The sequence below is a fragment of the Perna viridis genome, chromosome 4 (assembly GCF_037379345.1).
Source record: "Perna viridis isolate PV_CMFRI_1.1 ecotype Kerala chromosome 4, ASM3737934v1, whole genome shotgun sequence".
Lineage (NCBI taxonomy): Eukaryota > Metazoa > Mollusca > Bivalvia > Mytilida > Mytilidae > Perna > Perna viridis.
In genome coordinates, this window is record NC_142448.1 from 35,718,155 (window position 1) to 35,790,243 (window position 72,089).

At 32.9% G+C, this 72,089-nt stretch overlaps 2 protein-coding genes and 1 long non-coding RNA gene across 3 annotated transcripts in view; 2 read left to right on the top strand and 1 right to left on the bottom strand.

The window, feature by feature from the left end:
- Positions 1 to 3,966: 3,966 nt before the first annotated feature.
- Positions 3,967 to 13,157, bottom strand: LOC148619901 (uncharacterized). The gene is made up of 3 exons (XM_088580307.1): positions 12,397 to 13,157; positions 9,244 to 9,396; positions 3,967 to 5,128 (listed from the first exon to the last, which is right to left on the bottom strand). Exons 1-3 carry the CDS (start codon positions 13,082 to 13,084, stop codon positions 4,488 to 4,490), a joined length of 1,482 nt encoding a protein of 493 aa, XP_088436433.1. The 5' UTR covers positions 13,085 to 13,157; the 3' UTR covers positions 3,967 to 4,487.
- A 13,576-nt stretch (positions 13,158 to 26,733) lies between these two features.
- LOC148619902 (uncharacterized) lies at positions 26,734 to 30,474 on the top strand. Its single transcript, XR_015921668.1, has 3 exons — positions 26,734 to 26,908; positions 27,228 to 27,369; positions 29,762 to 30,474. It is a non-coding gene; the product is annotated as an uncharacterized LOC148619902 (long non-coding RNA).
- A 33,822-nt stretch (positions 30,475 to 64,296) lies between these two features.
- The window catches only part of LOC148619903 (uncharacterized), a 9,511-nt gene continuing 1,718 nt past the window's right edge, over positions 64,297 to 72,089 (top strand). Inside the window, exons 1-4 of the mRNA XM_088580308.1 lie at positions 64,297 to 64,377; positions 65,809 to 65,852; positions 70,105 to 70,170; positions 71,749 to 71,788. Coding sequence (XP_088436434.1) covers positions 64,306 to 64,377; positions 65,809 to 65,852; positions 70,105 to 70,170; positions 71,749 to 71,788 — 222 coding nt within the window. The 5' untranslated portion in view covers positions 64,297 to 64,305. The remainder of the gene's footprint in view (positions 64,378 to 65,808; positions 65,853 to 70,104; positions 70,171 to 71,748; positions 71,789 to 72,089) is intronic.

Genomic DNA, 72,089 nt, shown 5'->3' on the forward strand with positions numbered 1-72,089 from the left:
AAAGACCAAAGGACTAATTTAATTGCTTCATAGGTTCCCCTTGAAATAAAATCCTAAGGGTTCGCGTTGCATCTTTTTAAAGTAAAGTAATGAATCATATTTACAAAGAGGTTCAACACGTATCGAACCAGTACTTTTACGAAGTTCTAATAAAATATGATAGTATTCAATCATTCAGGTTTTTAGCTTCTCTTTTAATTGATAACTCAGGATATTTTTCTAACTACCTGCTTTCAGTCCGTATGTCAAACTTAAAACGCTTGGAGTATACATTGTCTTTGTTAATTGTACTGTCTTTGCTTAACCATTTTCGCTGCCATATATTGTAGTATAATTCATGTTTAGATCTGTTATTTGTGCTGGTAGCCATAGACAAGTTGTTGTTCAATAAACTTAGAATTTATTGGAATTGCTCTTTTGTTAATTACCATTTTTGAAGAATAGTGATCCTTTTCACAAAAAATCGTTAGTGTAAAATTAGTCGTAAGTTATGACGTAGTAGTAAATAAAAGTATTGTGACGTCATAATTTACGACTAATTTTACTCTTACGATTTTTTTGTGAAAAGGTCTACTGATGTTTGCTTGAAGAAAAGGAAGAATTTTTATCTCGCAGTGAGCTATGTCGTTGCTTTTCGTCCGTCGATATGTATCGTCGTCGTCTTAAACATTTCTAAAAAGAAAAAAAATCTCCCATGAACTGCCCAATGGATTGTATGTAACCGAATTTTATCAGGTGGCTTTAACTTATAAATTTTGTTGATCCGGTAACTTACTTTTTATAGAGGATAGTAGTAAAGCCACTTATCTCAAGGTTTATCTCAAAAGCTAGGAGAGATACAGAAAAGTAAATATGACCTTCCTTTTGCTTTGAAGTGCTCTACAAAAGTCTATTGGTTGGTCTTTTTAAGAGTAATTGCCCTTGCAATTTTGTCAGTTGTCTATCCCAACACGAAGTGGCGAGGTATTGTCAAGCTGCACCCTTCTAAGCATATTAATGAATGTTAGCAGATAGGGAAAAGGTTGCAGTTACTGGAACATTTTCTTTATTCCCGACATCAAATATTTACAGGGCTAAGGAATTATTTCCAAGTGAGAGATTCAGGCCCTTTAGGGTCAGAGTTGTACAAGTGATTCCCAATCATTCGTACGCTTAACTCTATTTTCAACGTCTTGATGACCATTCCATTAATTCTAGGCCAAGTTGACTTTCGTCCGTACTATAGGCTGATGATGGGGAAAAAGTTGTATCCCTCCGAGACTAGCAAGATAGTAAATAATGTTAAAAACCCTTTCTACAATTTGACAGCACAGAACACACTTTTGATGACCGTTCATGTGACTTATAAGACAAACTATCAGTGAGCCCTGTTAAAAACAAATCTACCTATATATCTCACGAACTACAGACAACTTAGCAAGACTAATGAACAATTGACTTTATTGTTAACCAACTTCGCCCCCGTTTTATTAGAAAGAAATTTTATGAGTATGGTCTAAAAATACAGGCACACATATTTGTCATTTTAAGAATAATACTTCAACTCAGCGGGTATGTAATACATTGGAATCACTTTAACGTTCGTTATATGGAATATTAGGCAATTGGTTTTGGAGTTTTTGATCCTTTAGGATCAAAATACTGTATGTCACCGTTTCATCACTGGAATATTTCTGAACACAACACAAAAATAGTCCAAATATAATTCCTTTTATATCATTCAATACATTTTTTATAACCAGTTAATATGTTTCTTGCAATTAATCAGCTCAATAATATTCTAGAATTGAGATCTGGTCTTCATATCAAATCAAGATTTGAGGGATTCTTTTTGGCCTTGAAAGACATTTAGTAATAAATTTGCATGTGGGGAATTTATTTCTTGCAGTAATGCATCTGGCAGCATAAAATATGTTAAGCATATTCATTTTAACACACTTATTAGTCAAATTCTCAATCCTATCATTAATATTTTACCATTTATAAACAACCAAGTAAAATCGGCGGGAAAATTCAAATTTATAAATGTGTCTACTTTTTGAACATCTAGTGTAAAGGAAATTATTTTCTTAAGCTGAAATTTGTTTTATTTAAGCATAATTATAATGTGGGATAAATACTCTGTCATTATACTTTTGAATGTAAATGCACATTAACTTTTGGATGGGTTTAAAATTGGGGAAAAGGTGAAATCATAGAGCTGTAATAAAAGGGATTTGCAACCTACCCCCGATTTTTACGAAAACTAATATAATTCAAGATTGAATTCATTATTTTCACATTAATCTATCACAACTTTTTTGTTTTCAAACTCAGAAAGATACTTTTTATAAAATCGTCTGAATATAGCTGAAATATTGCTGCTCGGACGTTAAACCCCAACAGACAGAGATACAAAATCTTCAGTTTCCCATTTTACGTCTTCTGGGCGTCTGCTACAATTTATTTCAGATCCTTTCATCAAAAGGGGAAAAAAGTTCAGTAAATGAATGGAAAGGTCAGGGAATCTCGTTCTCCGCCTCGTGATAGTTTTATCGATAAACTGTCCAATTAACAAGTTTCTTATCTCTTTAATTATAGGTCTGTGGTGAAATAGAACAAAATTTGTAAATGTGTGTGAACTTGGACTGACTTTCAGTTTATACATATCAGAAAAAAGACCGTTCTTAGTGATATTTAAAATGCGAATGTATGATCACTGTTTTATTTCACGTCATGTACTGTTTGAAATTTTGTTCATGCCACAATGTTCACAAGAATAAAAAAATTTCCGTGCTATCAGTACTTTGATTGATACTGGCTATATCGTGTATTTGAGGTCGAGCCCGTGAGGGCGACCTTGATATTCGCATGAAAATGCCATTATCAAAAAACCAATTGCATAATATTCTCTTTATTGTTAATTTATAAGTAACATTTTATTTTTATTTTTGTATGTTAAAAAATACAAAAATCAAAAATTTTGATCTTTAAAAAGAATATTTTCAAATGACCTATAAGTCAACGTCATACAATTCCACTGTAACGTTAGGATTTTTCACGCATGCCTGGTTTTAAACTGAGCTTATGGGATTCGGCGCTGGAGATATTTTTTTTGTGGTCAATACAAAAAATATCTCCAACGCCGAATCCCAAAAGGGATTATATCGATCTGTGTACATCAAAGTAAAATGTCACAAATAATCGATAAACCATCATACCGTCTGCCCGATTGTCTCGACGAACTGATTTCAAATGTGGCACGTGGCTTCATAGTAATGGACTTGAAAATTGGCTTCTGGTTCACTTTATTGAAGTGTATCAAATAAATTTTGATTGCTGACCGATATTAACTTCCTGGTTAGTGCAGCTTTGGATTGTCAATACATGTATATGATAGTGAAAAACCCTGATCTCTTTAATGTGTATTATTGTTTTGAAATTCGACATGCCGCGTCATTTAAGTGAGCTGTTAATTTTGAAAATGAGGATGCTTTAAAGAGAAAACGACTTCACAAAAGATTTCTAAATAGACAACATTTACAATGTAATAGCTGTTGTATTTTTTCAGTGGGGACCGTTATGTTATTTCAAGCAAATTCGTTGACACACAATCTATTTTAATTTAATGCCACACAGGATGGTGGTAGCCGCCGAAAATTGAAATTGTGGGAACTATGATAGAAATGTAAATACAAGATACAAGCTTAATTCAGGGGCGGATCCAGACTTTTTGAAAAGGAGAGGTGCCAGCCGGGTTTCCTCGAAAAAAGGTGGTGCCAGGTTATTATTTACCATTTTTTGACCAATTTTACAAATGAAAATGTCAAATTTCGTCCCAAAAAGGAGGTATGCTAACCCCCTACACCGTCTAGATCCTCCACTGTAATTAAGAAGTCTCAGTTAAGCCATTTTCTAATGTTCAAACCCATTTGAAACCTCAAGACGTAATCATTTGGAACTCATTTTACAAACAAATAACAAAAATTGTATTCTATACCCTTTTAATTACCTACAATAACTGTTTAAGTGATACTTGTGGCCTTAAATAAATCGATAAATAAATATAAAATATCATAGAACAACTTCCTATACAAGATTGTCTATTGACCCAAAATGATGTAAGCGAAGAATTCAATTCTGATATCATTATAAAGCACTAACTGACGTAAAGCAAGAAATTATAAAATCTAAAGAAAAGTAGTATGCTGAAGATATAAAGAGTAATATCATATATAAAGTCAAGTTTAAATATGAATTTTGAAGGAATACTTCGAGAATAAATACATGTTACTTGTTGTTTTTTTTTTATTATACATATCATGTTAACATCTCGTAGATTGTTCTTGTATAAGTAAAATACATCCTCGAATTGCATGAAAAATCAACAATGCACAAGTTCAGTTTGAAAGCTGCGGTTTCTTTTCCTCTCTCCTTGAAGCACTGATTTGGCGACATGAGAATGAATATGACATCGAAATGATCCAACGAAGCAAAATAACTTTATATCAAGTCCAAAAATATTGAAAAAGATTTGTCAGATTTTTTGCACTTTTTATCTGCAATACGACATCGGCATTCCCGTCACCGAATATGCCGAATACCGGACACAAAAGTTTGTCGGACCGGAAGTCTGTGAACTTGAAACGAACTCTGGTTCCATCAAGAAGTGATAGTTCATCTCTCTCCCGATCAATTAGAATTGCAAGTTCCCCTGAGGCCACGTTTCCAACTCCATAATGACCAACATCGTTTATAATTTTTTCAGTGGCACCACGTTGTGCTGCCAGATTTAATTTATATGAATTTTCATAGCGAAATACGTTAAAAGACCACCCCTTTGGGTTTTCTCCAACAAACGGGAAATCATCAACTTGGTCTCTTTCTGAAACGGCCACCTCCAAAACTACCGCTCCCGCATCTAAACTTTTTGTGATAGTAAAATTATAAGCCATAACAAAATAGATTTTGGAGTTACCTTTGATACAAGTGTCTGCAATTGCACCACTGTAGTTCGCAAAATGTCCTCCATTATCGGTGAAATGATTGTCTATGTAATAATTGCTAAGAATCTTCTTGTTGGTGGTCACAAACGTACCTGGGTGATTTGTTCTTGCATCAAATTTCAAGTCGAAGTTGAACCTTGGATCTAAAGCAGAAAACCAATAAGTGCAGTAAGTGGCAGTCAGAATATTATTACGTTGCATTTATAGCCGATCGAAGGAAGAAAAAAAAACTAACAAAAACAAACAAAAGAACAAACTTTGTTGATATCCTTTTCACGAAAACAGAAGACATTTCGGTGATTTCGTTTATTAATTACCTTTCATAAAAGTTATAGATAAAATAATTGCTAGAAAACTAAGATTATATTAGAACAAACATGTCAATATCCCTTGTTTGGTTTTTTAACACATCTTGGTGAGTTTTACGTTTGCTTCTCCACAGATTAGAGAGAAATGTTTTTTTTTCAGGCTTTTATTGATAGAAATGTAAGTTACAATGTATTGCCTTACAAAGTAAGACGATAGAAATATAATTTAATTTTAGAAGTAACATGCTTTCTGATTGGATAAAAAATTTGTCCATCTGCTTATAGACCAAATTTTGAATAAGACTGTGACGTCATCAACCTTTTACAAATATGATTCATGACGTACACTTTTTCAAGTTCAAACAGCTTCGGACGTTCAAATTCACTCTAAACGCTTCAGCCAGCCTTCTGAGAAAATGCAAGAATATTGCGGGAAAGTCGGGAAAAGTGAATGATTTTACGCGACGTTATTCGTTTGTCATCGATGTATTATTTGAATAACGCCCGCGAATTTCGAAAAGCTTGCCTGCAGCGGTTAGTAAGAGAGGAAATGAACGTCTGCCGCTGCATGGAACTTGGTACATATTTATGCTTGTGTTCAGACCCAGGTACATGTATCCTTTTTTTCGAACAATCTGAAATTGTGATAGAGACACATGTACACTTTATATCATTCATAAGATAGTTAAGTGACGCTAGTTTTACTACAAAAAGAGAAAAACTTATTTCCTAAATGGTCTTCAACGAACAATAAAAAAATTTTGGACACAGTAACATATACATTTAATTTTCATGATGTAGTCTATATTATAGAAATCTTTCAATATGGAGTCATGTTCATCTTAATTAAGTTTGATGTCAAATAAAATTGAGGACAAGCAAAAGAAGGCGATAAAATCTACATTCTCTGACAAATATACTGTATTTATGGTGAATATGTCTCTTTGACATATTCACTTTGTCCATTCTCGTTATATATGGCTGTGCCATTGACAGAACTTGAATAGAACCAACTCTACCTGCACATGGTTTTCCCAACCAAAGATTATCTATACATATTATTATACGGCAACATAGTCTAGGGTTTAAAGAGGTGTTTGGGCTCATTTATGTTGTAACATGCTGTGCAAAATAAGAGAGAAACTAAAAAAAAACTGAGCAACACTCACTGACTTAATATCCCCTAACTCTCATTTGATAACACGCACCTTTGATCTTCATATAGATTAGGTTTAAAATTTAAAACAGGAGGTTCACAATAGGAACATGTATTAAATATTCTGTAAAAGTTTCATTCAATTCCAGTCACTGTTGTAGGAGGAACGGATCAGCGATGTGTCCCCCCATGTCTCCATATTCATAAATAAAAAGCGTATGTTTTGCAATTTGAAACACCTAAACTGATTCAGATCAAATTTTAAAATACAAGGTGCACAATGGAAACATGTAATAAAGATTCTGTGAAAGTTTCATTCAATTCCATTCACTGGCTTAGAAGAAATAGCGGATAAGAGATGTGTCCAAAATATCCTCATTTTCATAAATGACAAAGACCATGTTTTGCTATGTGAAATTTCCAAATTGATTCGGATCAAAATCTAAAATACGGACTTATGTAAAAGTTTCATTCAATTACATTGTAGGTGGAGTAGCCGAAGGAAGTACGGACGGACGGACGGATACCCATATAACTATATAATAAACAAATTTTAGTCCCGTTTTCAAATATCTGGATAAGAGATGGGTCCCCTTGTGTAATGGAAGGAAGTACGGACGGACGGACACCCCCATCACCATATAATTAAAAAAATTAGTTCCATTTTCAAATATCTGGATCCGCCTTAAAGCATACCGATAGGAAATATTTTAATTTTGTTTTTTTTTTGTTTTTTTATGAAAAAATGCAAAATTTAATACCGGTCATTAACATGTTTCCATATAAGGGCCGGATCCAGACACTTTGAAAAGGAGGGGTCCCAGCTGAGGTTCCTCAGAGAAAAAGGGGGTGCTAGGACATTATATGCCATTTTTGTCAATTTTACATATGAAAATTACAAAATTGAAATAAAAAGGGGCGCCAAATCCCTGCACCCCGTCTGGATCCGCCACTGAATACGGAAGAATTTTTCCTGTTTACACATATTGGGTATATTTGTATTTAACATAAATGTTGTTTGGAAGTATTGAATCTCAAATTGGGTAGAGGTACATGTACATGTACATTGTTTTCCACGAACGATCTACAAGTTCATTCACATAAAGAAAAATAATAAAAAATGATATTTTTTTGTAAACTAAATAACCTACAATCTTCCAGAAAATTATATTATTTATAAAGTACCTATACAAGTTGTATCCAAGTTTGGGAAAGAAAAAAATGGCCTTTGTCAAAACAGTTGAGTTAATTTCTATTGATATATATTTTACTGTAGATTACTGTATACTTCAGTAATTTTTTCTCCACTTTCCATATTTATCCTACCAGTTCTATAATCCCTTATGTGACATACACTATCAAATACCAAAAACACCGAGGCTTCATTTCTTGCATAGGAGTAATCAAGGGAACCAAAGTTATAGCGGTAATCAAAAGAATGTATACCAGACATAGAAAAGAGACATACACAACAAAGAACATAAAGTAACTAAAATCATACATACAAAGTAACAAAAGCATATGAGCAACTCGGACTCCACTAAAAACTGGGAGTATGGACCTGGTGCAACGGAAGGGTAAGCGTCCTCTGCTTTTCTAGAAAATCCGCTGAGTTGCTCATAAAAATCCAAGTTCGGGGTGGACGAAAGAGGAAAGGAAAACTATGATATGTTGAACAAATCAGTTTTCATGGTGCAGATGGATACACCGTAGCGATCAACGAGTTCACGATGACGACCCTAAAACTTCTGTAGTGATGTCTTCAATCTTGTAGCAACATAACCCTGTTCCAGAAGCCTAATTGTAATAAGTTTAGCGCGATACAAAAAGTATGGGAAGTAACGGCAAGCTCTGGCGTATCGTATGAATTGTGATATGAACGTATAGCACATGGTCACCGTAGAACCTTTCGGTGATGGATTTGGCTTCCTGTTTCGTTATTTTTGTTTTTAAGAGCTTCTTGTAAACAATTATTTTTGGGATTTGATCTTCCTTTATATTCGATTCTGATGCTGCCTGTGAGAGGGTACTCACTGAAACATGTCTACAGCATATCGAAATTTGCAATATAAATGATTGGTATTTGACGTTAAAAATATATAGACTAATAACAATGTACATAATGCTTTGATGAGTCTGTAAAGGAGACGAAATGTTGATATCAGGCAACATTTTTCTAGTTCTATAACAAAAAGTTCTTCATATTCTTATACAACAGATTTAAATGGAGATATTGACATAATTAAGGATCGGTCACATATTTTAAAACTTTATAATTCGTGTGTAGATTTCCAGAAGTTTTTTATTCATTATTATACTGTGAAATTCGTCATTACTTTTGTTCAAATACACAGTTCCCTGAATAGAGACATGCAAATGATAATTATTCTGTGCTTATAAAAAGATATTGTGGGCACATTATTAATATATTCTGAGTGCACAAAATATTATTTGTTTTTTCTTTTAATGTCCCCATATGTCAGTGACAACAAACCCTGTCTGGATGGAAGTATATTTACACGTACTTAAACCTAAATAACTAGTAGTCTAAGCAAAACCAAAAAAATCTGTTCCTGGTTTAATATATATCAACCATGAAGGACCCAATAAAAACATACACTGCTCATAAATGTTCGACCTTTCAGTTGAATATTTGAACACAATATATATCGATCCTTTTTTTTTAACTATTTCATGCTCACACCGTATTTTCATGTAAATTCGATATCATGCATTTGTAACCGTCTGGATAAAAGTAGTTTAGGATTGGACGTTCCACTTCATTTAACCTTACCCTCACACTTCCTGCTTTGAATACTTTCATTATGTTTACACTCCTGTGCAGGTCCCCTATATACGCTTACTCTATACTGTGTCCCATAGATCGGCAATAGCGGACATTCAGTCCAGCTGCTCCATACCGACCAACTACACTGAGCTCCACCATCTACAAGTACATGTAATGCAATATTTATGCTATCTATTTTTATCATCTAGTTCTTTAGGCCCTCCGCAATTACTAATTCAGATTGCAAAATCCTCTCTATTTATTACATTGAACATATTATCAATTAATCTCTTTTTACACATGCAAAACTTTAAGATGCATACCATATTTAGAATTTGGTAGATTTTCGGGGTCAAAGAAAATACCGTAATAACAACAACATTAACGTATATCTAACACACCATATTATTTATTTTTTCATGGCTATTTTCATTTAAAAAAATACACAAAATGAAGTATAGCGTTCTGTTGCAAACATACATTGTCATATAAACATCAAAACTCGAAACTATTTTAAGCAGCCTGAAAGAATATAGCGCGTTGGTAATTGATCTGCATTAGTTAGAACTGGAATTATTCATGAGATGTGAAACTAGAAAAGTTTGCAATTGATTTTTGCATGTAACTTTATACCACCCTTTGTTACCAAGCCATCATATGTTACATTCACATGGTTTTGATGTCACTAAATGTATTTTATAAATTTTGCTGTGTAATTGTTCGCTTTGAAAAAATAGGAAACTTAAAAAAAGTCAAAACTAGAAGATGTGTATCTAAAGGACACCAATACCCCCGCTAGCCTAATCTATCGCTGTGTATAGGACACCAATACCACCGCTAGCTCATTCGATCGCTGTCTATAGGACATCAATACCACCGCTAGCCAAATAGATCGCTGGCTATAGGAAACCAATAACCCCGCTAGCCCAAATCGATCGCTATAAATGTGTGTTCGGCAGGAATGAATGTCGGACATAAAATATAACCAAGCGTGCTTAACGCCATATACTAAATTTAACAGCGACTATTTGATTAACACACATCTAAAAGTATGCTAAAATACAGATTTTCGACACATCTCATCCCAAACATCGAATCAAGCTTCTCTGCTCAAGCCGCATGCATTGTTCTTTATAGTGCTACCGCTGTGGAAGGCTTCACTGAAAAAGTCCCATTATTTTAGCATGAAGCCGACAAACAATTATGGGACAAATGAACAGACAGAAGTAAAAGTTATTATGATATTCAGGTCCGGTCTTCATAAACATTTCCTTAAATCCTTCCATAACTCAAATTTTGACCAATTGAGATCACTTCAAATTGAAGATTTGAGGAAAAACTTAAGAAATTCTCAACTTGAGATTATGAAACCAAAGCCAGGCAACCAAAGTGATCGAGGGAACATATATGTTTTTAGATAAAAACTCACAAATAATAACCAACACCACCTTTCTCAAAATAATAATAATAGAATAAAACGATTGAATATCTAAAAAAAAGCTAAAAGTTCAGTCATGAATATTCACGGTTCGTATTAAATTTACGTGCAATTCGTGGCTAATGAACAGTGTCACACACAATTCTACCATTTTCTAGAGTTTAGTAATACTAGATATGTAAAGTAGCTTTGAAACACACACATGACAAGAATACAAAACAAAGGTCAAGCCCTCTCAGTGATTTAATCTGGGTTTAACCACTTGATACGAAATATGCGACCATTATACTGAAGATAATAGTTGCGTGTATTTTCTACTTTCACAAACGATTTCTCCAAACCATAAGGTAAAACATACCAAACAACTAACTTACGAAACGACTTTGCGGGGAAAAGGAAAGTTAAACCCAGGCTCTATAAACTTGAAACTATTTCCGATTCACCCTTGGAACCGTAAGTGAAAATGCAGTGACAATGCAACTCACACTCACTATTGCTGTCGGTCTGTGATTTGCACTGACCAAGCGATATCGCTAATCCCAATATTGTCGTAATCAGAAGCACAGAAAGAACTGTTACGATTATTAATGACTTCCGGTCAAAACATCCGGAATTCCTGCCTTGCATAGACATGTCTGTGTTTTGAATATCAAAAGCTCTCACGATGGAATCGTTTGAGCGAATGCCATTGGAGCGTCTTGTTGGTAATGGTGGACCTTGCGGATGCCGCCTGCACGACTCTTCGTAAACCCCATTATTTTCTACCGATCCTGTAACATCAACACCCCTTTCTATCCCAGGAAAAGATAAGTAAACATGATCATCCAAATCCATTTCAAATCGGATCTTTTTATCCAACAGCCACCAGATCCAGATTTTTTCTCCAATTTTGTACCTCTTTGTCAAAATATATGAGTTATTCTATCATGACATTAATAAATCCACGAAAAAAATAGATCCTTGGACGCCATTAAATACATTGGAAGGTATAATATTTTAGGTTGGGTGTCTATTGTTTTCCAACAAAAGACCGTGTATTACGTAATTCGAAACACTAGTGTTTAAATATCAAAACGTCTTTATGAATTTACCAGATCTGGACTTTTTAAACTGAAATATTTATATGCTCATTGTTATACATTGAATACACTGATATAGAACTCCTTTAAATTATGGCAGTGTCATTTTAATTGAAGGGAAGTGTTCTTTAAAATAACATTTTAATATTTCAAGTTAAATATCAGCATACATTTTGATGAATGTTTCATTAAAACTTTAACTCAATTAGCAGTTTGACGAGTGTGTAAAATTCCCTTGATCAAGAGGAAAGGGAAATATATCAGTTTATATTAGGGTGGAGGGTCTGTTATGGAACGTAAAGCTTTGTCATTTCTTTTGATAAATACTACGATGTTGACCTGGATTGCTATGGTCATTGGAAGGATTTCAAAAGAATAAAACGCGTTACAGATGTTTTTGAACAATACACATACAAGTGATTTTATTTTGTCACGACGCCAAATAACGAGCTGAACAGACTTTTGAATATTCTGATTGGTTTCATTAAAACTGATTATATAGAAAACATTGTTTAAGTAAGTGATTCTTATGATCGAAGATGTACTCTGGGTTTTTGTTGGACTGGAGTGTAAATGAAGCAAAACAAAAATGTAATTATAGACAAAATCCATAATAACCAAATAATCCAATTAAATATTTACCACAATTTCTACTGGTTCCATCAGCATTCGTACCCTTGTTGCTGGCCAAGACGATAATTATTATGAGCAGAACCAAAATTATGACAGTCATGACAATTCCAACGATACTAATTATTTTGTTATTCTTGGCCCAATCCAGTAGGCACTTAAAGCCATTTGCTGAATGTTCTTGTTGGATTTTTTCTACTTTGCTTTGTTTTCTAAAGGGTATTTCTACGTACGTTGGATCGTCGTTTCCTACATTTTGTGCTTCTAACCCTCCAAACTTTTTATTGGGCTTTATGTTTTCTTCCTGATCCCGTGTATAGGTGTTTTTTGTTTTACAATCTCCAAACTGTCGGTATCCCACAGCTGCAGAATTTTCACCAGTGCATTTTAGTTTTTCCAAAACATAGTACTCATTAGAACATTGTTCACATTTTAATGCAATTTCTATAGTCGACGCTTTCAAATATCCGGCTTTATCTTCTTCCATACTCGGACAATCATTTTCCGAAGAATCATTTTCGTCGACCGATGTCTTACCTCCCATCACTTTATTCATGTCATTTTCGTCTTCAAATGTGTGGTTATTATTTTTTTGTAATACATCATAAGGCATCTTATTTCTTTTCGAAGTGTCCAACTTTGTGTAAGTTTCTGTGTTTTGAATAGAGAAAAACTCACATTCTTTACCAGTTTCATCCATGTCGAATTTATGCCAGTATTTAAACTACATATACGCTGCAGTTATCAAGCACACGAAATAGCTTTTAAATGTCTGTTACAAAACAAACACATTTTAAATGTCTACAAAATACAATGAATTTCAACAGCTTTTGCATATCAATAAGAAAATTGTTTTGCACATTGTATTTAGAAAAAAGGTGCCTTTGATATATACCTACATGTGAAAAAAACAAGGAGGGATGACTGTTTTTTTTTTATATCTTACAGGTATATCGTTGTAGTCTAAACACCGGGAAATTTTTTTATTAACTTCATGGCTGTCTGTCAAAATCATGAATAAGGGCCAGAATTATTGTCTTCTGTACGATTTTCGAATTCTTTTGTGAGGATGATATAATAAATTGAAATAATAAATTGAATTGTACAGTTTTAAAAATGTGCTAATACCATTTTTCAATTCAATTGAACGTTTTCATTTTCGTTTGTACGGATTTAATTTAAACATTCGTTTGTGTGTTTTTGTTTTCAAATATGTAATAAGATAATTACAGAAACCTAATTTCTGTTGGAAACTGAAAGTTTATTCCCCCAACAAAGTAAAGGGACAAATTTGTATGGCTTTATATGTGTATGGAATTCGGCTATCGGTCTCAGTATCGTATTAATTTTCCCATAGACTTCTATAGCGAAGTGCATATTTTTAGAATTTTTTTTTAAAAATATGTACATTGATTCAATAAAACTTTCACCATTAGAGACTATTAGAATGTAGTTGGTATTATAGTGAAACATTTCTACTTCTAATTTAATAATTTTAAGGGCAACCGATGTTAACTTTACGATTCGTTCTCTGATCATAATATATTTTTCCACGGTTGCATACATTCAGATTGATTTTACGGTTGAATTATTTGGTGAAGTATATTTCAACCATAAAGATGAACTTGCAATACTCATATTCTTCATAATGAAAACATCGTATTTAATGTTTTTTTTTAATTTCTCCCAAGCGTTGATAAATATTTCAAACTAGTTCATATAGGGATATCTTAACTTGTTGACACCACGACTATTCAAAATCAATTTAACCAAGTATGCAATCTAAAGTTATCACAATGGTACAATGCATTTCTTGATGCAGTGAACAATAAACAATTTTATGATGCATGTCATTATCATTAAATTACTGATATATTACATTCCAAACAAAATGTGCAACCACTTTGTAGACGTGAAAGAAACAGGACGCGATTCTTATTATTAATGTTTAGAATATTCAACCAATCAAAATGAAGGGTCAATTTGTTTCAAGCCGTTAATATTAACATATCAAACAACAGGTCAAATAGGGTATGGAAACTCTACCATCTTACTTGCTAGTGCATTATTATATAGATATAAAGCATGTACGGCTAGGATCAACATAAAATGTTACTGAAAGCAAGCTATACTTCATATAGCCTAATTGACGGAGTGATCTAGAGCGTTTGACTTAGTGCAGGTAGTGTGGCCATAGATGTCAGAACAGAAAAAGGGTTCGATCCCGCCGAGAGAACAACCAAATTTTGAAATTATAGGTAACAACATTTAACCAATGTCTATGTTTTTGTGTGTGTGTGGGTGTGTCGTTGTACATTTCCAAACCAATATTTTAATATTGATAAAGAGGCTAGATACCTCTAGGTGTTTTCCTGATTTTTTAAGGCCACTTACAAGCATTGTGTACTCTGACATTCTGCAACATGCACGCATTACCTACGAATGAAACAGCAATGCACAAACAGAATCTATGACCAAGCAATTTATACTAAACCTCCAATGACAATCATATAGCTGCTTGATAAAATTACAAGAGTTAACGTATGTTTCTAAAATTATACTTAAAACTCATTCATCCCCCCTACACACACATACACACACACACAAGTTCATTTTAGATACAAATTAGAATGTTACTTAGTCAATGTTACTCAAATGTATTTTTTTTCTAGAGATTTTGTAATACAAGATAAGGCATACCATTCAAAAGAGCAATTTAAAGAGTAACCAAGGGAACCAAGATCTTAGCGGGAATCAAAATGTAAACCAGACATGGAATACCGACACACACAGCAAAGAACATAAAATAGCCAAAATAATATATACAAAGTCATAAAATAAATGAGAAACTCGGACATCACTAAAAATTGGGTGCATGGACCAAGTCCACCGGTATGGTAAACGTCCTCTGCTTTTCTAGAAACATCCGCCGAGTTGCTCATAAAAAGTAAAAAAGACAGTAAATATACATGTATCAAGCCCAAATTTTACATTTGACCCTATAAACATTCATGAAATCTCTCATAATATACAGCGTTACTAGGTATCAACGAGAGCATAAAGTCTTTAAAAGCTCTGTATAATACCACAAAATTTAATACCATTTAGATGAAGAATCGCCCACTTCATGAGCTTCATAGTTTTATAAACATGTTTAAAATGTTATGTTTATGCTGCTGCGACACATTTCAACTGCTTCTTATTAGATAATCATGAGGGCAACCTTTGTACATTCTATGATTCGTTTTTATTTCATAATTTATTTTTCTCGGTTTAATAATTTGCTGGTATATTGAGAATGGTTAAATTCATGTAACGTCCTCCTTTACCTTAGTACTGAATATATCGTCTTTTTCAATTTCTTGCAAACCGTTTGTAAGTAGCGAATCCATTAATTTCAAAATCGTGCGTATCTTTACTTGTTGACACCACAACTATTTATAACTTATTCAAACTGCGCATATGTCATGTAATCACAAAAGGTACAAAGTATTTCTAAATGCCAAGATCTTTAAACAATTTTATGATACATATCATTCTTAATAAATTTCTGGTATTGCATTTCAAACAGGAAGTGCAACCAAATTGAATTAAAAAAAAACAGGAAGAGATATGTATCATTTATGTTTCAACCAATCAAAAAGAAGGTTCAATTTATTATAAGCTTTATATACCATAAACTATATATGTATGTATATTTAGTCAGTTTTAAAAGTTTCATTGCAAAAGCGATCATTGCTGAAATATAATATCCGATTTAAGAGACGTGCAGACGACCTTGATAGAAAAGGGCGAAGGATGTGAAGCAGAGAATTCCCTACCGTTTGAAAGACAGGCGTCTTAAAATTCGCTGTTTTAAAACAATTATTATCGTGAATAACATTTAAGTAATGTTGATGTTTATTTTACTTGTCTTCGCAAAAATCAACCATTTCACTAATAGTTCAGTCAAAACAACAAATGCAACAGAAACTATTATTATTCAGATCTTTTACATTATACTACATATACATGTACACACAGAAAAAAAGTCTACAAAATCTAACTGTCGGAACACTCAACATAAGCAATTTATAATTTCTATGGGAATCATATTAAACGGGGGGGATGACACTGTAAAAATAATTTATTGTAAGCTTTTCCCCATTTTTTTTGTGTCAACTGCATATCTTTTACGATACTTTTTTGCAGTAATTTGTTCCTAAAATACCTAAAAACACCGGGGCTTCATATATTGTTTTGCATATGGTATAAATTATTTGTGATGGATTTAACTTCCGTTTTTGATAGTTCTAGTTTTCAGTACTTCTTTTATACAATTTTTATTATATATATATATATATATATATATATATAGAGAGAGAGAGAGAGAGAGAGAGAGAGAGAGAGAGAGAGAGAGAGAGAGAGCCTAGCTAGCCGAGTGGTCTAGGACGCTGGACTTCGTGCAGGCGGTGTTGCCATAGATGTCACAGCGGTTCGAGTTCGAGTCCCGCGGAGGGAACGACCAAAAATTTGCATCACAAATTTGACAGTTCTAACATCGTTGGGAATTTTTCAGACCCTTATATATATATATATATATACACACACCATCCGTCCGTTCTCCATTGTCCCCATCAAACCCCCATCCCCATAAAAAAAAGTCCCCACCCTCTAGAATCCCCATTGCATATTTCATATCAAATATTTACATTGTTAAATTAGTTTTTGTTTAACATTTCAACTATTAATTTTAATATTTAATACATTTTTCAAATCAACTTATACTTTAAAAACTAGTTTCCCCATTCTCCACAATCAAAATCCCCTTCAATCCATACACCATCCCATTACCTAATTCCCCAGTCCCCACCCCCATATACCAATGAGTAATCAAGGGAACCAAGGTTATAGCGGTAATCAAAAGAATGTAATCCAGGGACAAAGACCAGACATGGAAAACAAACATACACAACAAAGAACATAAAGTAACTAAAATCATATATACAAAGTAACAAAAGTAAATGAGCAACTCGGACTCCACTAAAAACTGGGAGCATGGACCAGGTGCACCGGTAACGTAAGCGTCCTCTGCTTTTCTAGAAACACCCGCCGAGTTGCTCATAAAAAGTCAAGTCCGGGGTAGACAAACGAGGAAAGAAAAACTATGACCCGTTGAATAAATCAGTTTTCATGGTGCTGATGGATACACCATAACGATCCACGGGTTCATGATAACGGCCATAAAACTTCTGTAGTGATGACTTCAATCTTGTAGCAACATAACTCTGTTCCAGAAGCCTATTTGTTAGAGTTCTAGCGCGATACAAAAAAGTCTGCGCAGTTTCGGCAATCTCTGGCATAATGTATGAGTTGTGATATGAACACTCCATACGCAGGAGCCGAAAGGATGTTGCCACAGATGAAAAGAAAGTTGACAATTCTGAATGAAAAGTCATCACGTTTGTCGTAAAATTTGGTCAATAGTTTTCCTTTACCATCGATTTCTAAGTGTATTTCAAGATATGAGGCTGACTTCACAGTGTCTATAGTATCCTTTATCTCAAGTTCTTTTGGGTAGATGCGATGTATTAAATCCAAGAATGGGCAGTTTTCCCATACAAGTACTGTAAGGTATACCAGAGGTTTTAGAGAATATTGTAAATTCTTTAGACGCCACGGTTGCCTTACAGACGGACTTTTGTACCAGGGTTATAAGGAAATACGTTTCATACGCTGTCTAAAAGTTTTATTTCCGATATGCATGTCTTATATTATTTCCTGACAAACACATTATAGATGATGGATTTTCATAATGTCGTTAACTTTTCTGTAGGTTTTACTTGTATATTATTATTCCATCTTGAACTTCCCCACAAAATTCAAGACTTTTTCGCAGCATAGATTTACAATTTTTTTATTGTAATTAGTTCTTTTTATTTTCACTTATCTATTGTTCATATCTTCTGTATTGTTTTAACTGCTGATTTTAACTACTGGAAACCCTCAATTCAAGATTGTTATCAGAATACAATAAGATTAAAACCTATGATTTTTCATTCTTTATAATTCTATTACCAATACTCAGTTAAAATCCCACTTAAAAACTTTGTACATAATGTTACTCCACAAAACACGGTACAACTATATACAATATGAAGTTCTTGGTAGAGATTGCTAATACTTTAATCCTTTAATCTCAGTTCCCGATATATAGATGACGTATTGTCGTTAAACAATCCTAGTTTCGGGGATTTGATGCAGCGCATCTACAGCAAGGAACTTGAGATAATGGATAACAGAGACACTGGGAAGTCAGCCTCATTTCTTGACATACACTACCATATCGATGGTAAAGGAAAACTATTGACCAAATTTACGACAAATGCGGAGTTTTCATATCACAACTCGTACGTTATACCAGAGCTTTCTGCAGACTGTTTTGTATCACGCAAGACTTCTTACAATTAGACTTCTGGAACAGGGTTATGTTTCTACAAGATTGAAGTCATCACTAAAGAAGTTTTATGGTCATCATCATGAACTCGTGGATCATTACGGTGTATCCATCTGCACCATACAAACGATTTGTTAATGTATCGTACTTCCTTTCTTGGCAGGTGCTTTGAGAAAATTAGAGGACTCTAACCCTACCGGTGTACCTGGTCCAAGTTCTCAGTTTTTAGTGGAGTCCGAGTTCCTCATTTACTTTTGTTACTTTGTATGTATTTGTTTTTTGTTATTTTATGTTCTTTGTTGTGTCAGTCTGTTTTCCATGTCTGGTCTTTGTCCCTGAATTACATTCTTTTGATTTCCGCTAGAATCTTGGTTTCCATAATTACTGTTTACCGATTTTGATTGGTGGCAATTTTATCCTGCCCATTGGTGTTGAAATATACTGGAAATAATCAGTAATGAAAGCGGCAGATAAAGCGCAGTATAAAACCGGGTTAAACCCATCTCTTATTTTGATGTGCCTGTACCAATCAATTTATTATAAGCTATATATACTGTGCTTGCGGTGGTTTCCAACTGTCCGATTTGTACTCTGATATTGTTATTTATTACACGGATTTTTCTTTTGGTTACTCTTTTTGACTATTGACTAGATTCTTTATCAATTCGGTTTTGTTATTACCCTTCATTTGATTCTAACACGTGTACAACTTATCAAAATTTGCAATATATATGATTGTTTTATTTTGTATCCTGATTGACTATTTCACATGTTACTTTGCCCATGATATGTATAACACTGTGCAATGGGTATATTTTAATATTTTGGTTATTTTTAATTATTAAAATTGGTTATTTTCAGGTTCCGAGTTGTTCTGAGATCACTTTGATTTTTTAAAATTGGAATTGTTTGTATCGTTAAATTAACAAATTTACTAACATTTCTAACTTTGCGAAAAGAATTTTTTAACCACAAAGGTAGAATATTTACTTAATCATTTTTATCAAAATTGAAATTCTTAAACTTCGTTATCTCGAAAGATGGACAAATAGTTAACTATTAAGTTATTAAATGTAGGTGTTAAATAGCAGTCTTTATAAAATCAGACAATAGGTGATTCATGCATGTCATAACCCACCGAATTCACTTTTATTTCTTATTCAGAAACAGTTACTGACAACATAATCAGTCTTAGTTTTTCATTGTTGCGCTTTTGAAATTAAATTTAGTTTGGCCTAACCACCAAAACCATGAAAATTGGTACCTCAAGAACAAAGATACTTTCACAGTATTCAATGTTACACAACACAAATACAACTTTATTTCTAGATAGTTGTAGTACTAGATGAGGGTAACTTTAAAACACATAAATTACATGAGAACAAAACAGAGATCAAACTTTGAAGGTGATTCGATATGGTCTTAAGCAGTTGATACAACCCATATAATACTGAACATGACGCTTGTATTTTCTACATTCGAAATAATTTCCTCAAACCACATGATATTACTGGAAACATGCCATACGAATAACAGTCGGTTCGACATTATACTGTAATAACTAGGACATGAATTTATATTTTGATACGTGAGCTAGGAGTTCATACACCGTATGAGAGTGGTTTTGGTTTTGTGTGGTGCTTCACAAAGTTCACGCCCCTATTTAATTTACGTTTTCCCGAATGTTCTCATGATTATAGACATTGTTCATTCATATAGTAGAATTGACCTACACAGTTATTTATTGTGGTCATGCCGTCAGATATTTGAAATCTCAATATTATCAGCGGCCTGTTTTCATTGTTTTCGCTGCGGTGTTAGTGGTAAGTATAGCTTCTGGGATTTCGCTATTTATTGTATATATTGACAACCAACCAATTTATTTTTAAAGAGCGGCGACTACAAAGTGATTCTTATCATAATGTAAATAAAATCGTATGATTGTTATATTTTTAGGATTATTTTAAAGGAAAGTTAGTTTAGCGGGAGATTTAACTTCCTCCCACCATATATTCCAACATACCTATGACGCTCTAACTAGAGTTTTGACGTCATCTACGTTCTAACGTAATGGAGTTCTGCTTTATCATTTGATCGATACAGACGTATTTTACATTTATGGTAATTTTCGGCGAAACTTTGGATATTTTTCTAATTTATTTTTGGCTAAATTATTTATTTAAAGAAATTGAGACCAAAATGGTTAAGTTTTCATTATTGTTGAAGTGAATCTTATTTTTTGACTCGGGCTGGTATCTAAACTTTCAATCAAATATTGATGAAGCTGTTGATTTTGTTAAATATTTGAGAGAAAATTTAATTCTTAATAGGATGATTTTGCTGGAAAAAGTTTCAGTTATAGTAATAAAATGTTCTAGTAAATTTTGGACTGTTTTACATGAATAGGAAATAAGTAGGAACTTGGGAAGTTAAAGGAACTTTTCAGATTTGAAAATTTATTACACTTGCTCAAGTAAAGGGTCTTGAGTTATTGTAATTTAAAACAAATAAGGTTAAGGGAGTTCAGTTTTATTAGGGTTACATAACTGTTAGTGACTCTATTTTTTTTCTATAAATAAAACAGCGGTTAGGGAACTGATTTTAACCTCACACTTCCCGAAATTATTAATCAATACATAGAAATCAGCCTATATTTGTGTAATTGAATTTTGAAGTAAGCTGAACTGATAGTTTACTTTCATATACTATTTTTACTATTTGGGGTCTCTGAAATGACAGAGAACTCTAAATTTTGTGGTATTTATGTCACAATTTTTCATATAAAAGGATGATAACGTTGTAAGTGGACTGGCACACAATTGAACGATTTTGGTGTAAAATTTCATGTAGTTCTGTCAGAATGGATTATTAGAAATAATTAATTTTTACTCAGTCCGAATCAAGAAATAATAATAATAATAATAAAGTCTAGAGACGACAACAACAAAGTGACGAAAGAAATATTGGCATCCTCAAAAACAATTTAATCAAGTCAGATTTTTTCCTTACTTATCATTTTTGCCCCTGTGCGCTACAATATTTAAAACCAAAATGAAACTAATGTTTAATTATTTTTGCATGCAATATTTCAACAACAAATCTGATTTACTATAACATTGTATGATTAGGATCACTGGACCATCATCTAACCATAGGTGTCTCTGCAATGCAACATAAAGCCCAAATTCATTATATATCTGAAACAAAAATTGTCGGAAACATCAATGAAAAGGGACATAAACATTCTCATAATATACACCATTCCTAGGAAACAAACATTGCAGGAATTCTTTAAAAGCTGTATATGATACCACAAAATTTAATTGCCACCTTCATGAGCTAAATAGTTTTATAGACATGATCAAAATGAAGTGCATGTGCTGCAGCAACACATTTCTACTTCTTTTAATTAAATAATCATGAGGGCAACCATTGTACTTTTTATTATTCGATTTCGGTTCATAATTTATTCTCCTCGGTTGTATAATCGGATGATTATTGCCCAATGTTGAAGTCATGTACTTTTCTCCCGTAGTCATATTTACTTAGAATCTTGGTTACGTTAATTACACTTTCATACTGAAGATATCGCCTTTTTCATTTTCTCCCAAACCGTTGGTTAGTAGCTATTTTATTACTTTCAAACTCGTTCATAGCATATCTTTAAACAGATTTTAACATGTCATGTTCATTATATCGTATATTTTAACAACATTTCAAGTATAGTTTGTGAAAGGTTGATATATAAAGTATGCAATGTAGGTCTAAGGGTGTGATATAGGGTATGCGATATAGGTCTAAGGGTGTGATATAGGGTATGTGATATAGATCTAAGGGTGTGATATAGGGTATGCGATATAGGTCTAAGGGTGTGATATAGGGTATGCGATATAGGTCTAAGGGTGATATAGGGTATGTGATATAGGTCTAGGGTGTGATATAGGGTATGCGATATAGGTCTAGGGTGTGATATAGGGTATGCGATATAGGTCTAAGGGTGTGATATAGGGTATGTGATATAGGTCTAAGGGTGTGATATAGGGTATGCGATATAGGTCTAAGGGTGTGATATAGGGTATGCGATATAGGTCTAAGGGTGTGATTTAGGGTATGTGATATAGGTCTAGGGTGTGATATAGGGTATGTGATATAGGTCTAGGGGTGTGATATAGGGTATGCGATATAGGTCTAGGGTGTGATATAGGGTATGTGATATAGGGTATGCGATATAGGTCTAGGGTGTGATATTGGGTATGTGATATAGGTCTAGGGTGTAATATAGGGTAGATGATATTGGGTTTAAACAAACACTTATAATGCATATACAAAAAGTTATAATTTAATCTAAAGAATTAATGTGTGAATAAAGTCAGCCTCATAAGAGTAGAAACAAACTCACAAACTGTACATGTTTTCCTGAATTCTCAAGGTCACAAAAGAAGATTTGTGAGTCCTATTGCACAAACAGATTTCATGACCGCCAAATTGATTCTATATCTCCCATGCAATCAAATACTCGAGGAAAATAAAAAAAAAACCTATATATCCAGAATAATACTTTATATTCTTTGTATTACCCGTCAGTTCATTTCAAAGTACGTGCAATGAATTCTTAAAGTAAAACTTATTCAATATTATTCACAAAACAATTTTTTTTCTAGATACATGTAATACTAGATAATGGGACACCATCCAAAAGAGTAACTTTGTAACGCATAAATTACAGGACGACAAAACAAAGATCAATCTGTCATGGTGATTTGATATGGGCTTAAACACTTGATACGAATCATATCATACTGAATATGATACAAGAATTTTCTACTTTTTGTTGTTGTTTTTTTTTCCTTTTTTTTGTTTGTTTGTTTGTTTGTTTTTATTTTGCATTAAAAAACTGATTGAATCACAACACTAAATGTGTACAGTCAACAGGACAAAGTGGTCCACTAGCATTACAACTGGAAAATCAAATTCAACATTTTTTCACGTAGAATAATCCGTTCGAAACTGCTAAAATTTTCTAGCCCATGCAAATATAAACATTTTACATTCTAAACAGTCATGGATACGTAGAGGGATCCTTGAAATGGTCCATAAGTACTAAATGCCTCTTAACTATCAGAAAGGTGATGCATTACACACTACATGAGTATTAGACAGAACTGTACTTAAATCCTTACAGAATCGTTTTAATTGAAATAAATAAAGCAAAAACACACCCAAAACAAAAACAAAACAAAAACAAAACAAAAACAAAAACTAAATTTGAAAATAAGATTGGTTTTATTTTAAATCTTTTTGATCTTTTAAGAAAGTTTTGGATAAATGGGAATGATAATGTAATGGAAGTGGAGCGATTTTTATAGTAATCAATATGTCACAGACTCTTATTTAAAAACAAAAAATATCATATCCATCCCAAATTTATTCGGCTCCCTACGTACATAAAAGTATGTAAACAATATGTAAACCAGCACAATTTTTTCTTTATTTTAACCACCTGCTTTGCTTATGTTTGGCTAAAGTTCTACGGCATTGATTAATAGAATATAAAAAGTATCACAATAACAAATTGTCATTATTGTACCCCAAATCTTAATTGTTTTGTCTAATCCATTCACAAGCTACTTATGATCCTGGTAGCTCGGCCTTGTTTTTGTGCGGGAGTTCATATTGCTAGTGCATTATTTATTTATTTATTTTTTGTGTGACGTATTGTTTCGCTTGTTCAAGTTTTCATATGTCATCTTTTTATTCGGTTCGCTATATTGTGTATGTAGATTGTCTCCCTTTCATGTGTTTACGTTTAGGCCATGTGTTTGTTTTGACGTATTTGAATCATCCAACTGCTGATGTTAAATCCCTGTATTCGTTCTTTTAGGACCATCGTCTGCATCACGCCTAATTTTCTAATTGAATACATACTCTAATATCAGAACATTCGTTCCATTTTCTTGTAGAATATTTTAGTTTTAACTTTAGTTCAGACTTATGAATATGTTGAATTTTTCTTTCTACAGAGATGGGGTGTAGGGATGAATTTTATGCACATACTTTACATTTTTTTACTCAAACTTAGTACACGATATCCAGATGTATCTGCTATTTCTGCATTATTATTCTCTGAAATAAATTCCCCATCTTTATGGGCGTTTCTAGATAATCAAGGTAAAAATTAATATGATTTTCATTCTCTTGAAAGGCATCATATGATGGAGACATTTCTAGCTGTCCCATTCTAACCATTCCTTAATAATGTTTTTCTGTAGTCCAAGTGGAACGAACTGCATTATGAAAAGTATCCACGATTTGTTTCGCAATAATTTAGCACAGATCCTAGTATATAAGAAGCAAGCAAATTGAGCTTCATACATTTTTTTTTCGAATAAAAGACATTAAAAATGTCTATAATCAGTTGATAGGATTTCAATAGCATTTGCATATCATTACATAAATATACTTCTATGCTCATATTGTGTTTCAAACAAAAATTGCACTTAATTTTTGTACCTCAAAGAAACAGGAAGAAAAAGGTCTTTTTTTTAAATTAAAAGGATAAACCATACCATCAAGCAATTTTTCCAACCTCGCGCTGTTTATTCGGATCTATCTGTCGTTAACCATTCATTAATTGCTCAAATCCCCGAGGAAACACTCAAGGAGGTAGACCTAGGGTATGAGAAATAACTCTTGATACGATGATATGTTTGTATCGTATTCAATTTCACAAAAGCCTATTAATCTTTCATTTGAAACAGAATGAAATCAGTCCACGTTACTTTGATGCTTACATGAGATTGATGTAAAATGCTAAATACATATGTTCCAATGATTTTAGTTTGGTATATATCAACTGCATAAAATAATGATGAAAAGTTGCTGATCGGGTAGTTAAGCAGATATAGTAAAACCTGTCTAAACCAAACCCTCTTTGGAGTTTAGAACATGTTCGGCTAAGAAAGGAGTACGGTTTACAAAGGTTCAAAATACATTTAAGTACCATTCTTTATAACAATCAGACAGGAGGTGATTCATGTAAGTCAAAAAATAACCGAATTCAGTTTTATTTCTTGTTCAGAAACAGTTACTGATCACATAACAAGTCTTAGTTTTTCATTTGGTTTTTGCGTTTTTGAGGTAAAAATTGTATATATTGTACACGAAACTGACACTTTGCAAGAGGTATTGCTCCTGATTTGGTTTAATTTGGTTAATTTTAGTGGGAGATGAAAGTAGGTTTTTCTCCAAAGTGCAAATCTAAATAAGGAAATGATTATTGTAATGTAAAAATATAGCATATGTAGACTGAAAAACCATCGTTTGTTTGGTGTTTTTTTCTACACCACGAATCACTTTACCATTAGCACATTCTGAACTTTATATGGACTGGCACTTAAATTCATTTATGACACTTTTAAAAATTGTCTAAACTAGATAGCCTTAAATACACAAAATGGTCAGCTGTTATCGCCCCTAACAAAGAACAATAACAAAATTCATGCAAAACTTGACAAAATTGCATAAACAAGCAAATAATTTTAAGATATTTTTTCTACTTTCAAGTCAAATGATAGTCCAAACTTCCTCTGACCCTGCAATCCTCCTCTTTTTTATTTGGATATTGATATGTCGGGTTGGGGTCAGAACGATGTGCCATACAAAAAGTTGAAGATTCAGCGGTACCACGCGCTTCTAACGACTTTCAGGTTGAAATCGTGTAGATGATGCATACCTAGTTCGATTCGGGATTCATTTTTCTTCGGCTTTTTGTCATCAAATCAAATCAAAAAGAAGTTTGAAAGCCTTCACCCAGGGTCAGCAGCCATTTACTTTCGATTTCCAACTTTGCGTGACGCAAGCGAGATTTGGTCGTATGCAAATGAGATTCCTTCGTGCACAGATGGTCACATGAGATCAACAAATACCGCCTACTTTGTGTATCTAAACAAGAGTGTATACTGGAACAACATGGAGTAGATAATTCTGAATTGGGACATTGGATAGATTTGGAATCGAGATGGAAAACGAAAGAGGTCGTCGTAAATTTGATGAACGCATATTTCAATCTGACTTTTAACAGACGTTTTAGTAAGTTTCACTTAATTTTTCATTATTTATATATGAAATTTATGAAGTCATAACCCAAAATAAATGGGATGGTATATGTACATGTATTTGTTATTTAGTTAAAAAATAATCTTGATTTTTTTTCTTTAGTTTATCCATGAACAAATGAATTAGGAATGGGAAAATAAAGTGAGGATGTCTTGTCAAAAATGTAATATATCCATGCATTGGAAATGTTCTGTGAATTCAATGAATGATTCAAGTCCATAAACAGTTTTGTTTAATTGTGTACATGATCACTAGAAATGACAACTTTTCAATTAACTGATTTTTGCTTAAGGTATCAAAGAAGGTAATGCTACCGTTCTCCAAGCATCACCAGAATATGTGATTAAAAAGCACTAGAGTGACATCCTGTCAGAAACATATTCGGGAAAAAAATGTTTAGTTGCATATGATGAGGCACATTGCATATCAGAATGGTATGTTGTATATACTGCATAAAAATGTATGAAGTACAGTTAGAAATCAACATGAATGACGTGTAGATATACATAACATGGCAATTGCAACATGTAACATTACTAGCAAATTATTATATTTTTTAATCAAAGCAAACCCACAGTGTACTGGTAGCTGCTTCCCAATATGTATTAACGTATGTTTGACATGAAAAGGGCATTTTTTTGTAACTGTTACTGTTTGAGTTGGAATTATTTTGTTTTTGTATGGAATGTTTTTGGCATTGATGCACAAAAATGATTTGTAAAATAGACCATGTCTTATGATTAATTAATCTGTCTTTGTTCAATCTCCGAAGCATTGACCATTTTATGAACAAGGGGAGAGGGGTTTTTGAAAATATTCCAAATTCCTGAAAAGAATTTTTTACTCCTCCATTGAAAAGTAGAATAGTAATGATTCTATATTTTCCCAATTACTAAACAAGGCATTTTTTTCAAACGAAATATTGATTTCAGTTGCTTCTGAATTAAAACTAAACATTTTTGCTTGTGCAACAAATATTTCTTATTTGATATCAAATCCCTGCCCCCTAAATCTTACAAGAATATTGTCACTGGAAAATGTAACTAAATTTACTAGTGTATAGACATGTTTTATTTATGATGCATGCACATAGTAACAGAGACAAGTGCAAAATTTTGTCTAAACATGTAGTTACTGAAGTAAATTCCAAATAAACTTTTAATTAACTAATGCGAATGTTACACATTCGTCATAACATAACAAAGTGAAGAAAACTCCTCAATAATTGAAAGAAAATGTGAAACCCTACAATACAAAAAAGTGTCCAACGTAAAATAAAAAGCTTTGCCAAATGCAGCATGATACAACCACAGACAATTAAACTCTGCAAGTGTGGACACAATATTAGTTATTGACACACTTAACATAGCCACTTACAGTTCATTATGGACACAACAAATCATTTGGACACAATATTGCACAATATTTGGAAATTCAATATAAGTACATAGGTCTGCTTTAGACTGCATTTATGGATCACCTTTTACTTCATTATCTCAAAAAATAGGGTTAATTTGGTAAGCATACTTCTTAAAGCTCTTGTAAATAGACTTGGATTTCATATGGCATCCATTAGAAAAAAGTTTCAAAATTGCACCTATTAACTCAAAAACTATAAGAAATATCTGAAATCTGATTGGAACATATAGGCATGAACTTTCATAAGGAATGTTATAAAATTTTAAAAAATGATGTGACATCTACAAAAAATTTTCAAAATAAAATCAGAAATAAACAAGCTACCCACAAGAAATCAGGAGAAAAATACTTATTTCTGGTCCCTTATTCTTACTTGGCTTAACTCACAACCCAAAAAATCAATCCAAGTCTGTTTATTGTGGTATAGAATATTGTGAAATAATACCATATGCATTGCTTTACTTTTATTAGAGTTGCATTATTAAATTCAATGAATTTCGTGTTTAAGGACCCATTTATGCCCCTACTTCTAACCCCCAAAATCTATACCAACCTTCCTGTTGTAGTTTGCAACCTTGTTTTAAAATTTATAAAGATCAACCAATACTCAAATTTTCACAAGAAACCAAGTGTCTCCAGATGACCACAACAAATCCAAAGCAATATACGAGTGAACAATTTTTGTGGTCGTATAAATGTTTGAGATGTAGATACCTTTTATTGTGACCAGTAATAGTATAATTTGGAATTTATGTCCTCATTTATAGTAACTTATTAGGACTTACATGTAGTCAACAGAACCACACTGGTATTCAATTGTAAGAATCGACCATACATTCATGTGAGGTAATACATATATGTATTACTGATAGTTTTTTATAAAATGCCAAGAGATATGACTGCATTTTTTTCTGAAAATAATGTTAATCTTTAACTTAAATCTAATTTCCTCAGAACCTGCGACCCTCTTTGTTATTTGGAAATCTCAACCCAACATATTCATTGCTAATTTAAAAAGGGGAGAGTTGCAGGATCAGAGGAAATTCGGATAGTCTTTAGCTAATTGCAAGTACTACATAACTGTGTAGAAAGTCAGACATGAACATAATGTAACAAAAAACGCTTAGCCTCTCATTTTAAACATGAAGCACAATTAACTAATAGCAAGCTTGTCTTAATGAGTACGTGTATATATATATATATAATTTGAAGCAATTAAAAATCCAGCAGAAAATGTATTATATGATTGCCCTCTGTTTCCCCCCCCCCTCCCCCCATCATCCCCCCAAAACACACACACACACCATTTTCAATAAATAACCTGCTAAAAAATTATAACAATTGAATTAGGGCATTCTTAGGATGGGGTGCCCATGTAATATTTTACACATAAAATTCACATTTCAGCAGGACCACCAAACAGTTGTAAATTGGATCCAACCTGGTGTTTTCGCAGTACACACGCTTGTTTAGATACATAAAGTAGGTGGTACCTCACGTGACCATCTGTGCATGACGGAATCTCATTTGCATACGACCAAATCTCGCTTGCGTCACGCAAAGTGGGAAATCGAAAGTAAATGGCTGCTGACCCTGGGTGAAGGCTTTCAAACTTCTTTTTGCCGAGATTTGATGACAAAATGCCGAGAAATCTTACATCAGCATAAAGAAAAATGAATCCCAAATCGAACTAGATATGCATCACCTACACGATTTCAACTTGAAAGTCGTTAGAAGTGCGTGAAGTGCGATACTCCGCGGTACCGCTGAATCTCCAACTTTTTGTATGGCACATTGTTCTGACCCTAACCCGACATATTAATATCCAAATAAAAAAGAGGAGGATTGCAGGGTCATAGGAAATTCGGACAAGTCAAATGATTCGGGCTAAGCTAAATAATTTCGCTTCTTTTGTTTACTGAAACTTGAAATAAAAATAAGTGCCCAGTACAAATGATTTTTAAGTTGATATGTACTGGTTAGATATTTTAAACGACAGTTAATGCTCTTAGATATAACCAGTACTGCAAAATTATAAGAATAAGGACTTTTTTCTTTTATGATTTCTCAGGTTAAGGATTTATTATACATTTTAATTTAAAATAAAAGTAACAAATGTTTGTGTTGATCTGGTAATGATTAGAGAGTATCCACCCTTTAGTAGTTATAGAGATTTTTTTGCGTCTTCAGTACATATTTTTGCTATCAGGAAACTTCGCTTTGATACGCTCTTGATAGACAGGTTTTTTTTATGCATACACTTAGCCGTAAGTTAAGGACAATAAAGTTTTCAGTGGAGATATTTTTGTATTCTGTTGTATTACATATGTATGATAAAAGCAAAAACATTATTTTCTTAGAATTTAAATTACGAAAATATCAGATATTCATTTCATTCCAAATAATTGTCTTAATATATTCTACTATCAGTCGAGTTCCATCCTTAGGCTTAGTAAAAGGAAGGCCAACACGCTTTCTTACGAAAAAAAATCTACTCAGGCGTTCATTTCCATGATCACAAAGTGATAAACACAGTTTTTCATGCAACTGGTTACCCGGGTGTGAATTAAATTAATTAATAAAATTAAATTAAATTTGATAAGGGCCAAACTCTATATTTTTTTCTTGTATTAATTAATTATAAATTGTAACACTCTTGCAGATTTGTAAGCAGTAATAGTTTGATTATTATATATTTATTTAGTTTCTACACAGTGACGTCACGTCAAAAAACGGTGATTAATACGTCGTTTCGTTATAAGTGTTCAACGTCAGGTTAATTTCTATCTTTATCTTAGAAAACCATTGAAATTAAGGTTATTATTTAAATTTAAGATATTATGCTTGTGTTACATCCTTTGGGACAGTACTGCCTTTTATGAAAAGTAATATGAGTTAAGCACTGCCTACAACCAAGCATCGCACTTATACATCTTTCTTACGTTTGTGAAGTTATGGAAAAATTGACGATATCTGAAATAGACGAGATAGGTTAGGTAAAATATATATTTAAAAAAAAAAAAACTTCTTGGTTTTTGAATTATATATTTCAATTTTAAATCAATCTAAATGCTACTGTCACTTTGGATTCATTTCCCTGATCCATTTTTGCGGGCCTGTCTAGACCTATTCCGATTTGTTTGAAAACACCATATTGGAAAGGGACACTCTATATCGCCCAATCGAGTCACAATAATGACCATACAACATTACGAAAGACGACTTTAAGCTATTTGCAAAATATTATTATAGCATTTGTGTAAGACGCTTAGCCCTATCTAAACATATTCTAAAAGGCTGATCTCTAGCATAGTGTTTGCGTTGAGAAAAAAACTCAATCTGCTGATATAACGAGAATGTTAATAATAAGAAATAGAAATTCAGCACGGAGGAAACCCAAATCGTATAGTACAGTTACGTTGAGCTTCCCTTATGTCAAAGTCAAGATGCAGAATAGCTTTGGTGCATCGTATCGTGTTTAATTTCAAGCTTTTTTGGATAGATAATCTCCGAATGTAGGATTATTAAGTGGAAGCGGTTACTTAAACACTGTCATTGTTTTCTTTTGTTGAAGTTTAATGTTAGTGTACATTTACACAATTGATCGAACCATATTACGTGGGATATGAAAGATAATGATGAGAAGGAAAAAATGATAATTATTCTTTCTCTGCTAAACATCACAAACCAGTGAAATGCGTCATTCACACAACCATGTCTGAATATCGATACAAATGTGATAAGATGCTTGATCGGGGCAATGAATTCTAACTTTGAAATATAAGACTGGGCAAATAAGGTAATGTAGTTGCACATATTTACATAAGGATCATGTAGATACTTAGTCAACGCAAATAATGCAAACATGAAATAGTTTAATTCTCCCGGTTTTAGTGGTTGCTCATTACTTTTGGTTGTGTGTGTGTGTGTGTGTGTGTGTGTGTGTGTGTGTGTGTGTGTGTGTGTGTGTGTGTGTGTATTTTCTTTGTCTAGTTTTGTCTAGCTTTTTCCTGGTTTATTGTTTGTTAATTTGAATTCTAGCTCAAATGATTTCCCTTCTTTGTGAATTAAAAATAAGTGAGATTAAGTGAGGATACGTGCTTTCAAACATTTGTGCTTTTTCACTTTTCATTTCAGAACATCCTTTCCATAACCATGTTTGTAGTTTCAATATGCCGGTTTGATAGAATAAGCGTAAAACACAAAATCCAACAAAAAATTACAGAATAATTAAGCAAATAAAACAGAATCGAACCAAAACATTATATATGTAATAGTACTGTTTTACACTGTTATATCTTAACTTGAACGATATTGCTACTTACTGAGTGTTCAGTTTTATGTACTGATCAAAGACGAAAATGATATTTTTTCCTCTTTGTCGATACATGAGAAGATAGTAAACCACCAGGAAATATTTAACAAGAAGCGGAAAAATTAAGCAGGAAAAACAGGCCAAAAAGACACAATAAAGATTTGAAAGTTATTTTTTTAAATAAGGGTAAATTTAAAACCTATACACAAAGTATCCGTTTTACGTACTTGCCATAAAACCCTAGGTTGGATAGCCGAAGACAAAGTATGATCTGATACGACGTTTTTAGCTTTATAGAGATATTATTTTATGTCTTCATAATGTTATCGATAAAGTTAAAGTTACTGTCTTGTTAGAGAAGTACGACAAGGTTTTGGTCTTGCAACTCTCCCTTCACTTATGAAATTTCTATATCTTGGACATTCGTTTATTTTCCTTATTAGTAAAAAAAGATGACCTACCAGTGTAGGTACTGCTGTGACATCTATGGCGCCCTAGATCACTCGGCCAGCTAGGCTATATTATTTTTCAGACCCTTCTATAAGTTTATGTTATCTTCCCTGTATCAATTTGATCCGATGGAGCAGTGTAGCGAATAGAGTCGTCACATTCTGAGACTATATATATATATATATATATATATATATATATATATATATATATATCTCACTCTCGGAGAAAAAAAAGCAGGAAGTTTATAATTCAGGAAAGATAAACAGTTTTCAGACACTACATCTGTTGTTATCCAACATCGTAGACATAAATTTATCAATATGTTTACCTATAAGGAGACGAATACATGTCGTCAATATTCAATAGAACAGGAAAGAGTCTGAAAGCGCGCCTTGTTACGAGTTCTTTCAGGAATGCCACAAGACACCCCTGCCAGTTACAAAGGCACACGGCACTGCACCACGAACACGCTGTTCGATATGCCCTTTTACTTGGGAAACTGATGAGGTCGTCGGCACAGCAAACGTCTTTAAATTAAAAGATAGTTTCACATGCACCTAAAAAAACGTCGTCTACGCTGTGGATTGCAAACGCTGTAAAATTGTTTACGTCACAAATAGAAAGGTTTGCCCAGTCGAGGAACATTTTCGGGACGCAAACTACAGAGTTGACGACATGAAAGTAACTGTCCTTTTGGAAACATGTTCAGGCGAAACACAAGGAATGCTCCTAGAACAGCGTTTCATCAGCTTTCTTAGGACTGTCCATCCCTTTGGAATGAATGTCAAAACCCGCATTATTTAGTCACCATAACCTGGTGTTCAACTGCCTATCGTTTTAGAAATTTTCATCTTGAACTTGACGCATATTTCATAATTATCAAGATCAATTTTGAAAGGCACCTTATCTCTGAGGTAGGTATTGACAGTTTCTCCTCAATACTTCTTGCCCCTGACGAAGGCCGTAAGACCGAAAATTGGGCTAATCTTTTTTTTAGTATTTTCACGTTTTATTCATATTTTATTTCTATTTAGTTCCTTTTCACCTTGTAAACTTGGCTATTGTTCAATAATTTATTATTCAAATTTCAGTATGTTGTACACTTTTTTGCTCATCAGTAGCATTCCAAAACCATTGTATACAAGTACTCAAAAACACAATTATCGAAACAGGAAGCAAAATTCATCATCGAGAGGTTCTATAATGTGCATTACAAGGAATGCAGCCTCTGTATTTTAGGTATTTTAAAATTTGGAATACTGCAAATGTTGATAGATATGATGGATAAAATCTTATATAATTCGGGATCAAACAAGTCTGACCACTGTGTTGTTGAATACTTTAGTCCACCAGCAGTGGCATCGTCCCAGTGTTTATAAAATACAAAAACTTACCAATCATATTATTGAAAATTGCAATAAGCTGACACGTTTCAAGGAGTAACCTCACATCAGCAGCATTAAAATCAAATATATATATATATAAATCACTGTATACAAGAAGTGGAAATGCCTTTTAAACGATGTAATAAACCATTCGATTTACAGCTATCATCAATATTTCATATTTAAAACCGGAAAAATAATTGCAAATATGGGCACCTGATTTTACATATCAAACCAGATATCGTAGTTCAGAATAGGAAAATGTAGTATGACATAACTTTTACTGGAGTTGATGAGCAATTTGGCAGGTGTTTCTAAAAAAGCAGAGTCCATGCCCCCAGGTTTTAGTGGAGGCCGTTGCTCATTTACTTTTGTTACTTTGTTTGTATTATTGTGTTTATTTTATGTTCTTTGTTGTGTGTGTCGGTTTTCCATGTCTGTTCTTTGTCCCTGGACAACATTCTTTTGATGTCAAATTGTATGTTCGATTCTGCATGACCCTTGACTATTCAATTTTTAAAGTTTTGCAGTTTGATGTTGTTTTGTTGTAATGCAAACAAAATGAAAGTAAAATAGCTAATTTCAACTTCAAAAACAATGCATCCTCAGCGTATGATAAATTTCCATACGGCAATAGGGCAAATATAGTTGAAATTTGTGACGTTATCCATGACAAAAGATCATTTTAAACCAGACTAATTTATATTGCTATACATTAAAAGTGTTATTGCATGAATACTGGGAATATTATTCCTCGTAGAATGTATATTGTAGTCGTAATATAAAAAAATATTCGGAATGACATTTCCCAGGATTTTTGCAATAGCCCTATATCTGACAGTAATACATGGTTATGTCAGGAATATTGGCGAAAATTGTCCCATACAGGTATCAAATTGCACAAGCGTGCGAGTGCAATATGATATTCTGCGAGGGACAACATTCATTAATATCTTTTATTATACAGTTATATATTTTCCAGTGTTCCCATAATATTATTTTAGCTGAGGTGTGATTTTTACACACTGTTTTAATATAATACTAGATCCAATATAGTGATATAAGCACAAGTACGATATGACAACATTTTGTTCCTTTGACAGTGTTCAATTAATAGGTATAGAATATTTAAAGTATTTCATTGTATTCTTTTGATTGAAACAGGGTTAGAAAATTTTCATCCAGTCCTGTAAAATGTCCGATTCGTGTTCCTTTACTTTTTCGATCGGTTGCAATAAATACATGACTGGGACATTGATGGAACATTGAAATTTAAGTTATATATACAGTTATTCAATCCGGATCCATTCCCGAATTAGTCGTTTCAATTTGACAAAATTGGAAACCTGCCATTTGTACACCATGTTGAAGTCCCTGTTTGTACAGTTTACGGTTGTTTACTTTTTCTGCTGATCTATAAAACCTTTACTTTGCTTTTGTCCACTATTCGATTTTGTATTTTTTCTATGGGTTCGACTAATTCTGCTCTGCTCAAATATAGGCAATATCCTGTTTCATTTTGTATACATTACACGGCACGGTGCCCATTATGCAATATCAGAATCGACATTAAGAAAGTTTCCATATTTTCCCGGAATGTATCAAAAGGGGCGAGTAAAATATCAGCAAACATTGCAATTTTAATGTCTATTGAAATCGAATTGGCAAACATTTATCACTATATATTAAATAGAATTATAAATACATTGTATAGATAAAACAATAAAATTATGAATTGACAAATTCGAATAAGTATATTTGTTGGCAGTATCTTAATCGATGAAGTGCTTATATTGTATTCAAAATATTTACTTATACATCGAAACGCATTGTAGATACAAAGGAAGGTATGGAATCACAATCGTGTTCATATTTGAACTCCGTTAATTATATGATTAATTTCATACAAGAAACATCAAAGCGTTATATTTTAACATTGGAAGTAAATTCACCGTTTTATATCAAGGTTACAACGTTGCTCGGATTTTGATTGGTTAATTTTTTTAACGGTACTAGGTCTGCACTAGGGCCATTATTCGTATACAGAGATTTGATATTCAAAGTCCAAATTCATTACGTAAAAGAAGAAAATTTTACAGATAGATATGAATATCTTTGACCTTTTTATTTACCATTTATACAGCCTGCTTTGATATAAAATGCCGTATAAGCTAGCTATAACGTGTTTAATATCACTGCTTGTTTTGAAAGGTTATTGGAGCTTTTATAATTGTATGCTAGTTTGTAAGAGAGAAAGCACTGCTAACTTATCACTATACATTTTGGCATTGACAATCTGTGAATATCCTACAAACAAACAGAAACTGTATGTTTTGTTTTGTTTTGTTTTGTTTTGTTTTTTGTTTTTTTTTTTTTTTTGTAAAACCTAAGGACAATATTTACTTGTATTAAATGTGATGTGTGACACTTATTAAAAACCGTATTGCGATTTGTGAATTGTTATTTAATGCCATGTAAAACTTTGCAGAAACTTATTATTGGTCAGTGTTGATGTATCAATCATTGGTTGTCTTCGGTGTGGAAGAATTGTAAAAAAATCCTCTTGTCACTATTTTTTGTACTTTACCGATTTTGTTTATATTCTCAGTTTTGAACCTTGGAACTTCCATCATAAATATCTTACGAACTTCTAACTAACAATCATATTTCATATTCATGTACACATCTTTTGATAACAGAAATAAATCATTATAAACTTTAATATCTGCAGTTATGATATTTTTGACTTAAATTGGTTCCAAGATTAATATTGTCTTTGTACTTAGGACTTACTAAACATAGTTCTCTCCCTTACACTACGATTACAATATATTTCTCCACTCACTACTTCTTTCCTTTATCTGAATACCTTATAAGACCTTATTTGTGAGAACCATGCTAAATAGCGTTTGGAGATATTACTGCAAAACAAGATAATCACGACTCAGTAGCATTAATTACCACATGAAAGCTAAAAATATCGAGTTCAGAAAATAAGGAAAGGAATATGTCCTTTGGCAACTAGACAGAATGAATCATGTTTGCTAAACATGGACCAAACGTTTTTATATCTGGAAAAAAATATTGAAATTCTCCACAAGTTTTAAACTTTTTAAACGTACGCTAAAAAGCGCATTACATAACTCTGAATATAATTCAGTTAAACATGATTGACATCTAAAAAAGCTTGTACAGACAGACAAATCACTCCACACCCATTAAAAACAGAAATCGACAGAAGAATTCTCGAAAAAGAGACTTTAAACAAAAATAACTGTGATTGTTTTTTATCGTCCAGAAGATCAATTTATATTTAAAACTGTGAAAATAGTCGATGTTACTTTGTTTAATTTGTTTTGTAAATAACACCTGTATTAAGCGAAACATAGTAATAAACATCATTAACCAATCAGAAATGCATCTATGGGCAATTTCACTAATAGTTATAAGTGTTAAATTGATAACAAACGATGATGTCATAACCTGCGATCAGTTTTGCACTTACGGCTGGTTCCCGTCCCCTAAAATGACGAGGTCATATTACTCATTTATATCTTGCTTTCTCTGAGAGTGTGTGTTTCTTTTTCAGTGGATTAGGGTAATAGCTCAAACTTTGACAATGAAAAAGTTAATATGAGAACAAAATGTAATCAAGTAGGCACAGCTATATATATGTATAGGCGAACACTATAGTGTCATTGCAGAACTACCTTTAGCGAAACACACTTTGAATGTTAAGGTTGTTGTTCATAATGATATTCTTGTCTTGAGTGCTGATAAAAGCAACGTTTTAATGTCATGATGTTAATAACAATTATTATCAGTTTTTGGGATGCTTACTTTTTTTCCTTATACAAATACAATAACTTTTCTAAAAGATTAGAAGATCGAATAAAAGCAGATATCTTAGGTCTGGTGAATTTTACAATTATAGAGGAAAATGTCTTAAATATTAGTGAGAACCTTGTAATTGCGATTTTTTGGTATCTTGTAAGGGTTCGTCACAGTTCCGAACATATGTTCTCTATTTAAAAATTCTAAGTAGCAAATTCGAAAATATTGATTTGTTTATTGTAGACCGGGAAACTTTCGTGATTTGTTTCTTGCAATTTTCTTTTGCGCGATTTTAAATTAATGATCGTTTTAATAATAGTAATATAATGTCTTTTGAATTTAATATTCACGGGAGTTTAATTTTCACATTGCAAGTCTCACTGGAATAAAAGCCAAAAGAAAACTGCCACGAAAAATCTTGACCTACACTTAGAAATCGATGGTAAAGGAAAACTATTGACCAAACTTTACGACAAACTTGATGACTTTTCATTCAGAATTGTCAATTTTCCTTTCATTTGTGGCAACATCCCTTTGGCTCCTGCGCATGGAGTATTCATATCACAATTCATACATTATGCCAGAGTATGCCGAAACTACGCAGACATTTTGTATCGCGCTAGAACTCAAACAAATAGGCTTCTGGAACAGGGTTATGTTGCTACAAGATTGAAGTCATCACTACAGAAGGTTTATGGTCGTCATCATGAACTCGTGGATCGTTATGGTGTATCCATCAGCACCATGAAAACTGATTTATTCAACGGCTCATAGTTTTCCTTTCCGCGTTTGTCTACCCCGGACTTGACTTTTTATGAGCAACTCGGCGGGTGTTTCTATAAAAGCAGAGGACGCTTACCCTACCGGTGCACCTGGTCCATGCTCCAAGTTTTTAGTGGAGTCCGAGTTGCTCATTTACTTTTGTTACTTTGTATGTATGATTTTAGTTGCTTTATGTTCTTTGTTGTGTATGTCTGTTTTCCATGTCTGGTCTTTGTCCCTGGATTGCATTCTTTTGATTGCCGCTATGGCCTTGGTTCCCTTGATTACTCTTAGACGGTTTTTCATATATTTCAGAATGCGGTTTGTTATGTTTCATTGTAGCTATATAAAAGTTTTGTAAACAAAGTAACTATTTTATCTTACTTTTAATCGATGACACAAGAAAACGTTCATTATTAGATCACATCACAGATCATAAAAATCGATATCATGATCTTGAATTCCATACGAAGCTTCTCATAATCCTATAACATCTTAATCAAATGATATACACCGGAAGTACAACAAAATGTCAACGTTCCCCAATCAATCTGTTTTGTCACAGCTCAAGGTCAAAATAACATACATCAACATTACATGTTAAAGGTGAAATAGTTCTTAGATTTGGTTAGACATAAATTTATTAGCAAATGTAGTTTACATTTCTAAAAAGGTAACGAATGATTAAGCAATGTTTTAATTGTATTCTTTTACTTATCTTTCCTTAAATAATTTACTTGTAGTGCGAGACGACTCGTGCTCCATTTGATGTCTTCGATGCATTTCATTTTCATTACTGACAATATGAATCATCCTGTATTATCTTTTTGTCAAATTTATTTAATTTGCGTTTTATCAGGCATGCCGATGGGATAATGCTAATGTGTAATGGTAATGCATTACAATGCTTTATATTTTTGTCCAAGTAGTTCGGTATATTGTTTAATGCACCAATTATCGCGTTACATGTAATGGTAATTCAATGCATTTCCTTTTTTGCAAAATCCTTGTAACGGTTATTGTTATTCGATGCAGGTTTTCTTAAAATAATGCTAATTCAATGCATTTTATTGTAATTTTATTCGCCCCATGCCTGGTTTATATCAAATATAATAGTTTCAGTAAGATATATACATGTATATAAAAGACGTATATTTCTATTGTTCTGTCAAAGGCGTTAACGGGTTGTCCTGGTTAAATTCTAACCAGTCGAAATAGAATTGGAAATGGCTGAAAACTAAGGCTCGATTTCATTTGATATAAAAGTGGTCTTTTCAGAGAATAACAATATTTTTTTCATTTTTTGCCGGTCAATTGATACAAAGATTGATAGGGAGCAAAATGGTTATTTTTCTGAATATTACAGCATTGTTACAATATGAAAACCAGTATGTTTTTTTCGCCCGACTTATTGGAATTATTTAGCGGTAAAGATGTGATTGAAACAAAAGACTAAGAGAAGGCAAACTATCGTCCTTTTATTCTTTAAATGTAATAGTTATAAAACTCATAATGAGAGAAAGTTTGATATCGCAAAATGTTAGCTCAAGCTTACATAATTTCAACAAAAAACAAGGTTCGGCGAATTACAGTATTTGTTTTATACCTGAAAAAAAATGAAGTCGATTTTGATTTCTAAGATCAGACAAAGTCGTATTGCCATTGAAAATACTTTAACCGTAAATATACACATTAAGTCCATACTTATATTTGGAACTACCATCCAAGAAAATTTTGAATCAGATGCTTAATTAAAAACCACCAAATGACTTCATCATATATTGTATTATTAAAATTAAGGAACATTTACACCTCGATCAACAGAACTTCAAATTGACAAAAATATAAATATTCGGATGGGTTGGTAAACGATGACGCACTGTCAGTAAGACCTTATTACGGACCAATGATGTAATTTAATTTCAGATATGAGGATTTTAATTTTATTTCGTAACCTCTCAGTTTTGTAATGACTTTTTTGTCTAACTGTCTACATTTTTACTTTGAAGAGCCAATCTACAGGAACAGCGTATGCGTATAAGAAAGACAAAACGTCAATCCTTCGTTAATTTGGTACATTATGGTACCCTGCTATGATTTGGTCTTTAACTTTTATTGCATCGAAATAACAAACACAAGATTTGCTAATGGTAAAAAAAGAGATATATTTATGTAAATTTGTAACTTACAAATTCCTTTTAATTAAAATTTTTGTAGAAAATAACAAAAATTCAATGAATTTTCATATCAACACGATATTAAGACGGAGTGTTAGATCTGACACGCGAATGGCTCAAAATCGTTTTGTTGGAAAGGACGCATGAGAGTTGCAGGATTACCGAGGAAATCTCGCAAATTCCCGTTGGTCGACGCTTTACTCATAACACATACAGATACATCATTAACAAAGTAGTTATTTGAGTACAAATATCCCCTTCACAAACATCCTCGACACAAATATCATCGTCACAAATATCCCCGACACAAATAGGCAAAGAATAATTGCATATAATTTACTGATCAATGCAGTTATGCATTTGACTAAGAAGTGCAAATTAACCTTTCTTGAAGATTAGATGTTGACTTTTGGTATATCAAGGATGTTAAGCGTAATATTCATATTATACCATAAATGCACGTACTAAATAAGTCGCAAATATTGTTATGCAAATAAAAATATTGTCGCTAACTATATAAGCGGCTGAGAGGTTAAGAAATGAAAATTTAAAATTGTTATATCTAAAATTATATTGGTCCGTAATCATAAGGAAAGGTGGTGACTTCTATTCAGGTAATCGCCGCGTTAATCCCTCGCTTAAAGATATTCGCAAAAGAAATGTTTTCTCTGTAAAACGTATTACATCCGATGTTTAATATCAGAAGTAGACGTTAAAAAACAATAGTAGTAATAAGCCATTTACTGCTACCACATTCCAAAGAAGGTATAGTCGAAAACCATAGATCTGTGCTATTCTCTATTGGTCTCTCCACGAGAAGATGTTTGTGATCTACCGTCTATGTACTTGATTCCTAAACTCCACAAGAATTCATACAAACAACGCTACATAGCTGGATCTGCACAGTGAACCACCAAACATCTTTCAAAACTTTAAACTTCTATTACTCACAGCTGAGGGGCTGCAGTCCTACCACGACACTTATTACTCCCGTAGTGATATCAATTCAATGTTCGAAGGACCCTTAACTCCATTTCATTATCAGAATACATATACATTTAAACCTATGATTTTTCAACTCTTTATTATTCTATTAATCGTACTCAATTAAAATCATGACTAAAAAAGTTATACATCGGTGTTACTCCAAATAAGACGGTACACCTAGATACACGCGCTAGACTTCTTACAATTATGCTTCCGGGTTATGTTGCTTCGATATTGAAGTCATCACTACAGAATTTTTATGGTCGTCATCATGAACGGTGTATCCATCTGCACCATGGAAAGAGATTTGTTCAACGTGTCATAGTTTTCCTTTCCTCTTTCGTCTACACTGGATTAGACTTTTTATGGGCAACTCGGTGGGTGTTTCTAGAACAAAAAGAGGACGCTTACCCTGCCGGTGCACCTGGTCCATCCTTCCAGTTTTTAGTTGAGTCCGAGTTGCTCATTTACTTTTGTTACTTTGTATGTATTATTTTGGTTTTTTTATGTTCTTTCTTGTGTATGTCCCCGAATTACATTCTTTTGATTTCCACTAGCATCTTGGTTCCATTGATTACTCTTTCGAATTGAATGCTAAAATAATGAAGTTAATCGTGCAGGTTTAAAGTAATGATTTTTTCTATTGAACTTCCATGAATACTGTTCACGAAACAATAAGTTTTTTAAGCAACGGGTTTACCAGGATGAAAATGAATGCGTTTAGATATTGTTACCAGTTTGTAATTAATGTAAAAAAAACAGTAACCATTTTCCTTGGAAATTTAAGCTAGTTTAACTTCGATATGTACTTAAATGGTTTGAAATAAGTTATTTAAATGCATCCAAGTACCTATCGTGGTTCTAATAAATTGAATATTTGAATTTGGAGTCTACTGCTGTCCATTGCTCCTATTTGACAGCAATCTTGTAAGTCGGATGACAGATTTGTAGAAAGTTACTCCCCTTAGCTTCAATTTAAAAAAAAAACAAAGCCAAAGGCGGGAATATGAAATTGTGCTAAAGCTATGAACACAAACAACTGTTACAAATACGGTTGTTTTTTTTTTTTAAATTACGACACGTTTATACATAAAACTTATTATTCATTACTGATTCGTGTACGTTTAGATCAATAATGCAATTATTTATTTTTCTAAATCGATTGGATTTTGAACTCATTGTATGTTGAAACATATTTTACAGGACAGACATGAATTTCATTTCTATTATTGTGCTGAAAAGTCAAGCTACTTTGAGATGTTTGTGAAGTCAAATCGCCTGTCCGTTTAAGCGATAAGCACAGTTTTGTAAGCAACAGGTTTACCCAGGTGTAATTGAATGCGTTTAAAATTTTGATTGACATAAATTACTTATCTCTTGAGGAATATGTTTTAATTTGTTTCGGTAATCTACAGGGATTGCTGCATCCCTTAAAGGTTATTTGATATTACAAAATAACTCAATATTCTTTTTTTCATAAATGTCGCTTATGAACACTTAATAGCAACACCAAACTATACTTGCATTCATTATTTCAAGTAAGACAAATTGTCACAATTTGTCGACTAATAGATTTGATTTGTCTTTAATGACAATGTGTTTACTAAATATTAAAAGACCAACTTTCTCATCGACATCTTTTGATAATGATTATCAAAGAAAATAACTCTGGATATCAGAGCGAAGACAAATATCAATAATTTACACGCATAAAAACGTCATTGATGTCCACTTCTGTGAAGTCAGCATATTTACCATTTATTTAACAATCCTCGTGACAAATGATCAATACAACAAATAAATATGCAATTATAGGGATATTAGGAATGGCTTTCAAATAAATAGTTAACCATTTCATAGAAATGTACTTCCTACACTAAGCCATGTGAATGTTTTCTCTCCTTTCAATAATGTCCTTTCCACGCTGTCATTCATATATTTTATTGGCTATATAGATATATCCGATCTGTATTTGTATTACGTCATAACGTAGTGAAGGAACGCCAGAAGCTCGAGTTTCACACTAATGATAATTCTATTGATCTTAGAGTTAAAAAAAAAAATCGCAAAATAATCTTATTTATTTCTAAGCGGAAATAAAAGGCCTTTTACGGTTGCTTCTATTTTATTAGAATTTATACAACCAAATTAGCCTACACTTGAACTACGTATGACGTCATAATATTGTGTTTCATCAATCTGGAGCGTTGTAAACAAGATGTACATTTATCTGAAATGACCCCGTTAAACATTACTTAACTTTTTAAGTAACTAATCCTTTGAAAGTGCTTTTTTTCAAAATAATTCAACTTTTCTACTGCAGATCCTTTTCGAATGTACATACAAACTTAGGAAAATATTTTCAGAGTTGTATCTCAACCAACAAAAACAAACCTATTAAGGTTGATGTTATTTCAACATTATATATTTCTGTAATAGTATTGGAATTTTTTTGATTTATTTCAATTATATTAAGACTGTTTAAAGACACAGCCTATGTGTTGCACGAAATTGCGTCCGTTATAAAAGAAATTATGTGGTGACATCAAACACTTAAATTAGCATTAAACTTAATTACAACGTTTAACGTCATCAACTGTAACATTGCATTATAGATGACCATTAATCATTTATATGCTGAATGATTATTCATATAAAAACTATTTTTAACAGTAACTTTACAGCTTGCTTGTCACAGCTATCCTGCATTTCTTTGCTTACTGTTAATTTGCTAAAAGGAAACTGATAACAATTTAAATGGATGTCTTTAAAAAAATGAAAGACTGATTTCGAAATCACTAATCGTCAAATATTCTATGCCACTGATTTTGGCTTGTTTTCAAAATCCGAAATGGCACGAATGTGATATGCTCTAAAATCGGATGACTTCCGTTAGAATGTTGATTCCTTTGATTAATGCGTTCCCTGGTAAATATCATAAGCGACCCTAGGATCGCTAAAATATAGACTCGGGTCACCAGGTACGAGGACACAATTAATTTCGTAGTACATTTCAACAGACCCATCTTGACATATAAAAAATTCCACCGCTTCAAACTCATTCAAACTTCACCAACATGGAAACATGTATAAAAGCAGATTTCTATAAGAGTGCCAGAAAAATTCACCATCATATTTTATTTTTAGCAACTTTGCTTCGGAGACCCCGTAGACATGAAAAGTGACCACTGCCAAATGTCCTAAATTTTGTCCTTCTTTCAAAGGACCAAATCACAACTTCCACATAAAATTACAGAATGAAAAAAAAAACCTCGTAAATTTGACCCTTGCCCTACATTTCTGCAGTTAATACTAAGCAATAAAGTTTATGACAACAAAGAAAAAAATCAGGAAGAAACACACTAAAAAAAGGAACTATATACAACGAAAAATCAATGGGAATTAATTGTGATCTCGTACCTATTACCAGCGACGGATATGCACAATATACGAATAAATTGCCGCTGATGAAATAAAGTTAAAAACAAGATAAAATCATTTATTGCACATTTGTATCGAATGGTAATCTACGTAATTTGAAAGAAATATGTAAACGTTGCTTGTTTTAAATTTGATTATTAGAACGTATGAAATAAATAAAATAACATCATATTCACTCAGCCAATCAAAAGACAGAATACGTCACTGGTGACCCTGGGTTGTATTTGAAACTTAAGGAATGAAAATATTACCAGGGCCGACAGGTTACTCCTTTGATATGATCCCTCTTTCGTTACCCTGATGATCTTTTTCACTCAAAACAACCGATAACAAGGGATAAGCAATCCACGACTTTTTTAAGGAAATATTTAGTTAAACAGGGTGTTAATTGTCCGCCCTTAAAACAATAGTAAATCTGATTCGCAGAGACTTATTTCCTGATTTTCATGACATACATATGTTCGTTGATTTCTTTCCGAAAAAAAGACAAGTTTATCAATTCAAAAACAAATTTCAATCTTGTCAAATTAGGATTCTTTTTAATCATAATTTCGTATATAGATTTTAATACAGTTCCATATAAAATCAAACAGATATATAAGGGATTAATGTGCTTGTTTGCATGCTCATATAAAAAGAATAAAAAGCAATACTAAACAACGGTCTGATATACCACAAGTCAATTTAATTTGTAGTCGTTTTTTGTTTTTGTGTGTTCACTAAAGAAGTTTTATGGTCGTCATCATGGACTCGTGGATGGTTACGGTGTATACTTTTGCACCATGAGAACGGTATTGTTCACCGTGTCATAGTTTTGTTTTCTTCTTTCGTCAACCTCGGACGACATTTTATAAGCAACACGGCGGATGTTCCTAAAAAAGCAAATGACTTTCAGCATACAGGTGCACTTGATTCATACTCCCAGTTTTTGGTGGCGATCGAGTTGCCCATTTGCTTTTATTTCTTTGTACGTGTTATTATGGTTCTATTATATGCGTGTCTATTTTGCCTTGTCTGGTCTTTATCCTTATATAATATATTCTTTTTATTACTGCTTTAATCATGGTTCCCTTATTGACTTCTTAAAATTTCAACATAGTGGTCTGGAGCTTTTTTGAAAGAATATCTTTAAAAAAGCGGATAGTTTTTTAGTTTAAAAAATGATAGCATGTAGTTAAACAAGTAAAATTAAACAAAGTTCTGCAATAACTAAATGCCTTCTCATAGTGCATTCTAAGTAAAAATATATCCCAGAAAGAAAAGTATAATTATCAAAAAAATACGAATTTATATGGAGTGGTACTTACCAGAATGATACAATGCCTAATATATCTTTTTAAAGTGTCGTAAATCCTCCAAAGTAATAGTTTCTTGCTGTTGACCATTGAAATATCTGTAACAGGGGGTTAAATTACAAATAATTAAATTGGTTATTCTCTTTGTCGCCAAGAACATCAAGATGACTTATCTGATACACAGGATAATCGTGCACAATGTATTTGTAAGATGGGTTTTAACTATATAGTATGTCTGAGTTTCATAACTCTTCAAAACAAGTCTTATAAAGCATTGTTGAAATTTTTTCAACTGATTTTTGCTTTCCTGTATTTTCAGGATTGATCAGATCTAAGAAATTCAAAAGAAGTTTTCAAAATACAAAACTTCCGTTCATATATTTATCAATTCAGTTATTGCAATTTTCTGTATGTATACACGTGTTTCCAGGAGTACCATATCATCAGCAGCATTAGAAATGGCACATGAATTAGCAGTAGCTGATCCTGTGGGAGGGTGCAGTGTGTTTGGCACCCCTCACTTCTTATTGGAAAATTTGTCATTTTCATGAGTAGAATTGACAAAGTATAACAAATAATGTTCAAGCACCCCTCTATTTCTAAGGAACCGCCTTTTCAGGGTGTCTGGATCCTCCCTTGGTTAGTTTCCATGTATGTACCTCAACGTTCAGGTAGCTCCTCCAATACTATAACAGAAATATATAATGTTCAAATAACACTAACCTTAATATGTTTTTGATGGTTGAGATACAACTCTGAAAATATTTTCTAAAGTTCGTATGTACTAAAGAAAAGGATCCGCTGTAGAGAGGTTTAATTATTTTTTTAAATCACCTTCGGAGGACACTAAACAGAAAGGTTAAGTAATGTCTATCGGGGTCATTTAAGAAAAGATTAAAGTGAAACATCTACATCGTGTTTGCAACGCTCCAGGCTGATGAAATACAATAGTATGACGTCATACGTAGTTCAAGTGTAGGCTTATTTGGTTGTATAAATTCTAATAAAATAGAAGCTAGCATAAAAAGGCGTTTTATTTCCGCTTAGAAAAAAAAAGGATTATTCTGCGATTTTTTAACTGTAAAATCAATAGAATTATCATTAGCGAGAAACTTCTGGCGTTCCTTCACTACATTATGACGTAATACAAATACAGATCGGATATATATCTATGTAGCCAGTAAATTAATATATGAATGACAGCGTGGAAAGAACATTATTGAAAGGAGAGAAAACATTCACATGGCTTAGTGTAGGAAGTACATTTCTATTAAATGGTTAACTATTTATTTGAAAGCCATTCCTAATATCCCTATAACGGGATATTTGTTTGTTGTATTGATCACGAGGATTGTCAAATAAATGGTAAATATGCTGACTTCACAGAAGTGGACATCAATGACGTCTTTATGCGTGTAAATTATCAGTATTTGTCTTTGCACTGATATTCAGAGTTATTGTCTTTGGTAATCATTATCAGAAGTTAGTAAACACATTTTTCTCAAAGACATATTAAATTGATTAGTCGAGAAAATGTGACAATTTATCTTACTTGAAATAATGAATGCAAGTACAGTTAGGTATTGCTATTCAATGGGTGTATTCGACATTTGTGAAAGAAACGAAGAATATTGAGTTATTTTGTAATATCAAGTGGCGTTTAAGGGATGCAGCAATCCCTGTAGATTACCGAACCAAATTAAAAACATATTCCTCAAGAGAAATGTAATTTATGTCAATCAAAATTTTAAACGCATTCAATTACACCTGGGTAAACATGTTGCTTACAAAACGGTGCTTAAACGGACGGTTGATAAAGTTGCAACAGACTTGAGGTAAAGTACCAGTATTGTTTTTGGACATTTTGTCTCATATTTAAATATGAACTATTTATACACCAGTGACATCGGACATAAGCCAAATCAAATTAGCTTAATACCAAAATACCACTCATATTAGTATTACGTATTCCAGTATGCTGTACACGTGTTCTGGACAAAGAGTAACCTCTCAACAATAGCATCTGAAATCAAAAGTGTTTCAGTGCATGTTTCCGTATTGACCAGTTTAGTAAATGCTCGAACGACCTTTGGAAGAATATAATTATCTTAATTCTTGTATTGTATTGTCATTTAAGGATATACATTAATAATTTATATATTCTAACTTTAGCTTGAGATCTCTAAGTCATGTTTTGAAGGCGATTTTACTGAGTTTTTTTCTCGAATATCTCACAATAACTAGTCTTTCACTCTTAGCACAACAACAGAAATGAAAGTCATGTCTATCCTGTAAGATATGTTTGAACATACATTAAGTTCAAAACCCAAACGATTTGAAAAAAAAAGTAATTGGATTATTACTTTAAAAGTACCCAAATCATAGATGAATAATACCACATTTCTGGCTAGTTTTTATGTATAAGCGTTACATTTTAATAATTTTTCCTGTCATATTTTTTTTAAATAAACCGTATTTGTAACAGTTGTTCTTAGCAATAGCACAATAGTCCTTTTAATTATCATTTTCCCGACTTTGGCTTTATTTTTTTTTAAAGATTTTAAGATAAGGGGAGTAACTTTCTACTTTCTGTCATACGACAGACTGGTTTACTGTCAAATTGGAGCAATAGACAGCTGCAGACTTAAAATTCAAAATTCAAAAAATTCAAATATTCAATTTATTAGAGCCGCATTAACTGCTTGGATACTTTTAAATAACTTATTTCAAACCTTTTAGTTACTTACCGAAGTTGAACTACTTCAAGTTTCCAAGAAAAATGTTGTCTGTTTTCCCTTTCCTCAATGAGACCGCAAACCAAGTTGTCGGGTGTTGGTGGGTTATGTCCCTTTGAAAAAAACTTGCTAAAATGGCTTGCATTCCGTTAACATGAACAGGTACTATATTTTACATTATAACGAATTGGTTACATTTTTATCTAAACGCTTTCACTTTCACCCGAGTAAACCCGATGTTTAGAAAACTTATTGATACCTCAACAATATTTATGAAAGTAAAAAACTCATTACTTTAAATCTGCATGGTTAACTTTAATGTTTCAGCAGTCAATTCGAAAGATTCCTGATGCCAATATCTTTAAACGAGGGATTAACGTTGCGGTTAACCGAATAGAAGTCACCACATTTTCTTTATGATTCATTTTTCCCCACGTTTTCGTTTTTATGCGTTTGTTAATCAACCGCAGTTGCATTATGCACTGTTTTGTAAGAAACGATTTTACCCTGGTGGTTTGTAAGAAAAACAAGGCGTGACACAAAAACTATTGCACTAGCATTATGAACTCACACAAAAAAACCGTGAGTAACATCATGTGCTCCAGAAAGGTAAGCTTTACTAAAATGAAATATTAAAGCAAGTTTCAGTTTAAACAGAACAAGATTAAATACTCTAATATCAGGATACCAAATACCAGAAAAAAAAGAGCAGAATAAACCAAATATAATGATTTAATTTAACCAAATATCATGATAAACCAAAGAGCAGACTAAACAGAATATCAGGAGACCAAATAACAGAAAAAAAAACAAATACCAGGAGAACAAATACCGAAAAAAAACCAACTATCATTTGTAATACTCTGTCTTGATTTCAATACTCTAAAATAAACCGACAGACTGTCTCAATAGTGTTCTGGAGCCTCTTTGGATTTATATTCATTCAAGCTATCAGTAGAAATGCATTTATTAATCCATTTGTGAGCTCACCAGGCCAAAGGCCATGTGAGCTATTGTCATCACTTGGCGTCCGTCGTCGTAGTTAACAATTATACAAAACTCTTCTCCTCTGAAACTACTCGACTGATGAGAACCAAACTTGGTATAAATGTTCCTTGAGGTATCCTGCATAGAACTGATGTGGGAATTTTTGATTCGTCGAAAAACATATGGCCGCCGTTACTAAAAATAGAACATAGGGGTGCAGACAGTAGTTTTTTCACATATATCTCCAAATTCGTTAGGGTTTTCTAAATTCTGACAAGGTAAAAGTATTAAGCATGAGAAGAGCTATCTCTGGTCAAATTTTGGTTTTAATCCATTAAGCCATTTTGGAGTTATTGCCCTTCTTCAACGATTTTTGCTATTTTTAATGTTTGTTCTTTCAAACATTTTCTGCTCTGACACTGCTTGGCCAATTGAAACCAAATTTGCCGTTAATGTTCCTTGGGGTATCCTGCATAGAACTATTGTGGGGATTTTTTATTCGTCAAATAAAATATGGCCGCCGTTACTAAAAATAGAACATAGGGGTCAGATAGCAGATTTTTGTATATATCTCAAAAACCATTAGGTTTAGCTGAATTCTGACAATTAAAATGTTCAGCATGATGAGATCTATAAGTGGTCAAATTTTGGTTTTAATCCGTTCAGCCATGTTGGAGTTATTGCCCATTTTCAACGATATTTGCTATTTTTAATGTTATTTCTTTCAAAAATCTTCTCCTCTGATACTACTTAACCAACTGAAACCAAACTTGGTATGAATGTTTCTTGGGGTATCCTGCATAGAGCTGATATGGGGATTTTGCATTAGTCAAAAAATATGGCCACCTTACTAAAAATAGAATATAGCGGTCAGACAGTAGTTTTTTGCATATATCTCCAAAACCATTAGGTTTAGGGAAATGATACTTATTATTAGGACTACAAACGTCTTCAGGGATAAAGTTGTCAGGCAACTCCTTGTAAGAGTTATTGCCCTTGAAAAGGGAAAAAATTACTTTTTTAACAGTTTTCAGTCAATATCTTGAAAACTATGATAGATTAAAAGAAACTTTCTTTGTTGAAATGATCCTTATGATAAGCTTTACCAAAGACTTCTTGAGTCAAAATTGTTGGACAACTTCTTGTTAAACGTATTGCCTTTGAAAGGCAAAATTCAACCAGGTGGGAGATTCAGGCTCCTGGGAGCCTCTTGTTTTTTAAACTAAACACTGTTGTCTTTGTTAGGACGGACGTAATTATGCAAATACATATCCAGATCAATTGATATATTTACTTTAACTGATAACATAGCCACTGAGGGGAGGCGGAAATTCTTTGAGTAGGTTTAGATTGGAATGCAATTCTTTGTAGAATCTGTTTCAGTTGTTTAAACATGATTCGCAGAAATTACTACTACTATAAACGGGAAATCCCATTTTATAGATAAGAATAGACATTTAAAATTTGATCTTCTTTTATGGTAAAAATAGACTTGCGTAACAGCAAATATTCTTTCAAACAATTATTTCCTTTATGATAATATAATAATAGTATAATGATGTGCGTGGATATAATACGTCCAAACCATTTTAAATGACTTTCCAAGGAGATCTAAGTAATGGTCACATTGAACAAATGGAATAAGCCTTTTTTCATACAGTTTGCTGTAATTGTATTTTATTTTTCTAAATCTGAACGCCCCGTTTCTCGTATAAAACGACTTGCATAAACTTACAATGAGAATATAGCTATAAATATTTCCCAAAGGTTTGTTTACAATACTTTTCCTCTACAGCTAAACATTAGATAACCATCGATAGATGTTGTAAGGATTTATCGTGGCTGAAAGGATAAGAAGTTGTCTTTGGATAGCTTAAAGATACGATTGTTGCAATAAACTAATGCAATAGACTCTAAAAGATTGTAAATTCTTACATAAAAAGAAAAGTCAACTCTCATTTCAATACACAATTGCAGTAGGTTTTATATGACAAAAATTGGCTTCCGTTAATGTATAATGGGCATAGGAACATTCAATAAACTACAAATTTCGGTTCCAATTCCAATGATTATCGTTGTTATTTACAATACCCAATCGTAGAGTAATGGCTTTATAACTTAATAGTAGTCTTTGTAAGAATCATGCAAATTCTGTAATATTGTATACACCCCTAAAGGGGCTACACATTTTTATTTTTATACGAAGTTGCTTTATATCTCTAAATGATGAAATATATAATTATTCATTCCAATCTGTCTGCTCTTAAGATATAATCCACATTGAAAATCAAACAGTTTCTATTAACTTTTATTGCCATTTACAGAGTTATCTCCCTTAATTCTTAATTCAACAGTACATTCTATATAAATAGTATCTCCTAAGAACAAAGGTTATATGAAAAGCTACATGTTAATTTATGTTTACTATAACATTTTAAACAAAATATCAAAAATAAAAATATGTAGGCTTTCCAACCATGAATCACATTTTGCATGATTCTTATCTGGAGTGCTACTTAAGTATGTACATATAACATTTTAATGGACTAGGAAACAAATGCTTTGCGATATAGACTGCCATAATCGAAAATAGCATGTGTCAACACTGAAGCACCTACATCCTAATACTGGTATTTATGGAACGCCAAATTAACATATGTTCAAATAATGATACCTATCTTCCAATATTTATTAATAGGTATAATTATTTGAATAGATTTCAATTTGACGTTCCATAAGTGCTTGTGTGTTTAAGTACCAATCCATATAAAATTCTGACGCTGTGTGTGGTAGAGGTGATTCGTGGTGCAGAAAAAAACTACTGATTAAACGATACATGCCTTTTCAATCTTCGTGTATACACCATATTTTTTACGTAACTATATTCTTTTCTGCATACAGATCTGTATATTTGAGAAAATCATACTTTCATTTCCCAATTAAATCGACCAAATAATGAATGAGAACTTTTTCAATGTCTATAAAAGTGTAATTAAAGCCAGTTATGTGGTCTGTAACTGTTTCTGAATAAGAAATAAAAGTGAAATGTGTGGGGTTTCGGCATATGCATGAATCAACTCCTCTCTATTTTAAAGACCGCTACTTAGTAGAACATTTCATCCATTCCTATCAGTATACAATGTAAAAAGCAAGAATTTCCGTCGTTTTTTTTTGGTTTTTTTTTTTGTGTGTGTCTTAAAAATCTAGATTTTTTAACAGTTCATTGAAATGTACTTTAGTATGGATCCCACATATGGCCACTTGAAAAGTATTTTATGTTATGTCGTAATCACAATATCCTATTTAAAATTAAAATATACATGTTGTTATGTCGGAATTACGAAGTAGTTATGTCGAAATAACGATATTTTGTTTGCAAGGGGCCACTTTTGAGAATCGAAGTATTTTAGTAAAAAGGAAAGTACAGTGACCTAGCCTCATTTTGACGGACAAATTATGGTTCGGTTAAGGCAAGTGTTTGGTAAGCACAGGTTTAAAAGGCAATGAAACTTCATCGATTTAAAAAAAAATGATTTGTTTGGACGGGTACTTGGTTCAGTTTACACAGGTTTCACTGTGTACATAATGTAGTTCATGTTTTTTTTATTATTAGACCCTTGTAAGCTTTTTATTCGGTTCGCTACATTCTGTACGTTTAGGCCATATTTGGGGTTTTTACGTATTTGAATCATCCCACTGCTCAAGCATCAGTATTTGTTTTTGCCGATGTATATTTATACATAAACGATTTTCAAAATAATATAAATTAAATTTGTACTGAAAGTCTAGATTAGATTTTTCCAAATGTTATTTACATGTAGTCTATGTAAACATGACATTGTTTCGTTATATACCTTTTGAATTCGGGTTTAACAGGTAGACTTTTTAACTTGTTATATCAACTTATAACAAATTAACTAAGTTATAAAAGTTAAAGTAATCAATCATGGATACTCACGTGCTTCCGAACATATGAAATAGCGATTAAAATACGAAAATATAGATATCAGAAAATTCTCACCTTTTGTATTTTTGGTACTTCATGCCTGATACCGAAACCGATTCAATCTTTCAGTGTTTTACTATAACTACATTTGTAGACTTATGCATCCAACGCATGTGTCACGATTTTGAAATTCACAGAACTATTGAAATAATGAGTATGAGTTTCATAATAAGAGTAAAAAATCATTAATTATCCGGCAAAATCAAATATACAGTCATTCAAGTCAATGGTAAGTTTTGCATTATGCCCATCAAAGAACCAATAAAAACGAATATAAAAATGTACGCATAACATGTTGTGCTCAATCTTACCGAAAATATAAAACTACTATATTTTTGAAATAGCTAGATCTAAAGTAAAAGAAAAAGAAAATGTTTCTCGTCCTCTTATATATAGCGAAATTGAAGCTTGTCCACTAGAAATACTCATTGGCATATTTTGGTGTAAAAAGATGACTTAAGGAGATAGATCTTGACACAACCCTTACAAATCATTGGAACGTTTGTATTCAGCATTTTACATCAATGTCATGTAAGCATCAAAATAACTTAGATTGATTTCATTCTGTGACAAATTAAGGCTTGATAGCCTTTGGTGAAATTTAATATGATGCAAGAGTAATCATGGGAACCAAGGTTATAGGGGTAATCAAAAGAATGTAATCCAGGGACAAAGACCACACATGGAAAACAGACATACACAAAGAACATAAAGTAACTAAAATCATACATACAAAGTAACAAAAGCAAATGAGCAACTCGGACTCCACTAAAAACTGGGAGCATGGACCAGGTGCACCGGTAGGAAAAGCGTCCTTTGCTTTTCTAGAAACACCCGCCGAGTTGCTCATAAAAAGTCAAGTCCGGGGTAGACAAACATATCACTGACTTCATGAGTAATGTTCCTTACCCTAGGTCTACCTCCTTAACTTCAATAAAAAAAAAGATTTACAAGCTGACATAAACATGTTTAGAATGACGTTATAAACTATTGTTTCTATGCAACTTTCAACGATTTCGCACGAAATAGGAAGGTTAATTTACGTGCGGTTTTTCGAACCCGACATTTTGACCACATGCATCTACCAAATGGTTGAAATACGCATGTGGCAAATTCTTTTAAAATCTAACGAAATCAAGTGGTTTTTTTTTTTACCTAGGCATCACGCGAGAACTTGCTTCGTTAACCGGATATCATATTTTACAGTAGCACTCACAAGCATCCGCGATCAAGTTTCTAGGCACAGACCATAATAATGGAAAGAAGTGAAACCTGAAATGGAAAGGATTAAAAATACCCATAAAATACATAGTTTACCAAAACCAGCATGCAAGAGAAATTTTGCATCTTTTATTTCATTTGGAAGTCCGTATAATAAGTTCGCACTATTTTATGATTTGTTTCTTTGGCCTGTTTGATCACGTGGTGCCAGTCGAACAGTCGCCAACCATACGAAAAGTGATCTCACTGGTTCCCTGCAGGTCAATATCATAAGCGACCATAGGATCGCTAAATATATATTTTTTGTGAGAAACTTGTGGAATAAAATATTACCGGGTTTCCAGGTTAAAAAGCTCAACTAACTTAAGAAGGTTTGAACAACATCAAAAGTATAGATATTGTATGTCATACATATGTACTAACGAACATGCTGCACACAGCTCTTTTTTTTTACATATTGTTACTTGTAAACAGTATCAAAATCATTGTAACAAACTCAGTTTCAATAATTATATTCCTGTTATTATTTGTTATCTTAACACATAAACACATAAAAATTAACAACACCCGTTAAAAAAATGTGCAACATGTTAATTCTCGTCTTAGTTAGTTGGCAAAGATTTAATTCACCAAAAGTCTTCAGTTTATCTTCATTTGGAATATTTCACACCAATTCAGTTAATTAGAATGGGACTTGCTAATTCTCTGATTTAGCCATGGAGAATATGGAATCCAAAAGTAGTGAAAGACACAAGTTGTTTGAATACCCTTTTGAGTCTCTCGTGATCAGGAATGCTCCTTATTGGGATTCTGTTAGTAACTGTATTCAGTATTGTAGAGGTGACAGAATCCAGCCTTTGGGTAATCGGATATAACTCCGAATATATCCTACTACTGATTGGGCTGCTGTGTTGACGCTCTTGCCTGATTGTTTGGTCATTTCATTCATATTGATGGTAATTAGACAGCAAAAATGGCAAATTTACATGCTTTGACTGGACTCAGCAGTTGTTTAGCTACAAAAGCCTACAGTGCACTTATATCACTTTGGGATAACCCTAATTTTAAAGCCTTTTAGACATACATATAACAAAATTTAGTTCAATCCTAATATGATAGGCAGAAGCAAATGCTTTGTATTGAAATTGGTGGTGAAACAGAAAGAAAACATGGGAGATTGATTTGACATCTATATTTTAAATGTGTATCATCTATGTGTCTGAAAAGTTGAAACAGTGGGTAATTTTTCTCCCATTTGTTTTGTCTAAATGTCATGACAGCTCGGTTTATAACCATCGTTTGAAAAAAGCTCTGTATCTAACAGAGTAACATTTCAACAAGAAATATGTGAGCGATGACTCCTTAGTGATACCCTCGCTTTCAACTACGATATAAGGAAAATAAACAAAGCCTTCGGTTAACAGAAAGTTGTTGTCGAATTATTCGTTCAAAATGGATCCTACCATATAGTCAAAAGAGAAAAAAAAATACAAACTCCTTGGTCAACAGGAAGTTGTTTGTCAAATTTCCCAAAAATAGATCCAATATAACGCATAACTACGGAAAAAATGTGTTACAATTTCATGCCACTGTGATGAGTAGTCGCCGAGAAAAGCGCGACAAAGATGTCAATTTTCAAAATATAAAGTCAAAAATAAAATCCTCGATTAACAGGAAGTTGTTGTCGATTTTGCCGATAATATATCCCACGATATGGCATATCTAAGTACGAATAAAATGTGCTAAAACCTCAAGCCACTGTGATGAATAGTGTTGAGAAAGTTCGACGAAAATTTCAATGTTAAAATAAGAGAAGTCCTCGGTAGACAGGAATTTCTGAAAATAGATCCCACTATATGGCATAACTACAGGAAGAATATATTAAAATTCCAAGCCGCTGTGATGAGTAGAGGCTTAGAAGTGCGACGAAAATTTCAACTTTCAGAATGTAGTAAAAATAAACAAGAAACACGGACAAGGGTAAAACTGTATAACCCTCTCCTTCGAAACAGAAGTTTAAAAATTGCTTTCCCTATTTGAATATTATACAATCCATTTTTTTATGATTTGAAATGTGAACAGAGCAAACTATGAAGGCATTCATAGACTCTGTATTTCAGTACTTTGATTAAAATTTGTTCTTGTACAGTTTTCAGTTCATCGGTTTTATACGTATAATCACAAAAAAATATTTAGATTTGTTTCGACTGGTACCTTGTGGATCTTTTTTCTATGGTCATTAATAAAAAAAATTTTCATTTTACTTTAAAACAGAACGAAATGTTAAGATATGCATTATGGTCCAGGAAAGACCTTCCCCGACTGCCTGTTTATCGGATGGTCAGTCTGTCTGTCTGTCTGTCTGTCTGTCTGTTACAATATTTGTGTTACTGTGTATCAAATGTTCGAACATATTTAGATTCTTGTTATGATTTTTTTCTGGGATTATCCACAGGAAAATAGACTAATTAAGCTTCAAATGCAAACTGCATACATTTTTAAAAGGGCATCTTACTCATGTTGCGTTTATATCATGTAACAATGAGATAAGTTTCCGAAAAAAAAATAACGTCATTCGAGTTACAGTTGTGGATCTGACTCATATATTCATGAAGGTGTAATTTTTAATCGTTATCTATAATGAAACATATTTAAACAGAACCTGAATTGTACATTATACCCGTTTAAACGAATACCGAATGAACTCAAAGTCACATGTCAAAATTAAATAGCGTTGCATATTCGTGGCAACGTATATATACAATACATGTATATTGCCGGAAAATATCATATTTATTTGACGAGCTTTAGAAACAGTCAGATCGCGAGAGTTCTCCGGGCTAATCTGATTGTTTCGAAGCGATCGAGTACAAATATATATTTCGGCAATGTTCATGAATTCTTTTTATCCTTGAACAACATTTTCTAAATAAAACAAGCGAAATTTGTCCCAATAGTTATTTTTTTCAGCACTTTTTAACGCGGCGGTCGGCGAGGGCACCTTTAAACTAATTACCCATTTCCTGTTTTTGAAGTTCCTCATAACTGACAAGGTAACCAGGAAGACGATATTATGTATTGGAGGAATAAATTTTTTGTTTTAAACACCCTTAATTTGTATAGCAGAAAGCTTAGTTGAAGGATTATTATATGAAATGTAATTATTTGCTTGGTTGTGTGGGAGAAATCTTGTAAATAAAAGATATTTACTAACTGATAAAAATAGTTTATCAGCACGTGACAACTTTACAGATTAAATGTATACTTAGTAAAATTGCTCAATATGCTGTCACGAAACGCCTATACTTTCTGGCTAAATACATAATTTAAGTGTTTTCAATTTTGTGTTACTTCACATTTCTGCAGTGGTCAGGTTAAGCGTTCCATAGCTGCCTTCGGTGGTGTTAGTTGAAAATGTATAATTTTTCAATGCGAATTTCATTTTGTTGTTTAATGTATGAAATCGGAAATCTTACACAAATCGCTACCGCTCGAATCTGCTCGAGACATTTTTTATACGCCCCTTGAATCTTACATGTACATCTCTCTCTTCATTATATTGTACATGATCAACTAGATTTGAAACGGGATTAATGTATGAAACCCCGCATTTCCGTTTTAAACGGAACACACATTTTTGATTTTGAAATTACTTTCAAAAGTTAAAGCCACATTTTATAGCTGATCTGATCCGAACGAAAGAATATCGTTTGGCTAGATCCTTTAATATCAGCTATATGATGTATTATCTATAAACAATCCTAATTTCGGGGATTTGATACATCGCATCTACCCCAAAGAACTTGAGATAAAGGATACTACAGACACTGTGAGGTCAGCCTCATATCTTGGCCTACGCTTAGAAATCGATGGTAAAGGAAAACTATTGACCAAACTTTACAACAAACGTGATGACTTTTCGTTCAAAATTGTCAACTTTCCTTTCATATGTGGCAACATCCCTTCAGCACCTGCGTATGGAGTGTTCATATCACAACTCACACGTTATGCCAGAGCTTGCCGAAACTACGCAGACTTTTTGTATCGCGCTAGGACTCTAGCAAATAGGCTTCTGGAACAGGGTTATGTTGCTACAAGATTTAAGTTATCACTACAGAAGTTTTATGGTCGTCATCATGAACTCGTGGATCGTTATGGTGTATCCATCTGCACCATGAAAACTGGTTTATTCAACCGGTCATAGTTTTCCTTTCCTCGTTTGTCTACCCCGGAATTTTCATGAGCAACTCGGCGGGTGTTTCTAGAAAAGCAGAGGACGTTTACCCTACCGGTGCACCTGGTCCATGCTCCCAGTTTTTTGTGGAGTCTGAGTTGCTCATTTGCTTTTGTTACTTTGTATATATGATTTTAGTTACTTTGTGTTCTTTGTTTTGTAAGTCTGTTTTCCATGTCTGGTCTTTGTCCCTGGATTACATTCTTTTGATTACCGCTACAACATTGGTTCTCTTGATTACTCTTTAACATGTATAATCCAGTTCTTTGAATAAGTTGTAAGTGGAAAATCTTGAATTGTCACAGATAAAGATTTATAAATAGACATACACATATTTATTTGTTATAAATTTCGATAATTGACAATGTAAAATAAACTCGGTAATTTCACTCTCGGACTTTCTCCCGCTAAAACGTCACAACATTAATATCAATCCACTAATCACAGAATTTAAAATTCATGTTGAAAATATCGATAAAATATTAAGAAAATCTATATAACTCGAACCAAGAACGCTTGAAGATTTAACTCATGCGCAGAACTTGCACTCGTTGAATCTACGCGTTCTTCTGCACTTGTGATAATATTTAAATTTGTTTATTCACTCTTTCCGATTAATAATCCTATTAGTATCATCAGAATTACAGTTGTGTAACAGTTACTGTATATTCAGGCGCATATGTTAATCGCGAAACCATGAGGGAGTCTGAAGGTTGGAACACCCTCTTTTATTATTCTGTGCTAATATTTGACAAAAATAGCAAATATATGATACAAAGGCTTGAACAACCTTTTTCCGACGCAGTCAGTATAGTTTCGCTTTTTACCCTTTGACCTTAAAGACGCTCTTCCATTGAAACGCATGTCACCTGATCACAACTCTGTTTCCCGATTGACCAAATACTGATAACTTAGTTACGTTCGAAAAAAAAGAGTGTATAGAAAATTGAAATTGTGTGTCATGTGTTATTTCCTGAATGAAATGTAGAAAATTTTAGGTAAAAAGAACAAATTTTATTGCGTCGGCTATCTTTTTTAAAGATAGTACTTGTTTAAATTTCTTCAGTTTTTTCTTTTTTTCTTTTATTTTTTGACTCATGTACATGTACAATGTACATACACTTCAGCACAGTAATTATATACACCTCAAGGCAAATTTTACATTTTATTACCCTTGCTTCACCTCTTCGAGCAACAAACATGTTACCCATAATTTTACCATTTCGAAAAATCAGATATTGTAAGGTTTGTTTCATAAATTATGGAAATCTAAAATTTTTCTGGTAATTTGCTATTGCAGTTTATATGTTCAATCAAAAGTTCTTCCTCAAGAATTCAATACCATGTTTAAACTTCTGAAACAAAAGTCCACAACATGCTCATTCGTACATACTGCATGAAGTCTTCCTAAAGGTGTTTGAATGTCTATTTAAGTCTCAGTCTCTGTAAGAATCAGGAAGTGGGTGAAACATGGTATGACAAAACCCACCATTTTGAAAGTTTATTTTGACTATTAGCACCATCAAAATCAAGAAAAAAAAAGATTTTCCATATCATATTGGTAAATTGAGTTTTATTGAAATGCACTGAAAATGAACATAATATTTTTCAAATAGAGAAAGCATCCTTGAGTGAAATTATATCGGCAGATCGGTGGGGTTTTGACATGTGTGTTTCTAATTTTTCCAATTCTGCCTGATTCTTATAAATACTTACATTTAGAATAAATAAGATGTGAATTATACGAAACTTTCACCAAGGTATTATCTTCATTTCACTTCCGTGGTATGAGTAAATTAAAATCATACAGTTTAAAAATATATATGAAATGAATACAATACTGAAAATTAGTTTCAAATTACATATACATGTATATGATTATTGTGTAGAAAAAATAAATATATCATTCATCACAGCAAATATGAATAGCACGAAAAAACAAATACAATGTAAATAAAACCAGTTGGTCATCTCATTTCCAGTTTATCGCACAAAAACTTCATATTTTTTACACCATGTATACATTTATTATAAATAAGTTCAGTATAATTAAAATTCGATTTCATTTTGTTTTGCCTAGAAAAAAAGTGAAAAAAAAACGCAATTAAGGTCCAGTTTTAATTAGACCGCAACAAGTTATGCTAAAAGAGTATGTACAAGTCACGATTCTTCACTATTGGCGTAATTTTAAAGACGGGGAGAGAGTGTGTCAACGCTCCCTAACCCAAGTAAGGTCTGAAAAAGTGCACATTTTGTCAAGTCATTCTCCAGTTTGCATACCTTCAAAGACGAATAGAGAGTGAGGAAACGCTCCCTTTTTCACGTAGGGTCTGGGATAAGACCGGAGTGCCTATGCAGCAGCTCAGCCACTAGAAGGACGAGTTCCCGAAGGTATGGCTTTATCACCAATAATCTCTGTTAACTACTAACAGAAGCTCCTATTTTTACCCAATCTGCATGTAATAGAGTCAGACAATTCTTTAGTAGTTGTTTTGTCCAAATTTGTTCCTTAATTACCGCTATAACCTTGGTTCCCTTGATTACTCTTACCGAATGCCCGGTGATTCTTCGTACTGTTTTGATAATTTTGGTCAGGGGTGTAAGGAACTTGACGTTTAGGTGTCATGAGTGGGTTGGACTTACTCGGGGTGCAAGGTTGATATGCGATTTATTAATTAGGACCTGCTTGCAATTGGAGCGTACACCTTCGCGTTTTATAGTAGATATTTTATGCCAGCTGTAGTTATTTTATGAGCATTTCTACCATGTCTATGTTTTAGAAAGGACTAAAAATATTTGTTAATCGACGTTATTGACCGTCAAGATTGGCAAAAGAAGGTGTATAAATCTCTTTCTTTCTGATTTTCAAATACTTTTATTTGTTTTTATCTTCATTTTCATCACTTTATTTTACTGGTTAAAAACAAACAAAAAAGATAAATAAGGAATATCCGCAATTGCAGTGTATTTTGTTTAATAAAAATAATACTAAGATTTACTTTTTCGACACCATTTATATTTTGGCTTTATTCCAAACTTCCCTGTGTTAACATAAACCATGTTTCAAAACGCACAAAAATGTTGACACCAATCCAACTGCTTTAAACTACAGGAAACATTTGTATAACACGGAAATGGCAAAATTCGAATGCGACAAAAAAACAAAATATAGATCAACAAGATCCGTTTTCAAAATACCGGATCTACTGATCTGTTCCAGTCGTGTTGCTTAAATAAAATGTGTGGCCGCATCAACACGATCAGAAAAATATCAGTGTCCACATGTCTTATTTTATTAAAGCGATCATTATTCTGCATATGTTGCCCTCTTTTGTCAATGGCTCTCTTACCGATTATGAAAAGGGCGGGACACTCGGTCAGACAGGTGTTGTATGGCAGACGGTCGTCTACCTCGCGCGCTGTCCGTGACTTCTTTGTTTGTCTCCAACATGCAAAAGATATTAAATGGGTTGTATCTAAAATTTATGAAATTTATGAATCAAATTTGATTTTCAAATTAAAGCAGATGACTGAATTATTTATTTGATGATTTCATATCTTTATATTTTCATGAGCATGAAGTCATGAGTTTAAAAGGGTTGTGAAATCACGAATTCAAATAGTTCTCTTTTTAAGTGACTATATTTAGTTAAAAGAAAACCTAGAAGTTTCGAAACTGTTCGTAGGTCTATTTAAAGACATTAAAACCCCTTGTCATTTTATTCGTCGTATTGAAATAATCTGTGTGTAACATTCTAATTTAAGGCATTAGATTATTTGTTTTCAAATAACCAATCGTGACCTGACCTTCCAACTTGATATTATAAAAAGACTTGTATCTCTTCTGCTTGTCATTTCGTAACAGATCATTAGTTGATATAGAGAGGAACAATTTCATGGTAACTGCGTATTAGTTCGTGACTTCAAATTAATTATTAGGTTGAAAGATCAGCGAAAATATTCATAAAGTATAAATAACTTCCTACAATAAACAAACATGTGTTTACGCAGGTTTTGTGTTGACTAGTGACGTCATCGTTCGATATAACAGTGCTCATTGATCCGTGTTTACACCTGAGGCAATAGCTTATCGTATTTTGCGTTGTAAACACTGTCACGATGGAACAGCAGACGGCGGGTACGGAACGAATTTACCGCGCGGATTTCATTAAAAAACGTAGAGTTCGAAAGGTAAGAATTTCACTATTTGGTAGAAAAAATATTGCATTTTCAGTATACATGTCTAAATTTGAATGACATTAATTATTTAAGGGTTTTCAGATGGATGTGTCATATCCAGATGAAGGCGCAAGTAAATTGCGTAATCATCATGTTGAACATAATTTCAATATTTTTACATATTGTGATATCAGTTAATGATTTGAACTTAATGGAACATTTTGCAATGTAACTAAAAGCTAATGTGCAATGAAAAAACAGCTCTATCCAATTCTTATATGCAAGAAATGTAGTTTTCTTGCACGCTGTTAGGTAATGTGATGCATGGGTTATACTAAATGCGCGTTTTCATCTTCGAAAGAACTGAGAATTCTAAGCACTTCTTTTTTTAAGATGCTCAGTAATTACTGCTTTAAAGATAGGACCTCGTTAATGTACCCCATAGACATATGGTGTATAGACCACTTGAAGGGCAGTCATTGCATAATACTCAATTTCCTTTTCAGTTTTACCTTTTAGGATATCTTAGAACCCACTTAATCAGCAAATTTGACACGTTGAAGATAGTAGCTATTCAGTGAATACCCCCATGTGAATACTGAATCTAAAATAATAAAAAGCATCCACCAACCCCATCCTAAAACCCATATTGGTTAGTCTAAGCTTAGCCTCATCTTCATAGCCTCAATGTTCTGACTATCTTATAGAATTACAAACAGACGTACAGATATTCATGAAAACGCAATATGTGGTGCAACATTTTTACATTTCTACTTCATCTGCAAACTATTGACGCTAGATTCTATAGATACTATACCTAATGTCCGAAAGTCATTGGTACCCCTCCCAAGAACTCAGTTTCATGAAACGAAACCTGAAATGGAGACTCTCCCCCTCCCCCCGAACTCTTAAATTTCCACACATGCCGATTGGTCGAAGCTTGTGCTCAGTTGAGGGAGATTTTGTAGAATTATTCAGAAACTGGATAGGCACTTGGAACCAACCTTAATCGTTCTTTCTTTTTAACAGGCAACTACTTTGTGGTTAGTTGGAACCATGTACAATGTGGATTCAAGCTTCAATGAGCACGGATTCATAAGGGTCAGACTCGGCGTACGCCCTCTCCCCCAACTAGGATAATATTTGTTTTTTTTTGCATGAAATCTTGAATTTTTTACAAATCCTTTTTTACAAATCCTACCCCAAAACTTATCTTGACTCGCTTTGTTTGGCCTTAATAAATTATATTTATGCTCCTTGATCCTCCCCGGGGTCTTTTACACTTTCACACGTAAATTCGTAGATATCTTGTGTCACTTCGTAAATTTCCCTTTGACAAAGTTTATATCTGCATCTTCGACTTTTTAAATTTCAAAGTAACAATGAAGCCTGAAGGGCCTTTGCGAAGTTATACCTGCAAATACCTCATTTTTCTTATTTCAGGGAAGAGTGGAGTATTTAGTGAAATGGAAAGGGTACCAAAACAAGTAAGTTCCCTGTTTTAGCACGTGATCTAGATCTACCAGGAAGTTCAATGCAGTTACATATATATTTTTATATGATAAGTTCACCTTTCTGATATGATCTATGGCTTAATAATTATAGAACAAATATATAAATTTGTTATAGTCGTAAATTATTGAGGTGTAAGTGGAGTCGAATCTGCCAGTCATAATATTAAGTCAATAGTACAGTGTGAGTCAAACATTTTGCAATGAATCAGTAATTATTGAAAAATCTGGAGAAAAGGGACGTTGACGTCATCGGTGTGAATGTCTGTATAAATATGCTATCACTTAATAGAAATGAATAAGTCATGATAGAATAATAGAGAAACAAACGCAGATCATAAATATCACTGACCATTGTACGATTTCACCACTCTCCCCCTTTTTATTGAAATAAGAGGACTTGTTAAATAATTTTATTCGAAATCTGATATTGTTTCGTGTATTTGAATCAAAGAAATAGCACAGATGTAGACTTAGGAAGTAGCATCGTCACCCCATATTCTGTAAAAAGCCCGTGGTAAATTGAAACGATATAGATGTAGAGAAGAATAGATAGTGCTTTCAAAATTAATCCATTTTGAAACTGGCTAGGTTTCATAAGATCGTTGAACTATATGTATTGTACTTGCGTAGGACGTAGTTACTATGTAACAGCCCGCGAGATCATATAATGATTACTCGTCAGATAATGATTTTAAGCAAAAAGTTATATTTAAGTCGCTATCCTCTTGTTGAAAATGCATGTGTATGCCGGACTTGGTATGCTCATACCCAGAATGTTGTTGACGCGGCAGTATTTGCATGTACCAAACGAAACTGCACTTACACCTGCTAGTGAGAGAAACTTATTACCCAGACAACCAGTTCACAATGATCCTTTAGGCCTTCTGTCTGCGATAGAAATAGTAATGCTGAGCAGAGAAGACTATGGTTTAACGTTTATCTGCACGTGAATTCTTATAAAGTCACATACAGATATTAGGCGTTGCGGAAATAACGGAACAAAGAATTCAAGGTTTCAGATAAATAGGCACACGCTCAGAATATTGTGATATTTTTTTTTATGGAATCTGGAAAATTATGATCGCAGAAACCTCTTATAACTAAAATTGCTCTACAGTCTTAACGTGTTCTTTAATAAATTTAATACAGTCGTACAGTTTTGTTATGCATATGTATGAACACCAAAATATGTAATGTTTAGCCTTTAGCACTAGAATTAACACAACAAAAAAATACGGATGCACACAGTATTGGTTCCTGTGTAGCGTTTGATTCATGTATGTTGTTACTGTATGCCATAAGAAGTACATATGTACATTTTTTATACATGTACATGAAAGTAACACTTTTCTCAAGGATGTAAATAAAAATAGAACGATAAGTAGTTAGGTTTGTTCAAATACGGTGATATACATGTACTGTACGTCCTGTTTTGATTTTAAAATATGTTTACCATAAGATTATTCGTGATACGAGTTCGACAGGAGCAAGTCTAATAAAAAAAATTGTTGAAAACTTGGGGTTCCGGTAAATGATACGATGACACGTTGACATCGGACAATATGAACTGGATGAAATCAACTCAATTATTTTTACTGTGATTGTTACTTTTTTGTTTTAGAATGTTTAAACATTCATCATTTAGGGGATTTTTCAGTGAGTTTTTGGTAATTTTTTGTCTAAATTTTGCGCGAAATTCACAAACATTTCCCAAAAAAAATGACCTCGACACGCGGAACCCCATGAATTCGTCGGTGACATCGTGTGTAGACCAGTATGATGAAATCCATACAGTCTTATTAAAATAATATGGCCACTGTTATAGGCATATTTGCATGGGTGTTCATAAGACCTGGTTGAACTTGTCATTTTATTTTTTTCCCCTGTACCATGTCAGTAGCATAGTGGCTAGTTTATCCTTGATTTTACTAGTATCTCACTTTCCGATTTGTACACATGAGTTCGGAAATTGTTTTAAACGTTTTATATAAGGCTATTTACTTTCATACATGTACATTATCTAAACATTATAAATCTTTACACTAGTAACGCATAAATCGCGTCTCATTGGTTTAAAAAGTAAATCTATATGATTCAATTCTTTAAAAGTCTAATCAATATCAACTATGTATATATTGATGAAACTATAGTTGCATAGCAAATAATAACAAACTGGGGCGTTCTAGATTATGGTTTCATAACAATTCCATGGGATCCAAAACAGTATCTACCATTGGCGATTTCACCATGGTAATTTAATGTTTACAGTTTTCTTTCCATGTTTCACTACATTAATTGAAACTCCTATTTTAGCATTTCTCGTGATGTCGTGTTATGATTCTTCGTAAATCAATTAACATTATGTGTACATTAGTACACAAGAGTTCACACATGTGTGCTATCAATTTTACTAACCATTAATGAGGTTTGGTATACGAAAAAGAATTTGGGCTCTCTCTCACATATAGACTGACAGATACGAATCTCTCTTTTGTTACATATCAGTTGGATTGGTATTATAATAATTTTGAGAAGAAAAAAACCTATGTCACAAAACGCGACATTGTTTTTATTGAATTATAATGCATTTAACCACATGAATTTGTCCGTAGGTGTTAAATATGGTCCTCAGTGAACGAAATACAAAAGTTTTAAATCTTTAGTATAAGAAACCACGCATTCTTTTGTTTATATATTAGACTTCTGCAACGCCTCGTTAAAAAGAATAACTAACATTTCTGCATGGAAATCAATTAATGGTTATGACATACGGTGTAATGTCTTCATTTATCATTTTAATACGTGTATGTTGAATACTTTAGTTGTTCATCGCCGGTAACATTTGTTATGGTGTGATATATTGTAGTGGTTTTTTTTTATTCTCGCATTTATTTTATTTATGTTTTTTGCGTTATGGTTTGATATTTTTTCGTGTTCGATACATATTTTGTAAGTTTGTGATATTGTCGTGAGTACATGTACATGTAGTGTTTGGGATGTAAACACTGAATTGAAAATGTTTGGCAAATCGTCATGGGACGGATACGGTGATTTTGACAAGAAGGTTCCGTTCTAGAATAAAAGGGTTTTAGACTGTTATTTGTATTTTTTCCCCAAAATTTACACAATTTTCCAATCTAAGGAAGATTTCAACTCCTGGATTTGCTACTGTCGTCTTCATGTCTGACTGGATTGATCATCTCTCACTCAATACTCCTAAAACAAGTAATATAGGAAATGTTATATTTCAAGAATATAAAATTCATTTCATAGCCCTAGAAAATGGGTATGATATCAAACGGAACACCAGTGTCACTCTCTATCAAAAGAATATTGGAGCACACCTGCCCCTCCCACAAAGGCTAGTAACCAGTCTCCTGGAGAAGGCTAGCTAACTAAGGCCAATAAAAAAATGTCTGTTTACTTTGAGGTTAACTTGGATGAATGGATTTAGTTATATGTAGTAGTTACGTGGATATTTTATTTTGTTTTTTTAAATTATTTTATATGGACACTCATTGGAGAACTTTTTTGCTCTCATAGTACTCAACTAAAACAGTAGTTTAGCGGCTTTTCTAAAATAAATATACCAGTAAAATGCGCTAAAATACGTGTAGGTAGGGTAACCGTAAACAGTCATTTTTATTCTTGGCCTAATAATGTAATCACAAGATCCTTGTTTCTAAACCTAGCGTCAAAAAACAATCTAAACTAAACTATGAGTTAGAACTAATAACGAGCCGGACTCTGCTTTATGTATAATCATTATTCTTCGCGTGTCATAGTTTTCTGATCCTCTTTCGGAAAAAGAAATCCCTGATTGTACCTTTTGTTAGCAACTCGTCGGGTGTTGCTAGTGGAGGCTTACCCTATCGGTGCACCTGGTCCATGCTCCTAGTTTTTAGTGGAGTCCGAATTGTTCGTTTACTTTCGTTGCTTTGTATGTATTATTTTGGTCATTTTATGTCCTTTGTTGTATGTATCTGTTTTCCTTCTCTGGTCTTTATCCCTGGATTACATTCTTTTAATTTGCGTTAGAATTTTTGTTCCCTTGATTACTCTTTCAATCTTGTAATGTTGAGTATCGGCATTCGCGTATACTGATACCTTGTAGGCAAGTCAATGCGTTTTTTAAGTACAAATAGACATTGAGTGAAATATAGTGCGTTTCACTTCATTTACATCTATGGAATATGAAAATAATCATTAATATGTTTGCTTACAGGGATTGCACCTGGGAACCAGCAAAGAACATCCTTGACCGGACGCTAATACGTGACTATGACCAACGGTATGTAACACGGCTTTGATCAGGGGCGCATTTCTTTTACCCGAATCTGAAACATGATTCTGAATCATTTTCATGTTTCACTGTTTCTTTTACTTGAAACAGAAACATGATATCGAAACATTTGAAACATAAGTGATTGATGTTTCAAACTGAAACACAAACCGAAACCGGTCCCGATATTATTTTGCTTCGCTACCAAGCCATTTTGTTACTTTTGAAACATGTTTGTTTTGATAGAAACTGAAACATGTTACAGTTTCTCAAATGTTGTATTTTTAATCACCGAATCATGTTTCTGTTTTTTGAAACATTGTACTGAAACATTTTTCAGATTCAGGTAAAAGAAATGCGCCCCAGCTGATAGTAATCAATACGTTTTACATGTACACATGAAGATCTGGCTTTATTTGGCGTCTTGTTCATATTGAGCTCATAGGCTGAATAAATGTTAGCTGCAGTGCATGGAACCGATGCGGCGCTTCGATTTGCACCCTTAAATCTTTTCAAAGATGTTGGTGTTTATTTTCAATATCTAACACCTTTTAATATAGCTGAGGAATTCTCGTTTTATGGTTTCTCACAATGTAATTACATGGCCTTTAAAAATTCAAGGATACGGTTATTAACTCCTCTTTCGAATGCCCCCAAATAATCATAAATAAGTGAATTTTGTTACCAACACACATATATAATTTCACTTTTAATAGTAATAAGTAAATTTAACACGCACACACCATCAAAGAATCGAAACACGTGGAATAGGATTTAATTATTATACCTAAAACATATCTTCTTTCCTTTATAAATCGAGTTGGATTGAAATGAAGGAAAGGGAATTTATACCTCCTTGTCAAGTTTATAATATACAATTTTGCATTGTTTATTTATAAACTCGGAAGTGCAGTGTCATGTCGATTTCATGTTGACATTTTGAAGGGGAAATTCATCTATCGATCGTATCGTAGTACTATTGTATGACGTTGTATATAGTTCATGAGGGGAACATTGTTTACATAAAACTGAAACAAAAAGTAATTGACTTCCCAAGTTTTTTCTTCCGTTTTCCTTAAACTAATTAAAAGAGTTTTTCCTGAGAGGTATACACCGAAATTACTAGATAATATATCTCGGTACATATCATGACATGGGAGCACCAAGAAACTTCCGAAAAGGAAACGACTTACCACGAGATCATAGCGTTATTTCACAAGATTGACCAATCGTACTGCACAAATCGCAATCACCTGAAAGTCATCTTTGGTTGTAATGATGATATTAATTCACTTTCATGTACATGCCCTTGACAAGAGTCATTGCGAAACAATGCCCCGCCCAGAACAAGAAATAGCATACGTATTCGTATGTAACCATTTTAAAGATGACGTGATTCTAACCACCTTCACAATAAAAGTGCTGCAACGTAAAAAAAAAAAACAAAAAAAAAACGTCATGTCGAAAGGACGGACGCACATACCGCAAAACCGTATCACCAGTTTTGTTGACGGGGCATCAGTAATTTTTTACTTTCATCATACTTATTTACAACTATATTCATGTGTACATTTTTTTGCATTTTAGACGTTGCAGAAACAAAATTGGGAAGCGGAGACGGAGCGAGGTGAGAAAATCGTTTATATTTTCATTAAACACATACAAGAAAGAAAGAAAAGTACATAAACAAAGGGAGGTCACGATTTTAAAGATACAGCTTTGATAGCAATCTATTTTATATTTAAGATAGAACAAATATGAAATACAACAGAAGAGCAGATGACAATCCCTTTCCTAGACCAGTTGACTTCCAAACTTTTATTATATTTCTGTTGGCAGTTTTTGATTGGTTGATTGATTACAGTTAAATATCTTTAATCAGATAATTCATTGGTTTATTAACGAGTAGATTTAATCAACTATCATTC

Coding starts and splice junctions, on each gene's coding strand:
- LOC148619901 (XM_088580307.1), bottom strand. CDS start 13,084: ATGGATGAAACTGGTAAAGAATGTGAGTTTTTCTCTATTCAAAACACA. Junction 9,397..12,396: donor TGGAACCAGTAGAAATTGTG/GTAAATATTTAA, acceptor ATGTACTTGTAG/ATGGTGGAGCTCAGTGTAGT. Junction 5,129..9,243: donor TCAAAGCAGGAAGTGTGAGG/GTAAGGTTAAAT, acceptor TTTCTGCTTTAG/ATCCAAGGTTCAACTTCGAC.